Source organism: Miscanthus floridulus, chromosome 1 (genome assembly GCF_019320115.1).
Source record: "Miscanthus floridulus cultivar M001 chromosome 1, ASM1932011v1, whole genome shotgun sequence".
NCBI classification, from domain to species: Eukaryota; Viridiplantae; Streptophyta; class Magnoliopsida; order Poales; family Poaceae; genus Miscanthus; species Miscanthus floridulus.
The window spans coordinates 103,066,692-103,138,780 of NC_089580.1; the positions used below are offsets into that span (position 1 = coordinate 103,066,692).

A 72,089-nucleotide genomic window follows, 5' to 3' on the forward strand; every position below is an offset into this window, starting at 1 on the left:
GGTTTTGTTCAGATGCAAGTTTAGCTTCAGCTACTTCCTTGTAAATGCGTGTGTCGGCTAGACCACCCGATTTACTTGATTCAGAACCCCAAATTCATGTCCTGATTCAGATCCATGAGTTGTTTCTTATTTATCTTGTTCTTGCTTGTTCTCGATTGCTTGCAGGTTTAGGGTTGTTCTTGGCATGGCAAGAACAACAACAAATCGGAGTCGGTGTACCTGTTGCTAAGGCGCAACAACCCTACTGGATGTTGTAGTCGGACAGCCAACGTCGAATCCTTCCCCAAATCGAAGTTACCCCATCCTCTCATCGAAAGATCGGGATCAGCCCCTGCCATATCATGTGGTAATCAGAGCAAGGTTAATCGGTGAGAGTATCTACCCATCCCTTGTATCTACCTACAGTCCACAAAACTTCCCCCCTAAAAAAAGGATAGAACTGAAATCCCTAAGACAAGTTTGTGCCTTGCTATTCTGCATAGTCCTTACTTATTGAGTTTTCCGTTGCATCGATTGGTTGAGTTGCTGGTTCTAGTGTTTAATCCATTAGAGTTTCAGAGTTCTATTCACATTTTTGTCACCACCAGATCCACCACTGCTATCACCACCAGTCCCACCTTTTCACCTCCATAAGAACCACTAGATCCTCCACCACCATCATCTCCATACCATCTCCGCTGCATTCCAAACATCCCCCTATTCAAACATGGAGCTCCCTAAAGTTTTCCACGCGTTGTGATTTGATTAGCATATCTGAGTTCCTCGATTCAAAGAAAAAGAGTGTTTGTGCTTGTTCTCTTGTGCAAGTTCAATTTCTATACCCCTAGTCAAAAAAATTGTATGTTGTAAATTGTTTGCTCTCAATTTCTGGTTGCAAAACTTGAGAGTTGTACTATAGGTAAAAAAAGAAAAAAGGGGTAAAAGAATATGAAAAAGAAATGAAGCAAGAAAGATAGAAGAAAGGGTTTCAGCAGTTATTATTTTCCACTTCGCTTGTGTTGTGTTGTTGGTGTCCGATGGCTACGTTTGTGTCTAGGCTCGCGTCTCTAGAACGGTTCAACCTAGGACCAGCACAATATCATCAGTTGAACTGATTATTCAATTTGTTTTGGCTAACATGGTTCCAGCTGTCCCTTGAATTTGTTTCCAGCCACCTATAGCTCCACAAATTTATCTACAACATCACAGGTTTACATTCGCTGCCACAATTGTTGTTCTTGTCAGCTGACAACACCTCCTCCAAGTGTGGTAAGAACAAGTAAGAACTTGGTTAATCAAGTTTGAGAGGAATGGAATCAGCCATTACTTAGTTTTCTTTTGTTATTCGAGCACCTTCTTGTGTTATTGCTGCTGTTCACTAACCATGTAAGGAAATGGTGAGGACTGAGCAGGGGCAACATGCACACTCACCACGCACAAGGGGCATCATACGTGACTTCGAGCGCTGTATGAGGTTACGCTGCTGAAGGCCTCAAAGAGGGCGTTCATGTTACCAATGAGCGCCTTGGGCAATTAGAGGCAACTCAAATTGGCACCAACCAAAGGCTTGCTGCGATGGAGGTTTCCATTGGAGAAGTGAACACTTCTCTTGCTGCTATTTTGGCCAGACTTGAGAGAATGCAAGACAGAGGACGTAACCATGCACATCAACACCACCGCAATGATGGTAGTGTGGGCAGTGTTTTAGCCAAGAATGATGATGTCTATGCAAGAGACACCGAGCATGATGATGAGGTGGATGCTCAACCCCATCGTTAACTACACCGTAATCGTTGTGGAATGGGTGCTAGGCCGCCACACCAAGAGGTACGTGACAATGATGATTCTTTGGGTAAAATTAAGTTCACCATGCCATCTATTGATGGGAAATATGATCATGATGCATACTTTACATGGGAACTAGTTGCTGATCAGAAGTTTGCTTGTCATGATTTCCCTAGAAATAAACAGTGTTAGGGCTGCAACTAGTGAGTTTACTAATTTTGCTTCTATTTGGTGGAGTGAGTATTGCCACACTAATCCAAACAATACTCCTTAGACCTAGGATGCTTTGAAAAGGGTCATGAGAGCAAGATTTGTTCCTTCATATCATGCACGTGATTTGTTACATAGGTTGCAACAATTTAGGCAAGGGAATAAATTTGTAGAGGAATATTATCAGGAATTACAAACTGGTATGCTTCGTTGTGGTTTGGTAGAAACCGAGGATGCAACAATGGCTAGATTTGTAGGTGGTTTGAACCGAGAAATTCAAGACATTTTAGCTTACAAGGAATATAATTCAATCGATCGTTTATTTCATCTTGCTTGTAAGGCTGAATGGGAAGTGCAGGGACTGTCGAGCTAGCATGAGAACTAACTTTTCTATAGGTCAGTGCTAACTCTTGGACACCAAAACCTGCTACTGCACCGTCGACATGAGTAGTTGCTCCATCTCCTTCAAACAACAAACAACACCCTTCTCGATCAAATTCATCATCATGCCTGGTTGAACCAACAAATGGAATAGCAAGCTCCAACAGCCAAGAGTTCTTCTTCCATTACTTCTATGAGAAGAACAAGAGATATTCAGTGCTTGCAATGCAAGGGTTATGGACATGTGAGACGGGACTGCCCAAGCAAGCACGTTCTGATCGTGCGACATGATGGTGAATATTCCTCTGCTAGTGATTTGGATGACGAAACATATGCTTTGCTTGCCGCTGACCGTGCAGGTGGAGATGAGAATCCAGTTGAAGAACACATTGGAGCTGAACATGCAGATCGTTATGAGTGCCTCATTGTGCAACGAGTGTTGAGTGCACAAATGGAGAAGGCTAAACAAAATCAGCGCCACACCTTGTTCCAAACAAAGTGTGTGGTACAGGAGCAGTTCATGTCATGTGATCATTGATGGAGGGAGCTGCAACAACTTGGCAAGCTTAGAGATGGTGGAGAAGCTGGCTTTGGATACCTGACCACACCCCCAACCTTACAACATTCAGTGGTTCAACAACGGCGGCAATGTAAAGGTAACACGGTTGGTACGAGTCAATTTTGCAATCGGCTCTTATCATGATTCCATTGACTATGATGTTGTACCTATGCAAGCATGTTCTATGTTTTTAGGTAGACCATTTCAGTTTGATATAGACTCTATGCATCATGGTAGAACCAATCAATATTCTTTTGTGCATAATGGAAAGAAGCTTGTGTTACATCCTATGTCTCCTCAGGATATTATGAAAGATGAAATTGCTAGAGCTAGAAAGTTGAACACTAAGGAGCATGTTAAGAGTGAAAATCAAATTGTGGCTAAGGAACTTTAGCAACATAAAAAGAGAAACACTAAATCTAGTTCATGATAAGAAAAATGAGATTAAGTTGAAGGGTTCCTGTTTTCTTGCTACCAAATCTGATCTGGAAGAGATTGATACTTGCACTACTATATGCTATGCTTTGGTTTGCAAAGAAACTTTGTTTTCACTTGAGGATACTCCTATTTCTTTGCCTCCTGCTATCACTAACCTTTTGTAGGAGTACGCCGATGTTTTCCCAAAGGAGGTACCACTAGGACTGCCACCAATTCAGGGAATTGAGCACTAGATTGACCTCATTCCTAGGGCCTCCTTGCCAAATCATGCTCCTTATAGGACCAACCCAGAGGAAACTAAAGAGATACAGCGCCAAGTGTAAGAATTGCTTGACAAAGGTTATGTGCGTGAGTATCTTAGCCCTTGCACTGTTCTTGTACTTTTAGTTCCTAAGAAAGATAGATCCTGGCGCATGTGTGTGGATTGTAGAGCGATTAATAATATCACAATTAGATATCGTCATCCTGATTCCTAGACTAGATGATATGCTTGATGAATTGAGCAGGCTCAATTGTGTTCTCTAAAATTGATTTGCATAGTGGTTACCACCAGATTCGCATGAAGTTAGGAGATGAATGGAAAACAACATTTAAAACCAAGTTCGGTCTATATGAGTGGTTAGTCATGCCTTTTAGCCTCACTAATGCACTCAGCACTTTCATGAGATTAATGAATGAAGTTTTACGTGCTTTCATTGGTAGATTTGTGGTGGTATACTTTGATGACATTTTGATATATAGCAAAACTTTGGAGGAACATCTTGATCATGTACGTGCTATTTTTGATGCTTTACATAATGCTCAATTATTTGGTAATCTTGAGAAGTGCACATTTTGCATAGATCGAGTCTCTTTCCTTCGCTATGTTGTGACCCCAGTAGGGTATTGAAGTTGATCAAGCCAAGGTCGAGGCAATTCATAGTTGGCCAGTTCCCACTGTGATCACATAAATAAGAAGTTTTCTAGGACTTGCTGGTTTCTATCACCGCTTTGTGAGGGACTTTAGCACCATTGCAGCCCCGCTACATGAGCTCACCAAGAAGGGTGTGGCATTCACTTAGACTACAACACACAGGAATGCATTTGACACGCTAAAAGATAAGTTAACACATGCACCATTACTCCACCTTCCTGATTTCAATAAAACCTTTGAGCTTGAATGTGATGCTAGTGGAATTGGGTTGGGCGGTGTGCTATTACAAGAGGGAAAATCTGTGGCGTATTTTAGTGAAAAGTTGAGTGGCCCTAGTTTGAACTATTCTACTTATGATAAGGAATTGCTTGCTCTAGTTTGGACTTTGGAAACATGGTAGCATTATTTATGGCCCAAAGAGTTTGTCATACATTATGATCATAAATCTTTGAAACACATCCGTAGCCAAGCAAAACTAAACCGTAGACATGCCAAGTGGGTTGAATTCATCGAGTCCTTTCCTTATGTCATCAAACACAAATAGGGGAAGGAAAACATAATTGCTGATGCTTTGTCTAGATGTTACACCATGCTTTCACAACTTGACTTTAAAATCTTTGGTTTGGAAACTATTAAGGAACAATATGCGCATGACAATGATTTCAAAGATGTATTGCTGAATTGCCATGAGGGGAAACATGGAATAGATTCATCCTCACCGACGGGTTTGTCTTTAGAGCTAACAAGCTATGCATTCCAGCTAGCTCTGTGCGTTTGTTATTGTTGCAGGAAGCGCATGGAGGAGGGCTGATGGGATATTTTGGTGTGAAGAAAATGGAGGACATCCTTGCTGATCACTTCTTTTGGCCCAAGTTGAGGAGAGATGTGGAAAGGTTCATTGCTCGCTGCACAACATGCCAAAAAGCTAAGTCATGCCTTAATCCTCATGGTTTGTATATGCCTCTACCTGTTCCTAGTGCGCCTTGGGAGGATATTTCTATGGACTTTGTTTTAGGGCTGCCTAGAATAAAGAAGGGGAGAGAGTGTCTTTGTTGTGGTGGATAGATTTTCTAAGATGGCTCATTTCATACCATGCCATAAGAGTGATGATGCTACACATGTGGCTGACTTGTTCTTTCGTGAGATCGTCCGCTTGCATGGTGTACCAAACAACATTGTTTCTGATCATGATGCAAAGTTTCTTAGCCATTTTTGGAGGACTTTGTGGGCTAAGTTGGGGACTAAGCTTTTATTTTCCACCACTTGTCATCCCCAAACTGGATGGGCAAACTGAGGTTGTAAATAGAACTTTATCAACCATGCTTAGGGCTATTTTGAAGAACAACATAAAATTGTGGGAAGAGTGCGTACCTCATGTTGAGTTTGCTTATAATCGTTCACAACATTCTACTACTAAGAAATGCCCTTTTGAGATTGTTTATGGGTTTTTGCCTCGTGCTCCTATTGATCTTTTACCCCTTCCAACCTCGGAGAGGGTCAATGTTGATGCAAATAAACTGTGCTGAACTCATTTTAAAACTATATGAGACCACTAAGGAGAATATAGAGTGCATGAATGCAAAATATAAACTTGCTGGTAGTAAAGGAAAGAAACATGTCACTTTTGAACCTGCTGATCTAGTTTGGTTACATTTGAGAAAAGATAGGTTCCCTAATTTGAGGAAGTCTAAGTTGCTGCCTAGAGCAGATGGTCCTTTCAAAGTGTTAGAACTGTATTAATGATAATGCATACAAACTTGAGTTACCTGCAGATTTCGGGGTTAGCCCCATGTTTAACATTGCAGATTTGAAGCCTGTACTTAGGGAGAAGAGAATGAATGTGAGTCGAGGACGACTCAAACGTAAGAAGGGGAGGATGATGAGGACATCACTTCCTTGGATACAACCATGCCTATTGCACAGCAAGGGCCAATGACTCGAGCTAAAGCACAAGAACTTAATTATCAGGTAAAGTCGTTCCTCGCTGTCTAAACAATTTCTTCTCTGGATGGGGTACTACTAAATCCTTGTGATGATTTCCTTATGCTTAGGAACATGGAAGAAACTAGCTAGGTGCAAGGTCATCAAGATAACCATCAAGCGGATGCTGGTGTAAACAACAAGAAGACCATACTAAACATTCGAAGTGCACGTTTGGACATCGTAGCAGCACCAGATTGATTTGATCATAACTCTCGACTCCGGATGTTGTTGAAGGCCCATGAGTACTCATTGGAAAGATCTTGATGTCTATTTTCATATGGATCCAACCTCATGGCCAGACTCCACCGGAGACGAGCAGAATCAACAAAAAGACGTTCGGACCTCCAGTCATGGGCTGAGAACCACTTATCAAGTAAAGCCCACTAGGGGCCATTCTAATTTAGGGTTTCCACCCTCCCATGCCTCCTGGTTGTTTCCCACTATAAAAGACATGTAGCAGCCACCATTTGAGGGTGGGTTTTGTTCAGATGCAAGTTTAGCTTCAGCTACTTCCTTGTAAATGCGTGTGTTGGCTAGACCACCCGATTTACTTGATTCAAAACCCCAAATTTCGTGTCCTGATTTAGATCCAAGAGTTGTTTCTTGTTTATCTTGTTCTTGCTTGTTCTCGATTCCTTGCAGGTTCAGGGTTGTTCTTGGCACGGCAAGAACAACAACAAATCAGAGTCAGTGTACCTGTTGCTAAGGCGTAGCAACCCTGCTGGATGTTGTAGTCGGACAGCCAATGTCGAATCCTTCCCCAAATCAAAGTTACCCCATCCTCTCATTCGAAAGATCGGGATCAGCCCCTACCATATCAATCATGAGTAGCTAGACAACATAAACACTAGAAACCCCGTGAGATCAATATTATAAGCAAGGTTCTAGTACCATTTGTAAAAACACAAGTCAAGCTACCATCCTATGTATGCTAGTTATCATATCATCATTCAAGTTCTACAACTAGCATACACCACACAAGCATGCATATAGAATTCAATAACTTATGCAATGCAAGCAAGCACATGAATATGCACATGTCAAATGCAACAATCAAGTTCATTAGCTTGCTCCCCCTACTTGTGTGCTTCTCTTGTCCAAGAGTTTTGATCCTTCTCCATTCCTCAATGTTGCTCCCTCTTTGTCCATGTCCATGTCCAAATCCACTTCTCTTCATATCTTTGTACTACTTCTCCCACTTTGTCATCAATTTCCATAAAAGGTGTGCATCTCTTGATACAAAAGGTGGTACTAAGGGTAGATGGTTGACACTTGAGTCTTGCATTTTTTATGGATACTATCAAATATGTTGGAATGACACCACTTGTGGCCCTTGAGATATATCATGTAGGATCTTTAACCTTGATACCAATCGGTGGGACACCTCCCCCTATGTCATAGCATGGGTCATCCACTTGATAATCTTGAGCTCTTGTATATGAGGGAACTTTGTTCACTTGATGATCATTTAAAGTTGAGGATCACTTGTGGAACCCCCATTTGATGTGCTAGATACCACTTGTATGATGACATACCACTTGTAGCAACTATCATGGAACCACTTGTAGGATTTGTCAATTATAGTCATTTCTTGAATACTTGTCATCTTCATGAGCTTCTAATATGATTTGAACTAAATTGATTTGCCTAAGCTTCCAAGTTTGGTTGGACCCTCACTAAGCTTCTTCACACACATTAAGCGGTTATCTTATCGAGGCTGTATTTGTCACTTGTTGACAATCCAAAATAAATCAAGTACTTGGGTTCACTAGCTCATGAACAAACTCATATACTTACCACTAGATCAATTAATCATTCAAGCAATAGTGGTAGGCTATGAATTTAAACTTTTCATTTGTTATGCATGATCCTAATAAGCATGTACTATATGCACTAACCACATACTAGTAAGGTATGAAATGATCATGCATATTACAATGATACCTTTGCTATGTTGGAGAAGAGGATAGTCACATAGATTCCAATTTATTTCTCCAATAGCAATGTGAAGTCCAATTATAAGCTTGGTAAAGATCAATCATCAATAATGAAATCCATTTTTCACCCAAATGAATTGAATACCACTTATATGATCAAGTGCACTATCTAGTTGTGGTTGGCTTGCTTCATCTTTTGATCACTGCTTGTATGAGAGAACTATTTAACTTCTATATTGCTATCAGATTTTACATCTTCCAACACTACTACATGCTGAAAACTGCTGTACTATAGCTGATAAGATCTACTCCAAAACCAAAGCATTTCTTATCCAATTCTCATGAAATTCATACAGAACCTAATACCACAAGTCTAGAGTATGCATATCAAATTTTAAGCCAATCTAATAAGATTTGTTCACTCAAACTCAGACTTGAACTCAGCTAGCTCAGATTTTCAATATAGGACGGATTTCAACACATTGAGCTATTCTTCTTCAAATTGAACCAAACTTGAAATAGATTTGTTTGAATACTTTCGTAAGACATATATCCATTTAATCCACTTACTAAAAGTTATCTTATGAACCTATCCATTCAAATCAACTCAAATTTGATTACTAATCATTAAAATCCATTCAAACACCTCATATCAAGCAACATATGCATATATATCAAATTCAATCAACTTATATGCACCCAAATGAATTAGATCAACAAAGATATACCTTTATAGCTCATGACCATCCAATAGCAAACTTCAACTCATATATTTGCAAGCCATCAAATATATCCAATAAATCACCACAATTTGAATTATAGCACTTATATGTTCTAGCACATTTGGACTTCACTAACTTGATTTGGCATTGGGATAGAATAGCACTAAGCTTCAATACTTGACTCAATATATAATGGACAATATAAAACCAATTGAATCAAGCCTCCAATGCCATGGTACCTACAAACAATCATCCAATTTTTGATGGTACCTAAACTAGTTTGGGTCCTCTCAAGTTAGGTGCAACATACTTAGGCATAGCCTTAGAATGAGTAGCGGGATATTTTGCAATTGCAACCAATGAGGTACCATTGCCATTCCTTTCTAAGCACAATATTAGTCAACAATTGAAATAGGCTTAGAATTGTTACCTAGGGGACATGAATTAGCCATGTGTCCCCTTTCCTAGCATGAGTAGCAATTTCTCTTGGTTAGAGCCTTCTCTTCCTTGCGCTTGTATTGCTTCTCATTGCCTTGCCTCTTGAGAATTGCTTGAGCCTTCTTCTCAAGCTTGATAGAACACTTTGAGGTAAAGTGTCCCATATTTCCACACTCGAAGAACTTGATGTGAGCATAGACTTTCTTCTCTTCTTGGTTCTTGCTCATCATCTTGGCATCTTGAATTTGAATTGGATGTCTTGCTCTTCCACCCCTTCTTGTCTTCTTCTTCATCATCCCTGAACCATCACCATCTTCATGGTTGGCCTTGTTTTGCAATTGGCGCTTCTTTTCTTGCTCAACTTGTGGCTTTGTTGATGTTTTTCTTGTTACTTCACCAATTGCTTAGTTGGGCACATAGAGGTGAGATGGCCCCATGTGCAGCACTTGAAGCATTTGACATGCTTTAGCCACTCTTCTTCCTTCTTCAACTTAAGCTTTTCTTCATTTGGGCAAGCATTAGCAAGATGTCTCGCTTCATGGTATTTGAATCACATGAAGTGAGAAAGATTCTCTTGTTCTAGCTTCTTCATCTTCCTCTCTTTTTCTTTCACCCTTTGTCATCTTCTTGTTAAAGCCTAGGGCCACACTTGTCATCATAGTTTCTCTGAGTCTTCAACATGTGCTCAAAGGTGACTTTGGAGTTGTAGCACCTCTCTAGCTTGTTGTTTAATTTCTTCACTTGTTCATTGAGCTCATTGTTCTCCTTCAAAAGGTTAATCTCACAAGACATAGAGGTAGAACAAGCATCTAAATGTAAAGACCATGGCATAGCTAATAAATCATCATAAGAGGTGGATACATTCTTCTTGCCTACATCACAAGGGTTAGCAACAATATGTGGTTGATCATTTGATCCATGTGAAGAGCTCTCACTAGTTTTAATTTTCTCATTAGAAAGCTCTTTAGTGAGAAAAGCATGGTCTTGTACCAAGTTACCATGAGCAACACTAAGTTCCTCATGAGCCAATTTTAGCTCCTCATGTGAACAAGTAGTAACATAAAGTAGATGCTTTTGTTGTTCACATGTGTTCTTTAGAAAAGAGTTTTTGTTTTTTAATTTCTCGGTTTTTAGCCATCTCTTTTTCTAAAGCTTTGATCATGCAACCATATTTATCTAGAAGCTCCTCATATGAATCAAGATCAATCACATTTGCATTTGATACCTTGGTGTCACCTGGTGACATGAAGCAATGTGATGTAGTGGATGAGCTTGTAGTAGCAATGTCATCCGAACATGATCCATCATCATCACCATCAAGTGTGCATGGAGTAGCATCATCATTTGCATCACTTGAGGCAACATCATCAATCTTGTTAAGTGAACTTGTGGTAGATCGATCATCATCATCATCACTTGACCATGAGGTGGAGCAATCTTCCACAATCACCAAATCATGGTCATGCTCGACACACTCATGCATCACCTCCTTGGTGGCCTCATCATCATCATTGGAGACCTCCTATATATCAAATTGAGGTACAACCAAATATCATGGGTGGTGATCTCCCCAAATATCTTATCACTCATAGTTCATAAAATATGTTAGTAGCTTGGCAATCGAGATGTAGGCATTTCTTTTGTGCTTGAGTTGCATTCTTTTCATCCAACTGCATGAGAAAAGCCCACATCTATGATCCACCATATTTGAGGGGAAATAAACTTAAAATTGCATGTCATCCAATTTTTCCATCATGCAAATTGTGTGCCATCAAAAGTGTATGGACACTCAACATCAAGCCCGTAGTTCGCCATCCTCTCGGGTTGGTGAAGACCATAAATGAGAGACCAAGCTCTGATACCACTTGTAGGGTCGAGATGGCGGACTAGAGGGGGTGAATAGTCCTTTCTAAAATTAATCATGCTGGCTAACCGAAACAAAGGCAGAATTGAAACTATCGGTCTAGCCAAGGCTACACCCCTCTATCTAAGTTCTCAAGCACCTTAAAAAGATCCTAATTCGGCAACAAAGGTGTTGGACTAGCTAGAGCTCACCTAACCAATTCTAGTAGCAAGGTCACACAAACCTATACAACTAGTACTTCAAGCAACCGGGGAAGCTCCAATACAATCTAGTAACCAAAAGCACAAAGCTCCTAAGCTCACTAGCAATGCTCAATAACAAGGCTACACAAGCCAAATTATAGAGCACAAATTACTTAGCTATACAAACTAAGCAAGGCAACTAATTTACTACAAAAGTAAACTAGTTACACAATGGGACTACTTCTATGCTACACAAGCAAGAAGGTAACTAGCAAGCTACACAAGTTAACTAATTACAATGAGCAACTACACAAGCACAATATACATGAAAGTAAATACAAGTTTGTGCATGGGGAGTGCAAATTAATGGGAAGAACAATGTTGACATGGTGATATTTCTCCCGAGGTTCACTTGGTTGCCACCAAGCTAGTCCTCATTGTGTTGATCGCTCACTTGGTGGTTCGGTGGCTAATAGGTGTTTCACAAACCTAGCCCACACGTTGGGCACGGCAAGAACCTACCCCAAAAGTGAGGGTAGCTCAATGACATGCTCTACTAGAGTTGCTCTTCGTGGCTCCTGTGAGACAAGCACAATGCCCCTCACAATCTCTTCTCCAGAGCACCACATAATTTTCTCGTGGGCTTCACGATGGAGATCACAACCTCCAAGCCATCTAGGTGATGGCAATCACCAAGAGTAACAAGAAATCTCCAATCACAAAGATTACCTAGTGCCACCAAATACAAATACAAAATGCACACACTAGGTCCTCAATCTCTCAAATTACCACTAAGCTTAGAGAGGGAGAAGAAGGGAGGAGGTGGATCTTCAAGCTCTCAACCTTGCCCACATAGGGCACTCAATCTCTCATAGGATTTTTAGCACAAATCATGGGGGGAGAGATAGGAGACAGAAGAACCCGAGCTCTTAGATGCAAGAATGGGGAATGAGCTATTGTAGAAGAAAGGAAGGGGGCAAACCCTTTTACCGCCAACCGGACTGCCTCTCTCCTATAGGCGCACTCACTAGGCCCACAACAGCCACTTCCCTTGGTTCTCCTTACGATCATAGGAACAGGCTGCACCAACACATTGAGCCAGGCAGCCAATGGCAAAGGGCTGACAGGCAACGGTAGGAACAGACGGCAAAGTGTCAGCAACAAATTTGTGACATGGGGCTGAGCGCAACTTCCATGAAGCTTCCTCCTTCTCTCTGGTTCAAATGGATGCCAACAACAACAGCCGACGCATGCAAGCTGGTCCCCATGCACTATTGCTCAACAAGAATTTCTTGCTGAGCCAACAAAATTACTGGTTGAGCTCCATTGCTCTCTCTGATGGGCTGCCCCCACATGCATGCAAAGGAAAGGAGCAGCGGCATTTTTTCTATCTGACACAGGCAGTCCCACTCACTATTCTTAACCAAGTATTTCTCGCTGACGAGAGAGAATTGCTAGGTTAAAAGAGCACCCAAACCGAGCACCCCTACCAAGTAATTTTGCTCCGTAAGCAAGAAATTCTGGTCCAGGTTGCACAAGCCCTTTTCAACTGCTAACTTCACCAAAATATTCCAAAATAAATTAGGCACTTAAGTTTTCTTTTCACAAAGAATTTTCATGGGCTTTCTCATGCATCTCACCACGTAACTAAGCATAAAGGCATATGCAAAAGAAACTCACACTTAGTGGTACTAGATAACCGTTGCAACTAAAAGATTTCCCCTCTTTATAGTATGGCTACCTATCCTAAACTGGTCTATTTCTTCTCTACTGAACCTTAGACCAGGTGAAATGAAATGCCATATAGGTTATACCTTTGCCTTGCACATTCATTCTATCTCCTCCAATATTGATGCCACACAAGCACCAACAATCATCACAAATGATATGATCCACTTTATATCATCATGTGACCTTATTGGTTCATCGATCTTGACCTCACTTGCTCTTCACTGTTGCCTTGGTCCACTTAGCGCCAAGTTTTGCTCAAGCTTCCCTACCACGCGGTTTATCGTTTCAAAGCCTCCAACTTACCCTTCACTCTTGCAACTAGTCCATCAAGTCAAGTCTTGCCTTGATCTTCTCCATCTAGCCACATGACTCTATGTCATGTATCATATGCAATAAGCTCCTTCATCACATATTTACCTATGGACTAATTCTCTGTGTATCTCATATAAACATATATTAGTCCACCTAGGTTGTCACTCAATTACCAAAACCAAACAAGGACCTTGTATCGAGTTCACTGGTTATTCGAGCTAATAACTCGATGGATACTCTGTGAGATTTCACTGGATGCTCTGGTAGGAACAAGGTGCTCTCAGTTTCACTAGGTGTTGGTTTATATAATTCAACGGACACTCCGGCGCACACCGCTGGACACTCCACTAAATCATACCGAAGGGAGATAAGGTTCTGGCGACTGGGTTAAAGGGATGACAGATACTTCGATAACTTTGATGGACTCTCCATCAGTTTGGCAACAGAACCTATGTTCTTGTGTTCTTGGGTGAAGGCTTGGGGATTCATACCTAGATGTTGGGTTGTGGCCTCCATGCATGTGCAAGGTATTCCTATGGTGGTTTGGGTAGCTTGCTAGGCTTTGGATAGCTAGTCTTGGCTTGAGCTATCTAGTGCAACTAGTGATTCCTTAATTCACTTAAAATCCTAAAAGAGATTGAGGGATTGAGATTGAGCATGACAACTTAGCTTGGGGTTTTGGTGAGTTCCTTGTCACCAAGATTAAAGATCCAATTCTTGACAACCTTTTTCCAAGCTAATGAGAGGGATTCCACCATTTCTTGCAATACACCCCAAAAATCCAAATGAGAGAATATCTAAGGATAAATTTGAGAGGACTGAGTTGTAACATCCTTGATTCTTACCCTTGAGATGATAAACTCCAAGGAATCCTCATGATTCATCCATGCAAAGGAAGAAACTTAGGTTAGGGTTTGAGGGTTGATCTCAAGATAATGAGAAGAGAGAGTTCTTAAGCTAACTATGAGATGAGAGGTTGTTGAAGCTCAAGGTCTTGATCTAATGCTAATCTTGCTGCCCTTTGTAGACTAAATTTTCTTCTCCATCTTCTTCTTCTTCTTCACTTTCTCACTCTAGTTCATCCTTTCCTTTCTCTTGTTATTCATTCTTGAGAGAGAGGGGGGAGTGAGGGGAATGGAAGGGGAGTGAGTGGAGTTGAGACTTAGCTATTCAGAAATATCTCCATTTCATGCTAACATGTGGGCCATGCCCCATAATGGACAACAACTCATTTTCCACTAATTCTATTGTCTTTGCTTCTTAGCGGATGGTCCGATGACTCTGGCGGACTGTCCGGTAGATCTCTGTCTTTGTGCAATTGAGTTAAGGATCAGGTTTCTTAGCTTTTAGGCAAATCTCGGGGTTCACACATGTCTTGCCTAGCTTCAGAGGAGACAAGGAGTCCTGGTTGAAGTTCTCATGAGATTTCTCCTAACGACGATCGCTCATTTGACTTTTGGTTTACCGATGTTTGACTTGGCTTGACTTGAGTATTTCAAGTATCGTTATTTATATTTTACCACAGGGAAACAATGGAATAAAGATTTATGGAATAATAACAAAGGAGAGTCTACTAACATACTAGCATAGCAGAGGTAAATGTGATGATAGGAATTAAGCATAATGACATTCAGGGGATAGATCATTAATGATTAAATAAACGTGGTCACTTGGGCGTATAACGGGTGAGGTAGATTCCTATGATATTCTTACTACAAGCATACGTACTTAGTTATAGCAAAAGATTAACTTCATATCTATGCATAAGGGACATTACTAAGGAAAAGCACAATAAAGTATGCTATTTAAATCGCAACCAGGTCCGTACTTGGCCTACATACGGGAGGTGGACAACAGAGGATTCAACGAGGCTGTCACCCTCGCGATCTACAACCGATCCAAAACATAGGGTGCATCCACATGCAGTATTATGTATAAGCACCACGCTTACACATAGTCTGCTACTTAGCATGATCGATCACTAAATAAGCAGCTCTATGATCCTATGCATAAACACAATGATAACATCAACTACTTCTAAGTGTATAATGTAAGAATAATCATGTAGACAAGAATATGGCATGTAAGTATTGAAGTCTCATAAGGTATGAAAGCGTAGATACAATGGCTTACCAAGCCTCCAAGACTAGATCCAGAATCTAGACATGAGTCCACTCGACCCTAACTCTCAATATACTAATCTACTACATTGGAGAGTCTAGACCTAATCTTCCTTAGTGTGTTTTGATATTGATCTCTGATGGATTTCTCTAGAGATTGGAGATGGTCTTCTAGAGGAGGTAGGGGGTCCTTTTGTAGGGGAACCAGGAATCATATAAGCCCATGAATCCGTGCGACGCTTCATTTGGACGCTCGATTTGAACCGACCTTGATCTACGGTGAAGATTGACCCTTAGAGGCGGTGGAGCACCGACCTTCAAAGTAGAGACCGAGAGGTGGGCCAGGCCAGCCGGCCCCACACAAGTCCCATTCGACTTGACTCGTGGTGGTTTGTCTTGGACAGTGGATTAGGGGTCCTTTAAGTCGGTTTCATCGCGGATGATCACTGATTTGCTCTATGAATAGGTCCACTTAAGCCTGTTTCCTGAATAAATCCTTCTGAAAACACTGGATTCACCAAAACTTATGGAATTTATTAGTTTAAAACCCTAGACCTATGTTGGTGATCATATTCATTCATTTATACAAGTTATATTGATGGTTTGTGATGAGTGTTAACTACCATCAACAAACTCTCCCAAGCTTACCCTTTGTCAGTCCCTGAGCAAAGTTAAACTTGAACAACAGAACAGGAGTTTCTACAATGCTTTCACTCCTCAAAAGTACACATGCATTCAATCAAAAATTCTCCTCTAGATTATAATAAATTGACTTAACTTTTAAACTTACCCATATTATCTTCAACCATGGGGCTTGTTAGCCTTCACTTGGGTCTTGAGTACTTGAAAGACAGAACAATCAAGTCAACCACTATGTCTCTTGTTCTTGTGTTCAACATTATTCCAAAGGTTTTATAAGTTTTCAAATAAAACTCAGAGATTCCTTTGTATGACACTCTCAGATCCCTCTATATGTGGTATTTTTTATCCTCACTCTCTAGGCTCTCTTTTATGTGGTATTTGTAGATCCTCTCTGAGGTGTATCTTATTGTTGCCTTTTATTCTAAAGCATTTGTGGAGTTTATAGGTAGGGAGTAAAACTAGAGAGCATACTTGCAATGCATATATTATAAAGTCAAACAATAGATCCAAAGAGAAAAATGTCATACAATAAAATCAAGATGTGCATGTGTATGGAATATTTGGTGGATATATATGGTGGCTAACCTAATTCTACTATGCTCCTAAACACATATCTCTCTCTTTATTGGGACTTAGAATATTTTTGTGAGAACATGGGCTATCTTTATTCTCATCTTTCTTTCTTTTTCTTTTTTTCTTTCTTTTTTCTCTTTTTTGATGATAGTCTCATGCCTCTTTTTGCAACAAAACTTTGAGAGAGATATCAACAAGAACTTTGAGCATTTATTTTGTGTAGACGTAAACAAGCATATTTTTGTGTTTACCCCCGGTGTAGGAGTAGAACATTTTTTGGTGGATCTAAATAAAAAGCATGTTTTTGTGCCTACTCCTAGTGTAGGAGTAGTCATATTTGGGTGGAGTGTACGTGATCTTGATTTCTAAAAGTATGATAAGTTTCTCATAAGGGTCAACAAAGCTCGACAAAATTCATCACATATACGAGCAGCATATAAGTGGAAGGTTTTCCTAGTCTAAATATATATGGCATTGGTAGGAATTTTAGTTTTGTCATGCTGAGAACTCATCATGATTGATTTTTTCATTTTTCAAAAGAAAATATTCCAAAACTTAGTTTCACTTTTGGAACAGGATAAATAGCAGCTCAGACCATCTCGTGTCATATCCGTCAACCACCTAGACTTAGATCAAGCATACGCTACCCACGAGTATCAAGTTCAAAGTAAGTTCTTATATCAAATCAAGTCTATCCAATACTCGGGAGAATTTCAGACCGAAAAACTAGACACTTGAAAGAAATTACAATAGAGCAACTATTCATCATGTCCATCAAAAGTTTATTGAGGAAAAAGTCTTAAACTCCCTTTTTATTATAAGTGACTAACATGTCTTCTTATTTATAAGTACAATTATATTTATTTTATTTTATTGGTACTAAACATATTAAAGAAAACTATCACATAATTTTTATTTTATCTTATGCCAGAAATGCTTAAAAATAAGATGAAGCAAAAAATAATTACCTGGATAATTGGAGATGCACTGCCCCCAAGCTAACTTATTCATGGGGATGTATCTCCCCCAAGTTGGATTTTAATTTATTTTGTTTTATAAGTTTTATAAAAAAATTTAATGTCATTATTATTGCCACCACAATGAACATTCATATGGGTTTTAACATGCCACAAGATTGCTCATATGGGGCTTAAACATTTACTTGATGCAAAACTTGAGACTAAACTAAGTTAAATTTATTATGCAGAGTTAAAACTTTTTATTTTTTTATATTTGTTATGCATACAAGCTTTCTAAATGCAATGAATAAATAAACATGCTAAAGTTCAAAAGTTATGTATCTACATTATATGATTATGCAAGAACTATTATTTTTTAAGAATGAAAATGCTAAATAAAATTTTATGCAATAAATAAACATGGGTAACTATCGAGTTACCTTTCGGCGAGGGTTCGGTGTTTTAAATCCTTCGATCAGGACTCCTTGTGAAGTTAATTGATCAAGTAAGTCAGTTCGCTCTTGAAGATGAGGATTCTTATGGTGGCGCCTCCAGTAGTGGTGCTTCTAATGGTGGTGCCACCTTCTTTTGCTAAACCTGTCTTGATTTCGAATTTGATTTTGGTTTGACAGGTTCATCCTTCTTGTTCAGCATTTTGAAATCAAGCATTATTAGTACGTAGAAGCTGGCAACATCTTATGTGCATCATTATTGCAGGTCCAGAACTTTCACTTGTAGAATTTGGGGGATCGACTCCCCCACACTTTGCTCGAAGTGTGTTCTACTCATAAAGATCAAGTGCATGGGCTCTGTTGGTGGGAAAACACCAACAGAACCTAAAACTTTATTTATTCTTCTCTAACCTTATGCACATTGAATATGATAGTTTGATGTTATGTGTATTGTTCATTCTTATAACATGGGTGATAAGATCAGAAGGATGAGTATGAATGTGGTATTTGAATACATTTGATAAAAAGAGTGGAGTTGTTTAACCTATGTAAGGATTGTCCATCTTTACATAATGTATCACACTTTACACGATTATGACCATCATCTTCCAAAGATAAGATATGCAACATTTTAATTCGTTTGCTTAAGACTATGAGATCAAGAAAGTGGTGCTATAAGGAACAAGACATGTTGAGTAGTCAGGTTGACTTAATCAAAGTTGTAACTTAAACATGTTTGTTTCTTTATTTATATGAATACGAAGATCAAAGGAAAGCTTTTTAAATAGGGAAAATTGTCTAGGCGGACATCCAAGACACTTTGGTTCAGTGAAATTAGGCCATAGGACATCACGAACCGGTTGCAGCTGGTTGAGGAGAGAGAAAATTTTGTTTTGGGCATCCAGTGCCCCCGAGTGCGGGTGAACGAGCAGTGAGCACTAGTGGACGGTGGTGACCTCAGGGCGAGCGCAAGCGGACAGGCGAAGGCACGGACGCGAGCGGGCTAGCGGACATGGGCATGAGCAACTGGTTCGGTAGAGCGGATATGAGTGGGCTCGAGTGGGCTAGCCGACGTGGGCACGAGCGGCGCGCAGCATCCAACAGGCCATCGCGGCAACGCGGGCGAGCAACCGCAGCAACCGGTGAGTAGTCGAGTGCCTGCATGGGCATGCGATGCGGACGAGCAGAGTGCATGCGAGTGCGGCGACCACGAGGGAGTTGGAGGAGGCCCGTTGTTCGTGTAGGAGTAGCAGCTCTGGCTCTTGGATGTCGTCGTCGCCGTCGAGATCCCCACACACGGTGCCAACAGGGAGGCACGGCCGCATAGGTGGTCGGAGCCATGCTAGCGTCGTGGTCGGCCCTGACATCAACGGCGGCGTGCTCGCGCTCGTCATGGAGTTCAGCCTCATGGATGCAGCTACTCCGTGGAAGTGTGCTCGCTCTCGTCGTTTTCATGGAGCTCGGCCTCAGCCGGAGAGCGACATGCATGGGCGAGCGCGGCCAGCGCAGGCGGGCGTGGTGGCCGGCGTGACAGGAGCGTACGCAGGCATGATGGCACGGTGGACGAGCAGATGAGCGAAGCGGTCGAGCGAATGCAGGCATGGTGACGCGGCGGAGCACTCACGCGTGAGCTTCGAGCGAACACGTTGTAAGCAGACGCACGCGAGCTCTGAGCGGCGGAGCGGATGCACAAGGTTAGTAGCAGTGGGGCTTCAACAGCAACAGCCACCGCCTGCCTTAGCTTCACCTCCAGAGCAGGCCACCGGAGGCCGCGAGGCTGGGGCGTGGCGCCGAAGCGGGCCGCCGGAGGCATGGGCGTCGGAGGCGTAGCTGCCTGCGACAGCGTGATGCGTGACGATGGGTGCGGGAGGCGGAGAGGGTGGCGGGAACAGGAAACAGAAAAAAGAGGAGAAAGGGAGAGAGGAAGAAAAAAGCGATAGGGGCAAGAATGTCATTTCACCGCTGTTCTCTCTCCTCAACCGGCTGCAACCAGTCCACGATGTCTTGTGGTTTAATTTCACCGAACCAGAGTGTTTTCCGGCAAAATGCTCCAAAGTGGGTGTCTGCCAGCAAAGGACCATCACTTTAGATGTCCAACAGACAATTATCCCTTTTAAATAATGACCACTTACCTTAAGATGTTACCTTCATCATTGGAGTGTGATGACACCATGTGATGAAGGGTAGATGACTTGTCGTGGTCTTTTCTTCCTGCTTGAACCTTTCCTTGCTTGAGCTATTAGTGAGCATCTTGTCTCCTATGTCGCATTCCTTCTTTCTCGTTCTTTTGTCATGCCATCTTTTTGTTCTTTCTTTTGTGGATCTTGGAATTGTGTTTGGACCTTTTGCTCTACACATTGTTCCATTCCTACAAAAGATTAGTGGACAACACATACCGAAGGGATGCATATGATTTTTAAAGAAAGAGTAGTGTTGTCATAGAGCTAAAGGTCAACTTCTATGCTACAAAAAAGTTGGTTTTAACATTTTAATTAGCATAGAATCTTTATCCCATGTTCTAAATAACGTGCCTTTATTGTTCACTACTACTTCAAATTTTCAACAAGGTTAATGCAAAGATTGTGTAAAATTATTTGAAGAATACCTCAAACTTTGATTTGTTTCTATGAATGATCTCCTAACATTCCCAACAAATTTTGAATATTTTCATGCAAGGGTTAGTCCATATATACAACCGAATTCTATACAAGTATGTTTTGATTCAATAATTATGTTCGAATAATATTCCGAAGCATACTTATAACAGAACAAGGAAGCACAAACACAGTATGTTATTTCCGTCACAACCGAGTCCTACTTGGCCTACAGACAGGAGGTGGACTACAGAGGACTCAATAAGGCTGTCACCCTCGCGATCTACCACCGATCCAAAATGTAGGGTGCATCCACAGGCACTACTATGTATAAGCACCATGCTTACACATAGTCTCCTACTTAGCATGATCGATCACTAAGCGCTCTACGATCCTATGCATAAACACAATGATAACTTAGACTACTTCTAAGTGTATAATGTAAGCATAATCATGTAGATAAGAATATAGCATGGAAGTATTGAAGTCTCATAAGGTATGAAAGTGTAGATACAATGGCTTACCAAGCCTCCAAGACTAGATCCAGAATCTAGACATGAGTCCACTCGACCATAACTCTCAATATACTAATCTACTACATTGGAGAGTCTAGACCTAATCCTACTGGTGTGTTTTGATATTGATCTCTGATGGATTTCTCTGGAGATTGGAGATGGCCTTCTGGAGGAGGTAGGGGGGTCCTTTTATAGGGGGCACCAAGCATCCTGTGGGCCCATGAATACATGGCAACGCTTCATCTAGACTCTCGATTTGAACCAATCTTGATCCACGACGAAGATTGACCCTTAGAGGCGGTGGAGTACTGACCTTCGAAGCAGAGACCGAGAGGTGGGCCAGGGAGACCGGCCAGCCCACCCAAGCCCCGTTTGACTTGACTCACAACAGTTTGTCTTGGACGGTGGATGGAGGGTCCTTTAAGTCGGTTTCGTCGCGGATGATCACGATTTACTCTGACGAATATGTTCACTTAGCCTATTTCCTGAATAAATCCTCCTGAAAACACAGATTCACCAAAACTTGTGGAATTTATCAGTTTAAACCCGTAGACCTATGTTGGTGATCATATTCATTCATTTCTACAAGTTATATTGACGGTTCATATTGATTGTTAATAGCTAGTTGATAGAATTGGAACCTAAGTTGCATAACTCTTTTGCTGTAGAAATAACTAAACTAGCAAAACCTTAGTTGCATATCTAGATAGCTTATTTATTGCATAGGTTTTAACTAGGTAGAAATTAAAGGTCATAGATTTAAAGGTAGTTTTTAAGTTGCCTAATTCATTTTCCCTCTTAGGCATCACGATCCCTTCATGGGTAATTATGAAACATGGGGAGTTATCCATATCTACATGCTAGCTAGGTATTCTTATGTGGCTGTATGAACTAGTCTATGTGTTATTCATAAACAACATTATGAGGAAACAATGTTTTGAGCAACAATGGTGTTTTGTTAGCATAGATGAATTGCCAAACGACCATATGGCAAGCCATCAGAAGACTGATTTAGCCGGTAAGGGCAACTCCAGCAATAGTCCTCAAAATAGGGTCTCCACTTTTCCTTTGATGGCTCCCCCACTTTTGAAGGCCTTGTTTTCTGGGCTGCACTCCAGCAATGATCCTCAAAATAGAGCCCTCAAACTCATTCCAATGGAGAATGATATCTAGGACCCACTTGTCATATACTATCTTGGCCAAAACACGGGGAATCAGAGTGAGACGATCGTGCAGGAGTCACAACCGTTAGAGGGGCATGATGACAGAGAAGACACAGCTACAAAGGGGCAGGTGTGTGATAGGAGTCATGGCCACCCACCACCAAGTGGGGCCTCAACCCCAGCCTAGGAGTCATGGGAGAAATCGCGTGCACGCGCAAAAAAACCTAGCCTTAGCCCCTAGAAATGAGGGTCTAAGGAGGATTTGAGTGCCCACCTAAATTGAGGGCCTCGGTAGGAGTCCTACTAGACCTATATTTTTTTCCCTAGAAATCCATATTTAGCTATGAAAGCTCAAGTAGAGACCTAGCTAGAGTTACTCTAGAAAAACGCGCTAGCCTCACCCCCTCCTTAAGGAGGGAGTTGGACAATTGTCTATTAAAAAAATCATCAGTCTGAAACTCTGCACGAGCTAGGTTATCCGTTAATGATAAGAATGGCTAGGGATCTGCATCACGTCAGCAAAAGCAGTCTGCAATGCTGGGAAAACGGAGAATCAGTAATATGGTCAGATTTAATTTAACTGAATTCAGACACGAAAGCTAGAGTGAATTGGTCTGAAACAAATTAGCAAGAAACTAGTGAAAGAGAGATCAATGAGGTATTCTATTTCAAGAAAGCCGCACAATCACAATCATGTCTTGGGCATATGGAATCCAATTTACAGGCTGCATACAAAGTAAATTGGGTAAATAACTAAATATAGAAGACAAGCATATATTATACAAACATACAGAAGCGCCTTTCCATCATTTGAGGTGCTCTTTTGGCTTTCCCACTGGCAACAATGGCCCCAATATAGCCGCAAAACACGCTTCCATGATTTCCTACATGACCAGTTCTGCATGCAAGGCAAAAGGGCATATTCATTACTCATGTGGAACAGCTATCTGGAATAAATGTGGAAAGCAATGACAAAACATTGATGTATCATGAACATCCATGGTGAAGCATGCAGGGTTGAGCAGAGCATACCTAGTACAGTATTGGCAAGCATTGTGCTTGGCTCATCAGAATTGTGTGATTCTGATCCACAATGCTGCCTGTCATGATCACTGCCACCTGAACCATGCTGGCCATTGTCCTCACCACTATTATCAAAGCTGTCCCCTCCATCTTTCTGATCCTTTGAACTCCCAGCACTGCCATTTCGGGTGAAGCCTTGGACCAGCTCTGACCTCGGTTCTACACCAACTCGCCTCAAATGTAGCTGACAATGTTTCGATAATTACTCTTCAAGTTCCCCTAACAAAGAAACAGAAACGACATACACATCCGCAGCAATACCTGAAGGTACAGATTAACCTCGTCTGGACGTGACAGGAAGGGGAAATCACCACCAGTCTTCAGTACAGCACGCCTTGCACCAGGGTACCTTTCATTCAACTGTTCCTTCAACTGCTGGGGAACAGCAGAGTAGTCGTTTGTCTGTGCAAAGATATTCACTGCACACTGTTAGTGTTAGCATATGAGGTATTAGACTGTCAAAGGTCATCAATTATTGCAAGGACCACATGTGGAAGTCATTATCAACCAATGGTCCTAAAGTCATCAGTTACTGAAGTGAACCAAATTCAAAGATGTTCATCCTCCAAGGCCCCAACCTACTCATAGATGTTACGACTCGATTTCAAAATCTCATGGTAACCATACATATATGGCCATATGTGTTAGAGTATGGCAGGGGCCTATTGGGCCTGGGCTGGATGTATAGCCCATTAGTGTTAGGGTTAATTAGAGATAAGGGTCGCTTGCTTAGAAGTCAAGTAAACCTCTCTATATAAGGAGATGATATATATCAATCTAATCAAGCAAGAATTAAGAAGGAAATCCCTTCCCTCTTGCTCGGCTGTGGGCAAGGCCCCCGGCCGGCCTCCAGCCACCCTCGCGTGAACAGTGCCCATGGGAGCAGCCGCCTCTCCCTCAGCTCTCTCCCTCTCAATCCTAGCAACCACATAACAATCTGGTATCAGAGATCTCTGGTTCGATCATGTCCACCCGCCGGCCATGTCGATCCCGCTACCCTCCACCACCGTGCCCCCGCTCGCCGCGGCGGACCCGCCAGACACCACTGCACCGCTGTCCGCGGTCTCCACATCGGCCAGGGTGCCGCAATCCTCGCTGCAGATGGCCGCGAGTGCGTCGTCCTCCGCCGTGGGCGTCATGACGAACGAGCAGTTGACGGTGGCTGTCCTTGACCTCGGCAAGATGGTGGCCGGGATTCATGGGTTCCTGCTGGGGCCGCAGCCGAACCCGACGCCGACGTCCCAGCAGCAGCTGCTGCCACCGCCGCCGCTCCCAGCGTCTTCGACCGCCCCGATTCCCATCCACCAGCCGTGGATGCCGCCCTCTCCTTCGCTGATCCCATCTTATGCTATGGCATCGACGATGGGGCCGGTGTACACGATGGCGAGCACCACGGCGGACACGACGAAGGTCGCTCCAGCGCCCACCACCGGCGCTGTTGTCCTTTCCGGTGGACCGAGCCTCCAGCACCCATTCACCGATGGCATCTTCTATAGGGGTGCCAGCGTCCAGCAGATCCAAGACGCGGGCGAGAAGTCGCGGCAGATCGAGTAGCCGACGGACATCGCGATGGAGCCGACGGGGAAGATGCTTACACACCAGGTGTCGGCGGTTTCCCCCACGAGTGACAGGCATGCTGTTTTTCTCGCGGGCGGCGAACTCAAACTCTGCGGTAGCGGCGGTTGGGGAGGCGCTCCCCTCGTTGTTCTCCGTCGAAAGCCATCCGTTCTTCTTTGTGCGGTGCAGACCAGCATCCGTCCGGCGGGGAGAAGGCATGGTGTCACCGGCGGGAGCGCACTGCCTAGCACTGCCGCTTTCCGCCACCGACCACCACGAGGGAGCCTTCGCTGGCCGTTGTTGCGACTACTTCTAGGTGGCCATATACATGCACCCCTTTCGTCAAGATGGTGTCCATGGGATCCAGGTGGTTGTCTACGTGCAGCTTATGCGTCGGGCTGGTGTCCGCCATCAATTGAAGAGGCTGCAAAAATAAAGAGTTCACATCTATTTTCGGTTGATAATAATAAACTAAGCCGAGATGTAAAAGGCTTGTTTTTAAGTGATAGGTTTGTGTCGAGACATCGTTATAAGTTGGTTAGATTGCAGCTCGAGGACGAGCTGCATGTCCAGGTGGGGTGTAGTGTTGGCAGGGGCCTATTGGGCCTGGGCTGGATGTATAGCCCATTGGTGTTAGGGTTAATTAGAGATAAGGATCGCTTGCTTAGGAGTCAAGTAAACCTCTCTATATAAGGAGAGGATATGTATCAATCCAATTAGGCAAGAATTAAGAAGGAAAACCCTTCCCTCTTGCCCGGCCGTGGGCAAACGCCCCGCGGCCGGCTCTCTCTCACCCTCGCAACCCTAGCCGTGAACAGTACCCGTGGACTGTAGCGCCGCGGGTACTGTAGCGCGTTAGCCGCCATCACTCCCCTCCCCTCGACTCTCTCCTCTCAATCCTAGCAGCCACATAACAATATGGATCTTGCCATTGCAGCCAATCCACAGATGGAGAGCTACAAAAAAACATATGTTTTTTTCTCTCTCGAACATAGGAAAAGCCTATGTGAACAGTAATAAATGAGTTTTCTAATACGTGCATGAATTTTAGGTAACTTACATCCATTATAGTGATGCGTGAATCAGGCAACATTAATGACCCAACGGATGCAACATCAACATTTAACATCAACCTTGACGAAAGGTCATCTCTTGACAATGTCTCCACCTGGCATGCAGAACATGTGCGCAAATGGGTAATGAAGAAAAACAATGGCTTGTTATGATTAAAATAATCATCCAAGTAGAAATATTTAACATTTCACATGAAGTCATCTAATAAGTAGAAATATACATGGTTATATAACATGAAGCTTGATTAGTCGTATTTATAACATGTCATAAAATCATTTTAAACCTTGTGGATTCTATCGATTAAAAAGCATCTAATGTGTTTAAAATTATTACAAACCTGACCCACAACAAAATCTACTGAGTCTGCGATGAATGGTTCATGGGGACCATCTCGGATTCCTGTCAAGAGGTACCGCTTCAGCAAAAAAGAAGGGGTCCAATTAACACTGCAATGTCAAAGAAAATTGTTTGACAGTGTTACTTACTAGTAGTTATACTAAGCATAAAGTATAATTTTATAAAGTCAAGATTTAAATTTATGATGTCATCTGTTGTTTTATTTTTTTGAAAACTTGTTCCGATTGAGCAGAGGACCTCAAGTTTCTTGCGTAATGTTATTCTTCACACGATTACACCATGTGTTTCACTGGACATCAAAGAGGTTCATGTTACCCCATTATAACAATAACAATCCACTCACAACTGCTGAAATGAACTCCATCTAAGCTACGACAATGGCATAACTCATTGGAGGTTAGATGTTTGGTTTATCTCAGTGCTGTTGTAAAAGAAGATGGAGTAGTGTTATCGAAAGGTAAAAATCTAGTTGTCCAGAAGTGGAAAAAAAATATCTTAGGGCCAGCCATTGGATGGCACAGTTTGCTATATTATAATTTTATTTGCCAAACAGGGTAATGTATTTCCTCACAGGTGAATTTTCACATATAGTTTTAATAAATAAAATAAGAAAAGCACAAAGCAAACACAAACTGCCCCATAGCCCAAAAATAATCTATAACAAAGATAGGTTTTCTCTAAACATATAAACAAAGTTTTACAAGCTTCTTCTGCATCTCATAAAACATAAAAAACTTGGCCCAGAATCTTGTTTGCACCAAATAACATACTCTCTTTAAAAGTAATACATGTTTCTACATAACCATGAATCCCTGGTTTCAATAGAATAAATTTGAAATTCATTACCGATAACACTTACGGTAATTCAATCAACATAATTTATCTGGTAACTAATGAAGAATCAAAGAAATTGGTGCATCCAGATTCAGTTAAAGCCATGTAAGACTATAATGTTTATTTCAAAAATGGATGGGTGTATATTCTACGTCAGTGTTAAGTTACAATGAAAACTTGAAACCTTGTGTTCAAAAGTAACATATGAAAAAAATGGCTTTGAACAACATAGAATTAAATGAAAATAGGTGTCACATGCAAACAGGGTATATGACCAGTTTATAGTGTTATCCAGATGTGGCCTTTTTTTTTGTCAAGTACTCAAGTCAGACACCCCACACCCTGTTAGATTCTAAGTGCTGTTTGGCATGCCACCAAAAAATCTGTCAAATCAGACACCCACACACGCACCCCTGCCCATGTAACACTATTTTTAACACGAACTGAAGAGATTATACATACACTGGAGACCAAGGCATCGCAGCAGCAAACTTGTGCGTCTCAAGAAAAGTATTTGACAGGACCAAGGACTTTACTCTCCTTGGACGGTGTTGAGCAAATATTTGTGCCAGGAATCCACCAAGAGATGTACCATAAATGTGAACCTGCATTCTCAGACAGTTCAGTATAACCTATTATTTCAAATGAATACCTTAAGAAGTAAAACCATGTCTTCTGCTGTACATTTACAAGGAATAAATTCAGCTAGCCCTACCCCTATTGCACTTATTTTTCTCACTGGGGAAGAGAATAAATCAAACTTGTGACAATTTTCTTGCCAAAGGAGCAGCAAAATGCATGCCTTTTTTGTAGAATATGTAAATAGGAGAGTTCATTACATTTTTATACTTGTGCTAATAGCTCAGTATACCATGGTTGTATGTTTTGTCAGTGTCATGATGCAAAGTTGAATGAAAATGAAATAATAAAATTCAAAATTTAGCAGGCAAAAGCATTAATAAAATGCATGTAATTTCAAGAATATGGCCATATTAATCAAGAGTAGCAAAAAAGAGAAAATGTGAATCACTTGTAAGTAGTAGCATAATCAAGATACAAACGCATAAGGAAAACAGGGTAATGTTTCTTACATGATGGATATTCATGGAGTCCAAAAACTTTTCAAATGAATGAATCCATTCATGGTGATTCCAAACTTGAGGAACGTCAATAGATATTACTCGATAACCCTGAAAGAGATACGGTGTGTAACTGCACAGCACTACCACAATTTGGATGCCATCCAAAGCATGATATGATATGCTTTGCAGATAGCCAGCAGATGAAGGCAACACATGAACTCTCAAACTTCAGATAATAGAAATCAGAATAGATGTGAGTTGGAGAGAAACATTCAACTCCCAAAGCATGTACCTTCATACAAAGGGACATGATCTGTTTATAGTATACATCAGCCGTTCCTGCAATTCCTGGGATACATACAAGAGGCGGCACAACCTTGGGTCCAAAGTCATAGTACCTCCACAGTTTTGACCCAATCTACAAAGTCTCCGTGGACAAGAAATAGTTCAGAAACTAGCCACACATATGGCACAAATTGAAAATATTAATATAGAAAAAAGAACAACTTAAGAACTTTTATATCGAAAGGGATATGACACATTAAAATCCTACTGAACTGATAAGGAGCAATATGGAGTTAGGACAAGCTGCTGACTAAATATAAGAAGCATTGTAAAAACCATATTTTAACATGACCAGACTCATGGGACTTGTAAGTAGATTGAAAGTTCATGTATAACATATATATCTATTACTGGACACAGTCAATGCATAAGTGTGCAATGCCAAATAAACCCATTTGCAATATCATGTCCTTTGTATGTGCACAATGATGTAAAACGAAACATATGCCAAAGGGCGCCTAGCTCAAACGGTTAGGTGACCCAGCGGCACTCCTCAGGTCTTGGGTTCGACTCCCCGTGGGAGCGAATTTTAGGCTGAGGTTAAAAAAAATCCCCTCGTCCGTCCCCATAACCAAAGCACTGGGGGGGCACCGGCCCAATTCTCACTTGGGCGACGGAAAGCCACCGTGTAAGGGTGGGGGCGGGGGTTCGGGGGTTTTCTCGGCCGGGTGAGAAGGTCCTTCTTCTTATTTGTAATGCTGCGGGGGCAGTCTTAACCCCCCGGTCGAGTTTTAAAACGAAACATACTCCAATGGCAAGAAAAAATACAAGAGGTTGTAACACACCATAGGGTATGTAGCATGTAACCAATGATGCACTTGGTTAATGAAAGCAAGCAGAAAAAAAGTTGTTGTGTTCAAGGTAAGACATCTTATTTAGTCAGCAGCTCCATCTTAAAATGAAACTGACTCGTTATTGCTAAGGGAGTTGTTACATTTCAAGTGCCCGAATTTTCAGACAACAATCTTAAAGAACAACTCACAAGAGATAATTCACATTTCTTTTCTATAGCCAAACAATGACAAAATTACATGTCTGGACAACAACAAATAAACAGGCAGCTGAAATATAGGAGAAGTGTATTGCTAAATAACTTGGCTGAGCAGACTAAGTACAGAGATATGGAATGGAGAGTAAACTAAGGGCCTGTTTGGATCAGCTAGGGCTAGTGATTAGCTGGGGCTAAAAATTAGCTAATAATAACTAGCCTTGGCTGATCCAAACAGGCCATAGTTAGGGCTAGCTAGCTAATTAGCTAACAAATCCAACATAGCCCACCTATTAGCCCCCCCATCTAGACGAGCTAGGGGGTAGGGCTAAAAATTAGCTGGCTAACATAGCAGCCCAATGAATCAAACAGGCCCCTCCAGAGAAAATTGAGCAGAACATTACAAATATACACATTGCAGTGTCTGGGGAGATATCGTCAGATTCAGGTAAAGACACTGTGTGGATTCAATAGCACCACACCAAATTACACCAACCAACGAGCTCCTGCGGATAGCCGACCACAGAAAGCTCCTCACCAGGAATTCGCTTCAAATCCAGCCCAAATTCAGACGACCCCATATGAAGCAACGACGAAACCGTTCCCACGATCAAACTCCGGACCAAACGGCACCGCCTGAGGCCGAGTACCCATACCCATAAAACCCGGACGGGAGGGGAAGAGACTGCGGTGAGGTGGGAGGGAGGGAGTCGAGGTGCGCTCGAACTCACGGAGATCTTGTGGAGCGGGACGACGGACTTGAAGTAGACGTAGTCCCCCGGCGAGGCCGCGCCGGCCCCGGCGCCCTTCATCTCCCGCTCTCCTTCTTTGTCGCTCGCTGCGGCCCGGGCGTCGCGGCAGTGGCGAGATGGAGATCAGGGAGGAGGAAAAGACGGAGGGCACCAGTATGACGGCGGGCCCGGTGTAGGGTGGGGACCACCAGCACGCTGGGCCCAAGTGGCACAAATGATTGCTGAACGGCCGGGGCACCTCCCCACGAGTCGTGTTGGATCTCGTCGACGTGTGGGCCCAATGGGTACGGGCTTCAGTCGGAGGAACCTCTGGCTTGGCGGCACCCGCAGGTCGGCAAGTGGGCCATGAAGGTGACGACACCGTAATATTTAATAGTTTTTTTTCCTTCCAAGCATCGCACATGTATGTTTGCTATAATAAAAACAAATAATGATATATATAATACTGCCGGTGAGACGTATCAGAGCGCTTGTGGATTTATCACCGAACGTTAAGAATACAAAAAGTCATATTTTTAGAAGACATGCCCTTTTTAATTTTAGAGGCGGGCAGAAAATTTATGTGTCTCAAAAAAACACCTAACGATTTATTTAGACAGTCATTTTATTTACATAGATACCAAAAAAATGTCTATGTCTCAAAAATGATTTACGGAGTAGTCATTTTATTTATGGAAATAGGAAAAGACACCGTCACTAAAAATTAGGATTTACAGATGCAGACATCTTAAGGTGATCGTCTCTAAAAATTGCTATTAATAGAGGCGGAAGTTTTAAGCGTCCATTTCCGTAAGTCGATTTATAGAGGTGGTCGTCTTAAGATGTCTGTCTCTAAAATTAATAGCTTACAAAAATGATTTATAACTTTTCTACATAAACTTGGATGAAGACAAACTTTATATGAAAATTGATGGGATCTACAACTTTGTAGTTGCAAAGTTTTTGATTTAAAATTGTTTAGAGTCCCAAAATATTTTAAGTTCACTGATTTTGAAATTTAAAAAAAATCAAACAACGACAGATGTTGACATGGTCTATATCAAAGATGTAGTTCTCAGTACAACCTACAACTTTGTAATTGAAAGGTTTTTTATTTGAAGTTATTTAGAATCCAAATATGTGCCATAAGTTCATAGATTTTGAATTCCTAAACGAGAATGTTCACATGGTTAATATGAAAGTTTAGTGGTTGATCTAATCTAAATTTTTTCTGTTGTTAAATTTTTTATTTGAAGTTATTTAGTGTCTTTAATATTTGTTTTAAATTCACAAATTTTGAGATTCAATTTTTTTGAATTTTTCAAACAATCTCAGATGGAGACACATTCTATACTAAAGTTGTAGTGCTTGATAAGATTTAAAACTTTGTAGTTGAATTTTTTTTCATTTGAGTTCACTTAGTAGTCAAAATATTCAATACGAGATTATGGAATATTTAGTGGTGCACGGTAAAGTGGTGTAAGTGTTGAGTTGTTGGTTGAGTTTGAGTCTTATGAAGGACATATTTTTTTTGGTTTTTGCATTTTCTAAGAACCATTAATGGAGGCGAACTGTTAATTTATTTAAGAAGTTGGACATCGTAATCTATTTACAAAGATGGTATTCCAACCATAAACCATCTCTGTAAATAATGATTTGAAAGGATCAAAATGTCTAAAGGGGGTGAATAGACATTTCCTTAAATTTACAAATTTTTGTAGTGGATTAAATTATGGGTATTGTAATTTTTGGTCCCAAGAGAATTTTATGGACTTGTCCAAAAATTCCAGTGAGGACAAAATTTTCGAAGTCCCAAAGAATAGTGAACTAATTAATTATGAATTGAAATGCACTAATACTAAATTGAGTTCACCACACATGTGGAGTAGTTGTACTAAGTGAATTCACGCCTTTGCTTGCTTCACCACCTACACATAATATATATAACTTGCCACCACAACAAATAATGCAATCATAGTCACAAGCACGCACGCGGAGACACAAGATTTATTTGTAGGTTTGGCCACACCAAAAAATTGTGCCTACCTCCCCATTGTTGAGGCGACCACAAATGTCCTTAGAGTTTCTTTCAACTTCCCTCTTTCCCAAGCGACTACAAAGATGAAGTCGGGATTTCCACTAGAATCAAATAGGTAATACAAACTTTTCGGTGCCACCAAGCAACACACTACTAGAAATATGCACTTCTATGACAAAAATCTTAATGAGAATCTAAAACTATCATAGAATAACGCTTTTTATGACGAATATTTACGTTTCGTCATAGATCAGTGATGACGATCCTCCAACCCTCCTTATTTATGACGAAATCAGGCATTGTCACGCGAAAACGTCATAGAACAGCACGGGGTTCGTCACCAAAAACCCTCACGCGACTGTTCCTGCTCATCGGTGATGATCCTTTTTAGAAATGTGACGACCAGGGCTTCATCATTGAACTAATTACACATCTATGACGAAGTTTTCGATCTGTAATGAACAACGCTTCATCATAAATCTCCACACGGTCCATTCTCCATACGACGTATGCCTATGGGACCTGCAATTACTTATTCGTAATGCTTGCAATTCATCATAAAGTCTCCCACTTGGTTCTTTCTCCATATGTCGTGTACTTGTGGGACCATTTTTCATCCGACGTGTACCTGTGGGACCTGTAGTTACTCATCCGTGACGCTTGCAATTCATCATAAAAGTCTTTGCTCGGTCCTTTCTCCATCCAACATGTACCTGTGGGACCCTTCTCCATCAGACCAGTGGGACCCGATCCCTTACGTGTCATGTATACCTATGAGACCTTTCTCCATCTCCGTTCGACCTATGGGACCCAATGCTTGCATGACACTTGTGGACCCTTTCATCCGACCTATGGGACTCGATGGCTCACATGTCACTTGTACCTATAGGACCTTTCTCCATCTCGATCCGACCTGTGGGACCCGATGGCTCATGTGTCACGTGTACCTATGGGACCTTTCTCCTGTGGGGTTTAATAAATTCATAAAAACCTCTATGCCTAGGAGTCAAACCCAGGACTATGAGGAAGGAATGGATGATCTTTACCATTACGCTAGACGCCTGGTTGCATTAACATGTCTTTGGAGTCGTTATAGTAGTATATATTCTCTGTGTGGATGCCCTATAGGTTGACCTATATAGGAGTATTGGATATATCCCCTTCAAGTGGAAACAAATTTTTGCCCATTAAGTAGTGGTGGTGGCGGTAGAGGATCCTCGGTGTGCTATGGTGGCTCAGGCATCCTTTTGGAGGCTAGGTGGCGAGGCTTGGTGGTGGAGCACGATGGCATTGGCGTCCATGTTCTTTGTGTTCCACGACAGTGGCGACAGATCTGATCCACAAGTTGCCTTTCTTGCCTTTTCCTATTTGCTTCATTGTTTTGGTCCTTGCTTGAACATGAGGTATATAAGGAACATTCTGGTGTTGGAGATCTGGTTAGGCCAATGATATGGTGATGAAAAGAACTAAGAGGTGGCACTGGTTGGTTTTCTGCTAATGTCTTGGTTTTTTTGCATATGTTCAGTGTTCTTATTGTAAATGCCTATGTGCAACTAGGCCTGTTAATTGCCAAGTGCTTGTTTGATTATACCTATCTATCTAGGCAAATAAACAGGCCCATTGCTTCTACCTTCAAAACTATTGTAATTGTCGTTCTCTTAATCTTTGTCTATCTCCTATGGAAGAAGCTCTGAGGTCGTGTATTTGATGGTTAGACTTGATTTAGCTAGAATTGTAATGGTTATAGCTCCATTAACTGCTACTCTAGTACCATGGAAATTGTTAATGGTTGTTAAAGTTGCACTTTGGTATGAGTTGTGAACTTCACTGATGGATTTTTGTTTTATTTTCCTCTTCAGTGATCTCATTACTAAGCAAGCTCTCATCCTACTACACACAGATGAAATGGAGGAGGCCCCCAACAAGATCCTCCGTCGCCTCCCCGCCCGCTCCTTGTTCTACTACAAATGTTCTGTCACTCTTGTAATCGCCTCATCTTGGACTATAACAATCATAAGGTGTTGCCCTGGACTCTGGCCGGCTTCTTCTATGACACCCACCAAGGCCATCAACACTACACTAGCATCACCAGTGAACACCCCTACTTGTCCTTCTTGCCCTTCACCTTGGTCAATATAGTTGTCTCAGATATCTACAATGGCCTCATCCTATGCTGGTGCTAAGGGGCTAATGGTTTATTCCGCTATGTCGTTTGTAATCCAGTAACCAAGAAGTTCAAGGAACTACCGCCTAGCATCCATTCTATTCATGAGGCTCGATTAGGGTTTGATCTGATAGCCTCCTCACGTCTACTACACTTGCACCTTTCATAGCCGTGTTGTAACCCACATCGTAGTCCAATTTTGGCCTCGGCAGTAAGCTATCGGTAGTGATACCCATAGTCCTCACCATCGCCATCTGAGACTAACTGTGGTGCACACTACACGACCGTATTGGCTTATCATCCGTCCATGATAAGGTCCTTACTTTTGTCGCATTGGAGCACGACCCGCATGTGGGTATGCACTAACACCACCGCATGGCTTATGATTCGTCCATGATCAGATCCTTATTCCATCACATTAGAGCGTGACCTACCTATGTCGAGGTGAACATCACCGTCGCTTCAGCATATGAACTGTCTGGTCATAGGGCATGGTCACCGTCGCGTTGTAGTACGATTCGCCCGTGATGATCCTTTAGTCGGTGTTGGGTTACTAAATGATTCTATGGTGATGCACTATTGACCCCTGTCGCATCAGACGAATAGCGGTGGTGATGGCCGTCTACTTCACCAATGGCGAGTGGTATAGCGGTGATGACAAAACAACCTAATGGCCCTTACATCCAATGATGACAAAATTGCATTTAGTTTTCACAATGTATTTACTTAGCTAACTTACTGAACACACACCATACAAATATAATCATTACACATCATTCATCATGTCCACAACAAAGAGTACTTGTTATAATAACAATGCTCGACACTAACATAACAATTGTATCAATTGATGAATTAACATAAGCGATACATAGATAGCATGATAAAGGTTCTACTCCCTATAGACTTACAGTAACTAAAACGAGGTAGATGTGCTCTGCTCCTTCAAATTGGCACTCCTTGATCAGCTTGGCAGCCTAATGCAGCATGGAACCCCTCTTCTTCCTCCCATAGCCATTGCAGGAAAACCGTTCAAAAGCATAAAGACTCCAAAACCTTCACAATGCAAAGCAGCAGAATTAATAATATTCAACATACCATTGGTTTAGTTACCAAACCAAAATTAGACTATATATAGACTCAAAATAACTCCCTACCTGAACAAAGATTTGCCCTAACAATAAAATACAAGCATATGCACCTTTACTGCTTTGCTAATGACTCCATGAACAAGGGAACATAAGGCAGATAGTGAGGTCCATTCAAATAAATACTCTAGGTACTTTAAGGATAGCGGACGACCCGGGCATGGAGGACATGAACTTTTCTATGGCTCATGTCATATGCCATCAGTGTTCTATCCTCCCCAACAAGGAAAATCAAATTCTATTCTAGGTGAACTACAATTACTCTATAGTCCACGTTGATAGCCTTGGAACCGAGTCTAATATTATTCAGTCCAAATAGCTAGAGTGTGTTCACCGTATGCTTCAATGTCCATTTACTAGTACCATAGTTTTTAAGGATCTAGATTGAAAGGTCAGACGTATTGAAAATATCAGCAATACGTAGACACAATTGACCCTGATCTCCCTGGATGGACATTGCAGGACCTAGTGGCCTAAGAATTTTTCTCCATGTCTTTAACTCCATATTGACAGCAACTATGTGGGACACCTCCAGCATGTGCATAAAATCATTAAGAAACATATTTCCTAAAAATTTACATACTAGAATATCCTCTCCCCATTCAGATTCTTTATACATCCATGCTCTAGTTTTGGATGAGTAGATGCTGACAACTAACACCCCTAGGCAACCTTATCCATAGTTCTACCATATAGAAGTGCAAGGAGATTGTGGGATCGAACCCCAAGCGAATTGAACCATAACAAAGGTTGCTATGCGGTAGTACCATTGGTTTGCTAGTCATCGGATTATAGACAACATAGCAAAGCCCAACGCACTAGCAGAGGAAGAGGCCTCTTTAGCAATCTAGGATGACTAAATCTTGAATGGGGAAGGGCAAGAAGGAAAAGGTGGGGTATTCATCGATGAAGCTGGTGAATCAGCATTTGCCTTTCTAGTTGCCATACATGAATCCGATGACAAACTAGGGTAGCTCCTTACAGTGCTCGAATTTAGAGATGAGGCAGTACCAGGAGCGACACACACACTTGTAGCTACACAAAGTGTGAGCGGTGAGGTAGCGGAGGATAAGGACCAAGACATCATCTATGAGGATGTCTACTTTGTTCCTCTTATTGGTGTCCTCCTCCATCTTGACTAGGATGTGGTGGAGCGGGGGGGGGGCAATGGAATCGACAGTGTTATCGCCTAAATTGGAGTAGGAGCACCTGTGGGGATGTGCTCATGAGCTCATTAATGATCAAATGTAAGCTTGATTCATACTCAGATGAGAAAAGAGGGGAATAAAAAGCCAAGAAACATGGATAAGAGAAGTGCGAGAAAGCATTACTCTTGCCTTTGGATCTTGCGGCAGTGATCTTGAGTGACCATGGTGGTGATGAGTACCAGCCTGGTCACTAGTGGATCTATGTGAGTGTGCCGGTGAGGCGTACTAGTGTGGAGCACTAGCTTGTCGGCGGTGAGTGGTGGCTTGCACGCCAATGAGTAGGTGAAGAATAGCAGCACTTGAGGAAGAGACGAACAGGGTGGTAGCTAGGTGGGTGGGTAGTAGTTTTTGTAAGCTAACTACAAATGTGCCAAAAATTCTAAAAACACGTGGGAGTCTCGCACTAGCTTGCAAAATTTGATGATATCAGCGGTGAAGGCTACCGGCGATGGTGATTGGGTCTTAAAGAAGATGGTATGTAGCACCTAACGACAACACGTGTCATACAGAAATTGAACATTGGAAAGGAACAAAATATTATGAATATTATTTTTGTAGGTTACAGCAAGAAGATGTTAGCACCTAATGGCGAATAGCTGCGGTGATACATTTTTTTCAACGATGCTTATATCTGATAGTGATATAATTATACAATGTAATTAAGCTAGGGCCTAGGGAGCATGCATATATCCAGCTTAAATAGGCCAACCTTGAAGATGCACCTAGACTCAACGACGCTTATATCCGGCTTAAATAGGCCAACCTTGAAGATGCACCTAGACTCAATGCAGTTTATGATGTGTGATCTACGAAGCACGCATCAGGGAAGACGAGGTATACAATGGTTCCCGACATAACAAGTGCTGGGGATGGTGTTTGAAGTTGGGATAACATTCAACACTCACACACGCTTCCCTAAGTTTTGGGCTTCCTGTGCATCTTACTACCTTCGTCCCAAAAAAGGACTTATTATGAAAATATATTCTATCATTAATCCATTGATATTTATTTTGGATTATAAATGTTAGTATTTTCTATGTAATTTTGATCAAAGTTGAAATCCCTTGACTCCTCGGGAAGTGAGAATTGTATTCTTTTTGGGACGGAGGGAGTAACAAATTTCTGTGTGAACACATGCCCCATTTTCACGCGTAACTCGATGAACCCACTATAGAGGTCCCCTAGGGCTATAAATTTAGAGGCAAGGCAGAGTAGAAGGAATACGCTTGTGTTCATTTGTCGTGCTGTGACTTTCTTCTTCGTTTTCTCCTTCTAGTCTTCTTCTAAACAATGGCTCATGGCAAGCGTCTAAGGGACAAAACTCCAGAAGTTGCGGATCCGCCTCCGCGCCTTCATATCCCTCTTCATCGCCAAGGGTGAGAGGGAATGATTTCTTATCTCTATGTCTACCTTGCATTAATCCTTTGAATATGCAGGGCTACCTCTCATGCTGCGGTACATCGGCCAACTCTAGCGGAGGTTGGACAACAATGGATTATACATCTTGCTGGGTCCATGGTATCTTCATCTTCATCCTCTGAGTCAGGTCAGGATATCTAGAATCTTATCTGTAAAAGGAGGGAGGCCAAAAACCTACATTCTAAAGCCATGCTTGAGGTAGGTCGGCTCGAGCAATGTCTTGATGCTGTTAAAATAGCCCTCTCTGCATCTAAAGAAGAGACCAATGTTGCTCAGATGAGGGCTGATGAAGCTCATGCTAGGGCAGCAGGTAATTTCTTTGAAGAGTCTTTACTTTTATATTCGTGACTTTATCCGATAACCCTTCATTTTCATTAGATCTTGAGGAATAGTTGGCTCCATCTCATCGTTAGATAGAGGAGGCTCATCGCCAGGAGATCGACCTAGAGAATCATCATGAGACCCTCCAACATGCAGCACTTGGCGTAGTTGCAGCAGTCAATGCTAGGGGTGTTTCTCTTGAAGATCGCCTGCACGATATCTCAGTTCGTGCTAGAGAAGTTGCAACTCATGGCGTCCGCTATGGTGCCAATGCCGCTCTTGCTGCAGTGCAAATACATTCAAGGCACAAGCTCTATCACCTAGAACCTGGTTTTCTAGACACTAATCGGCTAGAAGATCAAGAGGACCTGATTGGAGACTTCATTGATGCTGCTGAGGCTATCACAGTGACCATCCATGCACAAGATGTTGTAAACAATGTTTTCTTAGGACCATAGATTATATCTAGGGTCTTATAAGTTATAAGTAAACAATCTACTATTTGTATGTCACTTTTAATCCTATGTCTTTTATTGTTATTTTTTGTTCTAAAGGCCATACTCTAGGTGTTAGCTATTTTGAGCCAATGAGACTCGGCTATCAAGCATTGACCCAAATTAAATACTTCGGTGATACTTCTTTATGTATTTTCCATTAAGTTCTATGCGATAATAGATTCATACCATACGGCGGTTTGCACATACAAAGCAACAGATCCCCCATGGTATAAAGATTATGGAATCTAAATAACGATGCAGGCACATCGCAAAACTTCATCCTTAGTGAGGTGCTCTACCTTCCATCTTGCAACCCTCATGGTCAAGGGATGTGATCTGCTTCTTGACTGTGAGAGCTGCAAGATGGAATATAAGCACCCAATCTTGAAAAACGAGCACCTCACAAACTTGAAGCACCCCAATTGAGTATGGAGCCCTTGAACAGGAGAGAACCAGATGATTGCAGATCTTCTGTTAACACAAGATCTGCAAGAAGATCTACAATCATCAAGGTCAAGCCCTGTTCAACGGTAGCACCTTGCAAAGGATGGAGAAGGAGCACCTCACAAAACTTGCACTAGCATCTCAGTGAGGTGCTTTATATTCCATAATCTTGCTACCTCTAAGGATTGAGGGATGCAAATCTACATCTCGAATCCTCAAAGGCAGCAAGGTTATGGAATCTAAAGCACCCTAATCTTGAAGACCTTCTCCAAACACCCTGTGAGGTGCTTTATCTCCATGTTGCACCTCTCATGGCTAGGAGGATGGAGGCCTGTCAGAGGTGCAAGGATGAAGACAAAGCACTTCTTGGCGATGAGGAAAGATACAGTAGCTCACGAGTGTGTGGATTGTGCCCAAGAGGTGCATCTAGACCCTGGTTAAATAGAACAACCTTGAAGATGGAGAAGTGCAAGTCATGGTGATGCAACTATGTTGTGGGTAGTTGGGAAATAACTTGCGCTGACTTCACCGCCGAAAGACCAAATAGTCATGGAGGGCCAGCAGGCCATAACATGTATCCTAGTCAGCTCAGCTTTTCATATGATTGAGAAAATACCACTGCTTGCATCTATTGTTAAACCGTCAGTGGTAGAAATTTCAACTACTGGTTTCCTTCCTCAGGATGCCTCGCTATCGGTCCAACCGGCGATGGAAGCATAACACAGTCACTTCTATCGCTACGGCAGTGAAAGTGGTAGTAGTGCACACTTCCATGTGATTGAATATATAGAAGAGGAGCAGGATGATGAGTGTATGGGTGTAGACATCTATTCATCTAAAACTAGCAGCATGGATCTATAAGGAATCTAAATGGGGTGGGAATACTTGCGTGACATTTGAGAGATCAGAATTGTGTATCTTAATGGTGGTTTGCACATTATGGAATACTCACAGTGTTACCCTCAAATACTTTATGTGGATATGGAGGGAGAGACATGGAGGAAAATTCCTAGGCCAGCGTGGTTCTTTACCCTCCATCCATCAAGCTCAGGATCACTTGTGTGTATGTACTATTCATGGTCGTAATATGTCCAATCTTAAAATCTGGATCCTTGAAGACTATGGTACTAATAAATAGACATTGAAGCATACTGTCAGCACTCTACACATGTTTGCGAAGACTAACATTGAATTTGGTTACTTGGATGTAGTTGAGTACTACTCAATGGTTCACCCAGAATGGAATTTGCTTCTCTTTGTTGGGGTTGGGGAGGACAATGACATCGTCACATATAACATGGACAACAGAAAAGTTCATGTCATCCCTACACGTTATAGTGTGTTTTTGAAACAGTGGCATCCTACCACAAATCAACTGCAGACCTTACTATCTTCCCTATGTTCCCTTGTTCTCGGAGTTAGAGTTATTAGTAGAGGAGCAAATAAAGTTCCATGATGTATCTCTCTATCATGACATGTTTAAATGGATCAATGTTGTTTGATTGTCTATGGACATGTTAATTTCCTCTTGGATGGATGTTGTCATTATTTTGTAGCAACTTTAACTTATTTGTAATGTAAGCTAAGGTCTGTGCAGTGTGTCAGACGCGTTCAAACCTATAGAGGTCAGACTTTCTTGCATGTGTAGTAACATTTCAACACCAATGGCTCCTTTGTAGTAGTGATATATTAACCACCATGATCTCTTCCATAACTCCACTTGTTTCCCTTCCTTCCCCGAGCCCTCTCATTCCCACTACAAATCTAAATCGCCAGGAACGTGCAGGTTGCCTTCTCCAAACCTACTTGACTCTTAGCTACCACCATGTTGAAGGGCGAACCTTCTACGAAGCGTGCATGGGAGGGGGATGACGCCATGCCCATGGTGAAGGAGGATGACACCATGCCCATGGTGAATCAAGATGAAGCTCTGGTGGATCCCTTTGGAGATAGAGACGATTGGGCCATTGGCATCATGAGTAAGGCTTTCTTGAAGATCAGGAAAGTGCTATAGAACACTGGTCTGGGCACCCTCAACCCACCTCAGGAGGAAAAGTGAGCAATTGCGTCTTCATTTTTCACCAACTCGCCGATGTCCTGGAAGAACTACCAGCCTATCGAAATAAGAATCACATGGACAACACAGAGTACATCCTCACCTGCTACTAGAGCCTGGATACATGGCTTCGACACTAGCATCGTGACATAGGGAATCAGCACCGCCCACAACACTGAGAAGCACTAGCACAACCTGGTTCATGCCGATGCTAAGCAGGTGGCTAACCACATCACCGCTGATGATGACGATGATGATGTTGATACCAATGATAAGGATGAGGATGAGGATAGTGATACCGATGATGAGTAGAGGGAGTAAATAAAGTTCCATTTGATGTATCTTCAATTCCTTATGTTGGGAGTACGGAGGGAGTACATGTTGTTAGTCTTTCCTTATGTTGTTACTCTTCCTTATGTATCTTCCCTTGCATTTTATGTCGGACACGTTCAAATGTATAGAGGTTTTGATTTGTGAAGTCTTACTTGCATGTCTGTGTTTACTATATTGTTGAACTTTGTATTAATTAGGTGGCTTAAACTCTATTGAGCATAGTGTAGATCAGGTCCTTTGGTCATTTGGTAGCCGGTTTCTAGCCATTGTTGGTTGGTTTTGTAGGCAGGTTTGTTTCTGGTTCTCTTTCTAATCTGTAGTATGGTAAACATGCATAACTGAAATCATCCGATCAAGTCTTGTGTCGATGTAATGCCTAACGGAGGAGCCACATAGCTATTCAAATTTTATAGCACATGCAAGAAAGTCCAAGCATTATAAATCTGACCAGGCTGAACATATCTCACGTTATACAAGGAAACCTATTTTGTACGAATACATTCATTGAATTCCTAAAGAAACAAATAAAATTGAAACTAGTTACATGTCCAGCTCGTTCAAATTTATGTTGCTCGGACTATCAGGCAAGCATATGGTTTACAAGAAATAGGTAAATGTCATTTCATCGAATATACTAGAGGGATGTGGTCAGGGGAAAAGTTGTGATCATTTGTTGTAGAGTACACATCCGTGGTATGGTAACTAGTTGCCATCTATAAGCATGATTTCAGTTAGTGTCAACCAATGGAAGGGGAAAGCCACTCATGACTACTACTACTACTGATACAAATATTGTGACTGAGTGCACTCTGTAGGCAATAGTTTTACTCACAGCTTTGTACTGTATAGTGTCTCTATATATATTTGGTCAAAATTCAAAATCTTTGTGTGAAGGAGGACGCTCCTCCAAAATAGACCTTGCACAGTTGCCGAGAGTGAAGTGAATGCGCAAGAAAGTTGGACACAAGAAGTGCATCTTAGAAGAAGAGCTTTTGACCACCATGACACTCTTGAGACTTGAAAGCCTAGTGTGGTTGTAAAGAGGACTCAAAGCGGTCGAGGGGCAGTCAGGTAGACCGAAGGCAATTTCTCTTGATTAGAGGAGTAGAGGCAGTCCACTAGATAGAGATGGCTATATAATGGGAGTGAGGCCAGACTTTATACACAGGGACACTAGGGCTAGAACAGGCTTCTGACATGACCTGCACAACGTTCATCATTACTAGTATTCGAGTAGTGAATATTTTAGATGGTTGGACCTTCTATCATCTGATGAAGTATACAGTGCACTCCAATCCAAGCAGTCACAGGCTCGTAGCAGCCGAGAGGCAGTAGCTAGCTAGAGATGGCTACATGGTTTCATATGTTATGATCGACTGCACTCCCTAGGCTATGGTTGACGCTGCTGCTTTAGGAATCCAACTACTAAGTAAAGATGTACTCCTACCTTACTATTACTTCATGCATGAAGCCACAATCAATGCAGCTGTTGTTTATAGCATAGCTGATCAGGCAAGTTCTACTCACATAAAAAATAAATGTTTTTTAATGTATGACGTGGGACTGAAGTACTTTTGTCAGCTATGAACAAATGCACTCAATTTGCTATGACTTTCAAATGCATAGATGACACTATATATAGTCCTATGAGATGAAATGTACAGTGGGCGGACTTTCTAACGTGTGTAGTAAAAAATGTAAATAGAAAGGAACATGTAGATCAAAAAGAGAACTAGAAAACTCCGCGTTTCCTAGGTAATCTGATCATCTCATCTGCTCGATCGCTCGCCCACCAAGTAATCTGAACTGTGTTGTCATTGCAAGTTTCCATGCTAGTTCACAAAGGCTATTAAAGAACTCCTACTATAACCCTTGCTCGACCGCCTCCTTGGCCTCCTCCTCAATCAACGTAAGTTGATATGCCGCTCTGCCTCTCTAGCCCTCCATCTCACCGCCATCCACATGCCATAGCTCCATCCATGCACACGCCGTAGCTCCATCCATGTCGCCGTGTGAGCCCTCGGTTGATCTCCTCGTGCTCCGCATTGCGCGATGTCGACTCCAGCAATCATGGCGGTGAGGCAACACCCCATGTCACTGTTGTTGGCGCTCCCTAACAAGCTAGCCATTGAGATCACCGGCCACCTTGCTGTGACCTTAGAGCAGCCCATGGATGACCTTCGTAGCCTACGGTAGACCTGCTCATCCATGCGCCGCATCTATGGCAACCCTGCCATCGGACAGCACGTGGCACTGCACCAGTGTAGACACGAGCTAGGGTGGGACGATCTCGGCAACTACTACACCCTCCTTTCTAGCCTAACCCAACTTAGCAACTCAGAGGCTTGCTTTGTAACATGCTAGTGTTAAACATTGCATTTGGCACTTGCATTTCATGTGCACAAGCATCACCCAAGCATTCATGAGCATGAGCATATGGAATTTCATCTTATTCTTTATATATTATCACATGTGATGTTGATTGTACACATGTATATGCTTGTGATCATGTGTGACCAATGTAACAAAAACACCTTAGACATGTCTAGGATGGTAAATGGAACAATGTTTATATTCATGACATGGGCCAATTTTGCTTCTAAGTCCTAGTTTACTCTAAACTTCTATTTTCATGTTACTACTTTGACCAAAGTTGAACTATAGCATAGTGTTTGCATGGTAGTGCACCCTTAATAAAAGTTGTATTTCTTGACATGGGTAACAAACTTTATTTAAGGGCCATGAGCTAATTCAGTGCCTAGCATGGTCAAATAGAGCCCACAAGTAGCAATGTAATGCTGTTTTCAAATTTAGAAATTTTTTCTAAGTCTAAACCTGATTTTAGTTTCCATGTGATCTACTTTGGAGCCCTTTAGTTTGAAAACTATGGCAAATTAGACAAAACTCCTTTAAGCAATCTTGTAGTACTCATGTAGCTCTGCACTTTGTATTACTGAAGTTTTCACAAATTCACCACATATTAGGAGATAAAGGAGAGAGATGATGGTGGTTTCAGTCGACTGAATCGGCTTCACCAATTCAAATCAGCCCGGGCTTGGTGGACGACCATGCGCAGGCCGTGGCCACCACCTGGTGGTCATATGCCGATGCTAGGCCTACTAGTTAGGTCAAAGGGGAGTGAAGAGGTAGGTGACACCGCTGCTCCCTCCCATTCTCACTCTCTTGCCCTCGCTCTGCCTCTCTCGCACTCGCCGAAGCGAAGCGGAGCACCGCCCCATCGCCATTGCACCTTCACCATGCTCACACGCCCTCCACATAGCACCACCACCCAATCCACCTCACCCATAGTTTCACCACCACCTCCTCTACCTCCCTGACCCACCATTGTCACCATTCAGGCCAAGGTAAAGCGACATTTCATGTCGCCGTCGCTGCCATGGCCATGGAGCACTACCGAGCTCCAAGTTCGCCCGTGCCCAGCTATCACCGTTGCTCCTCCAACCTTCGCCTTCCTTGGTTACTCATCACCATAGGGTCTAGATGCCGAGGCCCTCATCTATTTAACTGCTACCGCCGCCACCATGTGGGAACACGCGACACCGCCATGTGTGTCTGCCATGGCTGCAAGCACGCGCTCGCCATGGCCGACCCTAGCTAGACCCTATCGACACCTCTAACGTGTGTTTCCACAATGCCATGAACCCTAGCACTATCCCCAAAAATAGAGACCCATCACTGACCGCCCTCTCATTGGAATGGTGACCTCACCATCGCCGTGCTCGCTCCGCCATGCCGCCATCCACCTGGCCAGAGCACACCGCCGCTTCACGGTGCCCTAGACCTAACCCTAAAGCTCTGCTAGGACTCCCTAATGCTGTAGTGTCGCTCACCTAGCTATGTTGTTGCCAAAGATGATGATCCCATCATCGAGCACTTCCACCGTGCCACCATTATCACTGGCGAGGTAGCTCCAGCAAACCGCTGAGCCAACCAAGGGCACCAGTCAACGTGGGATGTTGAGTAGGTCACGATGGTGAAAATGCTACCGCCGGTGAGCTCGCCGTCGCCAAGCTCTGGCCGATCAGCGCCATCCTATGCTCCTATCTCACTGATGCATGGGCCCATTGACCCGCGGGGCCCAACTGTTAGTCAGGGTTCTGAATTTTTTTTCTTTCTTTATTTTTCTAGATTTTGTTGCAAACTTCAAAAATTCATAACTAGAGCTAGGAATACCCAAATTGAGTGAACCAAATTTTGTTGGGTTCATCATGAAGTATACTATTTGATAAAAATATGAAACCTATTGTTTGGTATATATTCTGGCAGAATTAAATTGAGCTAGTTAAGTGCTTTTAAAATGGATTCTATCTTGTAAAATGCATATCTTGAGCTAGGGAAGTGTAAAAATTGTGATTAAAATTTTGCTGGTCTTGTGTTGACATGCTCTGTAACACCCTAGGTGTTAGCCTTGCATAAATTGACTTGCATAGCATGAGCATGAGCATCAAGCTTTCATATATAAGCATTTACACTTGAAACATTTGATTGAAACATATGCAACGTTGCTTATTATTTCATGTTTCCTGGTATATATGCATATGATCTTGAGTGTATACATGTAATTGGTTGATATGAGTCACAAAAACATATTAGCAACACTTAGGTTAGCAAATGGAACATTGTTCATGAAGGTTACCTTTCATGATCAAGCACTTAAGTGATGTTACATGTGTTGACCTGGATAGCCCTATGTGTGACCAATACATGAAATGATTGTGTGGACTTGCAAATAGCTTAAACATGTTTAGAGTATCATTATGAACAACTTTGATATTCATGGTTAGGGGCAAATAGGTCACTAGGTTAGAGTTCAAGTACAAGTCATCCTTTAAATGTAGCATGTTTGACCAAGTTTGAACTATGTGCTAGAGACCTTGCATGTAGGTGGTCACTAAAGCAAAGTTGTAGTATTTGATATGGGGAACAACTTTTATTTTTGGGTCATGTGATGATAAGGTGCATAGCTTAGTCTTTTGGAGCTCACAAAAATCACTAATGCACTAATTTCTACACTTAGAAATTTTTTTCCAAGTCTAGATTTTAGACAGTCTAACGAGCTGACCTTGGGGATGATTTAACTCAGTCTCGGTTGAGAGTTGGAGCATGATCCTTTAAGAACAAATGGAGCTGGTACATAGAGCTACAAGTTTGTTATTGACTATTTTCGATTTGGCTACACAGTTTGAGAGATCGGGCTTCACGAAAACACTATGTCAGGCATTACCATCGCACGACTGAACTAACTGAAATGTCAGTTTCAGTGGCCGACCGATGCCAGGGGATGGCCGCCGCGTGGAGGAAGAAATGCCGCATGTCATCGGCGCCCTATCCCGTGTGACCAAGCTAGGCCAGAGCTGGCCTTTATCACCCTCAGCACCCGCCCGAGCTATCCCGTGCACCCATTTCATTTTTCTACCCCACCATCGCCATAGCGCTCACCCGCAGTAGCAGCCGCTGCACCGAGCGCTCGCCGCCATCGCCATTGCTAGCACCAGCTCACCCTTGCCACTTTTCCACCACCGTAACTACTCTACCATCACCCCTGTGACTCACCGCGTCTGCTCATGCTCGCTGACCATGCTCGGTAAGCCTCCTGTGCCGCGCTTAACCTCGCTAGAGCATCACCGCCGATGCCATCACCGTGGCTGGGGCGCCACCGTCCACCTTTCCATGCGCTAGCTTGTGCATTGAGTTTGTCTTGGGTAGTAGATGCTCATCCAAGCTTGAATTTGCATCGCCGTGGCCACCGCTGATGTGGCACTGTTGTCCAGCTCCGCCGTGCCGCCATGAATGCCGCCACCAGCGCTTAGCCTCAATGATAGGCTCGGTCAAGTAGGTCAATAGGTTCGGGAGGTCATGGGGGTCATGATGTGTAGATGCCATCGCCGGTGAAGCTCACCGTCGATGAGCCGTGGCCACGCAGTATCAGGTAGCGCCGCTGCCCTGTTCTAAGTCACTTGATGCGTGGGGTCCACTGTCAGGCGGGTCCCGCCTGTCAGCGACTAGAGAGTGTAGGATAGGTCATTTGTTTACAGATTTGGTGCAATCTTTGAAAATTTGATAAGTTGGGCTATGTAGATTCAAAAATTGTGAAATAAATTTTATGGTGTTCCTTAGAAAGTGTAGTATTTAGGAAAAATATAATCTTGACACTTGTAGTAGAATTTTTGGAGGATTTAAATTGAAACTTGAAATATGTTTTTGAATGTATGTCAACTTGTTTATTTTATATCTAGAGTTCCTGCGCTCCAAAAATTATGAATTTTTTGTGGCAAGCTATTCTTGACATGTATGAGCTCTGGTAAAAATTTGAGGATCAGTGCATGTATAGATTTGTAGTTATAGATTTTTCTTTTATAATTAGGTAATCCTTGTATGAATTTTTATAAATTATTTATGAATCCAATATTCATGAAAATTGTTGGAGGTTATCCTAGTACCATATGGATGATAAGAAAAATATAAAATCTGTTGCTTGATACTTTTCACTAGGTTTTCTATTTTTGCTATTGTAAGCCTTTCTGCCTTGTTATTTTTGTATAGAATGTTCTACTTGGTAAAATGGCATGAAACTTTTGTAGTAGTCTTTTGGTAGCATTAGTAAGGCACTGTAAATATTTGAGAATTTATGAAACACAGTTAGTATATGTTTATTATTTAACCTAGGTATCTAAATAAAATGATAAAGGCATTTAAATAAATAGTTTGGGCTTTACCATTATGTTTTCTTGAGTGTATTTGGTATGCTTGAACTGTTGGTAGACTTTGTGTTGTCAAAATTTGAATGCTTACATGAAGTAAAAGTCTTGTTGCTTTATAATTCAAGTTGGGAGGGTTTTCGGACAGATTTGGTAGTTTGGTGTGTTGCATAGTGAAAATGTTGGTTGCTGTAAAAATGGTTAATAACAAGGTTGTAGATATCTTCTTCATGTATCTTGTGTTAAAATTTCAGGACCATAGGCTAAAAGGTTTTGGAGTTATGGTTGCTCAAAGTTAGTATTTCTGAATTGCTTGCTCTCTGAAAATTTCTGGACAGCACTGGATGGATTGTCTGTTTTGGTTAAGATAAATTGGGAATTAGCTTTTGATGATTAAATAAGAGTTATAGACAATTTTATAAGATTTCCAGAAAGTCTAAGATCACCACATGTGGATAAGTAGAACTTTAGTTATGAGTAAAACAAGTAGCTGCTGTTTTGTAGTGTGGTACATGAACTGATGAAGTGTTTGATTGAGTAAGTAAGAGGAGATATGCACATACTCAGTAAAACACGATACACTTGTTATAACTTCAGCACCATGATTTTAAGAATACATACAAGAATGCATTCATCACGTATCATCATATTGTACTTGTCGGCATGCATATATTCACAATACCTTATGCCATATTCATGCATCTAGGATTGGAGGAAGAAATAACTGTTGCTGGAGTTCGACAAAGTGGAGGAAGGGGACCAGCAGGAGAATCCTCAAGCCGCAGCTCCTGAAGGCGAGGAGCAGAACCTAGAAGAGCATCTAGAGTGCCCTGATCACCGCCCCACGTCCTTTCTGAAAGGCAAGGCTCGGAGTATTCTAAGTCTCCCAGTATTTTACAAATGATTACTTAAGTTCTTATGATTGATGCATTAGGTTATAAGAGTTGAATGGAACCACTTGATGCATATAAATTCCTTGTCTAGATATATACACCGTTAACCCTGTGTAGGTCTAGGATCGAATATATGCTTAGCCATGCTTAGACCGGTAGAAGTCGGGTGATTTCCTGTCACCTGCGAGATATAGGTGGATACCAGAGCACGGTTAGCTATATTTGCTATCGTGGAATAGAACCATGGGGTAAAAGAAAATCAAGGCTGGGCGGAGTCTATGCGTAGGTTGACTCATGTGATTCCGTCTGTGTCGGTTAAGGACCATACCATTGTTGGTGCTTCTAACAAGATTGAACGCATGCCTATCACTTAGCTGGCCGGATAACTCATTCCGACCATGAGGCCAAGTAGCTCGACTTAGGCCAGGTCCCATTCTATTGTGCGCTCCTTGTGGGGAGCCAGACTGAGCCCAAGGGCAGGCTGGGCCTAAATGTCCTATCATTTGGTGTCCCCGATTGTGCGGCGCAGTACGAACCCACGAAATGTGGACCTGAGTTGTACCAAAGGTGACCTAAGGCGACTAATGATCTGGTCTGCCGAGGTTTGTGTTCGGAATAAATTCCCAAGCTGGGTGAAATCAATTCGAAATCGCCATCTCTCCCGGATAGTGAGAAACTTGGCTAGTCCCAACATCATAGTAACTGTGTTATGGAACTTGATGGTTCGAATGAATATGGAATTACAATACCGGCTATGGTTACTATTGTATGCTTTTAAAATGATATACCACATGTTTGGCATAGGTTAGTTGCTAATTTAGAGATGGATAGTTATAATTAACTTGATAATGGAATCATAATTGTATAACTGAGTTAATCGCTTTTATGCAAAATGTTGTCTGGCTATCTCCACTTATACAGCCTTTCATGATCCTTAGAGTCATTTTATTTCTGGTTTATGACGGGTAAGTCTAGCTAAGTACCTTCTTGTACTCAGGGTTTATTTCCCATTGTTATAGATGGCACTATATATCATGGTTATTGCAAGAGTTGCTTCTATCCCGCTGTGGATGAGGAGTAAGCCTTGGGCAGGCTTCATTATTAATCCCTCTACATGCTTTTGTGGATTGTGATCATATTTCGGCACTGTATTAAACTATGTTGGAAACTTTACTTTCAAACTTAAGTTGCTTCCTGCTTTATCTATCAAACTCGGTTTGTAATAACTTTGTTTCATACTCTGATGATGGAAATGTATCTATGAACTTTATGTAATATGTGACATGTATGTTGAATCATGTACTGATCTTGGTTGTTGTAAATCAGTTTATCGAGACCCATCGTAGGTACTCGACGGACTATCCGGGTTTATATGGGTTCAAGTATGATAGTGCGACCTGCTTGCGGGCTGCCATTGTACTTGTACTCTTATAAATTGGATCGGTTCTGTGACAGCTGGCATCAGAGCAAGATTCAACGTTAATTGTCACATGTGTATTTAAAACAAAAGTTTTTGTTTTGCAAAACCCTTCTCTAGCAACTAATAGCAATATAAATAGGTATTTGAAATCTAAAGTGTGTCAATGATCACTTTCCTTATGCCCAAATTAAGGACTATTAGGTGGCTATTTAAGTACTAACATGGGGGTTTTTACTTCGTTGTCCATACGGCGTGCTATTGTATGGATGCCATTCACTTGAATAGTAATGTATGGATCAAATGCCTCTATGCCAAGGTAAGTTGATGAGTGGCATGACCGCAAGATGTGAGCATGCGGTCGGGGAGAGTTAGCTTTGGTACGACTATGTATGCATGCTTGCATGTGTATATGGTGCGTATTTAATTGTGGGTTTAAACTGTTATCGGGTAGCTTGATACGGAAGTATATGTGTGGGTACACATATATGGAAGTATTTAGATTTATATTCTGCATATTTAATTATGGGTCTGGGCTGAAATGAAACTTTTATGCAGGTACACTAACAACGAAACATGTAGCTCGACTAGTTACGCTATATACGACAGAACATATGTATGCCACCGTGTCTACCGTTAGAAACAATTTTTCCTAAGTTTGTGAGGATGTACGGAATGAGCATGCATCATGATATTATCATTCAAATAATTACATTGTTCCTCCCCTTATAAATTTCTTACTCGATTATGTAACTCTTATCCATTATGTCCTTGTCTCACAAAGTTGTACATGTTGATGGTATAGATGGCAGCACCAGTTGGATGTGAGAATTTCCTGATGGTTTTTGGAACGCCTACACTATTGTGGAGAGTTTTGCACTTTGCGGGGTACCATGAACTGCCCCTTTATCATTGGATTGAAGAGTACTTGGAAGGACAGCCATGGTACGAGGTGCGGCTAACTATACCAGCCCGCACACAACCTGCCCTTCTGGCAGGAGTGGAAGGCAGAATCAGAAGGGAAAACTCCTTGGGAGGCTGCCCACGTTGTGGCCTTTAAGGTTTTGAGGCAAATCTGTCAATAGCATGGAGATGCACTTACTGGCAGTGCAACGAGTATGTTTCCTTGGGTGGATCTGTCCACCACAAATTGGGAACAACGTAACCAAAATGCATTGATCAGAGATTAGGATGAGTGAGCAAATAGCTCTTGTCCCTCCATGAGTGCAATGTTTGCGGTGATGAAGATGTTTTGTGCACGCTAGGACACCAGGGATTTCTAGCAGGAATCATACACCACTTGCATGGACAAACTCATGAGAGCTAAAGCAAAAGAAAGCCGCAAGTAAAGCATGATGGGAATCTAACCAAGCCTATGCAACTTTGGGCACTCTCCATGCCCAAATGGAACAAGTGGATCAAACAACGAGTAGCAACCCAAGAAGCTAGAGCTAATGATCAAGCAGTGCTTGTAGGACTATGGGAGCAGTTGGAGACCGCCCATGCTGAGGTGTCCATAGCTAGATGTTAGTGTGATGCAGCAAAAAACCATGTTGCTACAATAAGGATAGAGCAAGATAGGCACATCGTGACATGAGTATCGCCTAGGACCATGCCGAAAGGGGCTTACGTCAGTAGCTTGCACAGGCACAATTTCAAGTAATGAACCTTCAGCATGAAGTACATTATTTGAACAACCAGATGAACCCAATCCTAGATAGGGAAGAAGATGGACCAAATATGGAAGAAGATGATGATGAGGACGAGGAAGAGGAAGAGGTGGAGCCTGAGGAAGGAGATGATCCTATCTCTGACCTCGATAGTAATCATGATAAGGATTAGATTGCTTAGTACTTAGTAGAAGTGCTTAATGTATCATCATTGATTATGTAATGGACCTATAGTTTAAATTTGGCATTAGGTGAATTAATATATCTTGTAATATTGTTATTTGCATGACCTATCGCACGTTTGGTTAAATGCTAATGCAAATTCCTAGTTGATTTATCTGAGATCACAATTTGAACATTAACATGCTATGAGTCCGATAAGTGATCGAATTGGTGGTGTCATGTTGCGAGAATGAATTATTATGCCTCTGTTCTTATTGTATAAATTTGAGATTGTCTCCAATAATTCCAGTTTGGCATGATTATAAATTCATCTGCAATCTTGTGGCATCAACCAATAATCACTTATTGTTGCAGCTTCGCAGATGATGTGCACCCGTGTAGGAGCTAGTAGCAGCCATGATGGCAATGGTGATGACTTACCACCACCACCTCTGCCGTCCGCTCAGGAGTCTTTGCCCAATTATTGGGGAGCCAAAGGACAATGGAGGAAGCTCTGTGCCTCATCACAGTAGAACACCACTCATGGCCACCCTCAGCAACAAGGGCCCAAGCCAAATCAGCACAGTACATTCAAGGAATTTCTGGATACATAGCCTCCTATCTTTAAGGTGGCAGAGGAACCACTATAGGCTGACGAGTGGCTCAACACCATTGAGCAAAAGTTTTGTCTGCTAAGGGTCACTGAGCATCTAAAGGCTGAGTATGTTCTCACTAGTTGTAAGGACCAGTAGGGATCTGGTGGACACATTTCTTGTCCTCTCTACCTGCTAATGCATGAGTAACATGGGAGCAGTTCAAGTTGGCTTTTAGGGGACATCATATTCCCCCAGGCCTAATGCGCATGAAAGCGGCTAAATTTATGAGGCTCACTCAAGGGACAAAGACCCTCATAGAATATATGCACGCATTCAACAACCTATCTAGGTATGCTCCAGGTTTTGTGGATACCGAGGAGAAAAAGATAGAGAGCTTCAAGCGGGGTCTGGGCACCAAACTGATGAAGACCATGGCCAATTCTAAGTGCACTACTTACAATGAGTTTATTAGTGATGCTTTGACCCAGGAAAACCATAATAACATGCATGCGGTCGCTAAGGGTCGCAAGAGGGCATTCGAGGTAGGTGCCTCTAGGATCTTCACAATCTAGAGCTCCTATCACAGTTAGGCCACAATTCCGTCCACCTGCACCCAAGTTTGGGCCTCCACCACCTAAAGCTTAGAACAACAGGCCTCAGAAAGCAGTTCTATAAGGCATTCACTATTGCCTTACCAAAAGGAAATGGTAGTCAGGGGAGCTCCACATGACTTAGGAGGCTGTTTCAACTGCAATCAAGTGGGGCATTGGGCCAAGGAATGCCCCACCCCAAGAAGAATGGCAATCTGAATCAGAACAATTAGAGGCAAGGCGAATACAAGGGCACATTCGGGATATGTGCATTATACAGCTATTGAGGAAGTGCCCGTAGGAGAAGTTGTCACTGGCTGGTATGTTTCTTGTCAACAAGCATCCCGCTGTTGTTTTATTTGATTCGAGAGCTTCTCATTCATTTATGAGTCAAGCATTTGCATCTAGACATGATCAGGACATAATTGAAGTAAGCAAGGGGGGTTATAATATAAGTTCAGTAGGGGCTACTATTTCTACAAATAAGATAGTAAAAAATGTGCTCATCTCTATACAAGGGAGAGAGTATACAACGGATTTGATAATATTGCCCGGGTTATCAATAAGTGTAATCTTAGGCATGAATTGGATGAAGGATCATGGTGTTCTCATTGACACTAGCACTTATACTGTTATGTTGAGAGAACCTAAGGGAGGGAATGCTTTTCTAGTACCACTCTCCCGAAATTTTGAACTCCAACATTTAGCTTGTGCTATCCAAACCACTACCCTTTGTGATATCCCTATGGTTTGTGAGTTTTTGGATGTATTTCCAAAGGAATTACTAGGCTTACTACCTGATAGGGATGTGTAATTTAAGATTGAGTTAGTGCTAGGTATGGCACCTATCTCAAGAAGGCCATATAGAATGCCACCAAATGAGTTAGCAGAACTTAAGATTCAGTTATAGGATCTATTGGACAAGGGTCTTATCCAACCTAGCTCATCTCCATGGGGATGTCCTAGCGTTGTTTGTGAAAAAGAAGGACAAATCCTTAAGAATGTGTGTAGATTACAGACCACTCAATGCTGTAACCATCAAGAACAAATACCCGTTGCCTTGCATCGACATCTTGTTTGATCAGTTGGCAAAGGCATAGGTATTCTCCAAGATTGACTTGAGACCAGGTTATCATCAGATAAAGATCAAGCTAGAGGACATACCTAAAATGGCTTTCTCTACTAGGTATGACTTATATGAGTATTTGGTTGTCTTTCAGACTAACAAATGCTCCTGCCTACTTCATGTACCTGATGAATTCGGTATTCATGCCCGAGCTTGATAAGTTCATGGTCATGTTTATCGATGATATATTGATTTATTCAGAAAATGAGTCAGATCATGAAGAGCATCTAAGGATTGTTCTATCTAGATTGAGGGAACATAAGCTATATGCGAAATTTAGCAAGTGTGAATTTTGGTTGAGCAAAGTACCTTTCTTAGGTCATATCTTATCAAGAGATGGAATCTCTATAGACCCATCAAAAGTACAAGAGGTCATGGATTAGAAAGCCCTGACTTTGGTTTCATGAAGTTCAGAGTTTCCTAGGGTTAGCAGGATATTATCAGTCAGTTTCATCCTAGATTTCTCAAAGATAGCTAAGCCCATGACTAGACTACTTCAGAAGGATGAGAAGTACAAATGGACACCAGAATGTGAAGCAGCTTTTCACACCCTCAGAACTCTATTGACTACAACGCCTATCTTAGCACAACCCGACATTGAGAAGCCTTTTGATGTATTTTGTGATGCATCAGGTATAGGTTTGGGGTGTGTGCTTATGCAAGAAGGAAGAGTCATTGCATATACTTCTCGGTAATTGAGAAAACATGAAGTCAACTACCCCACACATGATTTAGAACTTGCAGCAGTCGTTCATGCATTAAAGATATGGAGACATTATTTATTAGGTAATGTATGTCATATATATACTGACCACAAAAGTCTCAAGTATATCTTTACCCCACTAGAGCTGAACATGAGACAACGAAGATGGTTAGAGCTAATTAAGGACTACAATTTAGAAGTGCACTACCATCTGGGAAAAGCTAATGTAGTAGCCGATGCACTCAGTCAGAAATCTCATTGTAACACTGTGGAAGCATTAGTTAGAAGATGGCTTCAATTTGTTATATCCTATTGTACTGCACAATATGACGATCAGTTATTCACTTGAGAGCAAAATCATAGAGCTATAGCAGACAAATGTAGGTATAAGTCACATCAAGAGAAAGATGGACAAAAGAGGTGTGCTATGGTTTGAGGACCGACTTGTGGTACCGAAAGACCGTGAGCTTAGAAATCAAATTTTAGATGAAGCTCATTCATCCAAATTAGTCTATCCATCTGGGTAGTAGTAAGATGTACCAAGATTTGAAAATCCCATTTTTGGTGGACTAAGATAAAGAAATAGATCAGTAGCCTATGTCGCTAGGTGCGACAACTGTAGCAGAGTAAAAGCTGTTCATATGAAGTCTACCAGATTACTTCAGCCATTGCCTATTCTAGGTTGGAAATGGGAAGAAATCAGTATGGACTTTATCACAGGCCTTCCAATGACACCGCAAGGTCACGATTCGATATGGGTTATTGTAGATCGTCTCACCATGTCAACACATTTTATACCCGTGAACACAAGGTATATAGTTGGGAAAAAGCTGAGCTGTATGTTTCTTAGATCATGAGACTACATGGAGTACCCAGGACTATAATCTTAGATCGAGGACCACAGTTCATAGCTCGTTTCTGGGAGCACTTACACCAGGCTTTGGGAACTAAGCTAATCAAAAGTTTGGCATACCATTCGCAAACTTTAGGACAGACAGAGCGAGTGAACCAAATCTTGGAAGATTTGCTAAGAGCTTGTGTTATATCTTCCAAAGGTTCATGGGAAAAATGGTTACCTTTAGCTGAGTTCTCCTATAACAACAGTTATCAAGCAAGTATCAAGATGGCTCCATTTGAAGCTTTGTACGGTAGAAAATGTAGAACTCTGTTGAATTGGATTGAGACCGATGAGAGAAGATACTTTGGTATTAACTTTGTCAATGAAGCTAAAGAGCAAGTGCGTGTTATCCAATAGCATATGAAGGCAGCTCAATCGAGACAAAAGAGTTATGCTGATAAAAGAAGAAGACCACTGACTTTTGAAGTGGGTGACTATGTATACTTGAAGCTATCATCCATGAAAGGGGTGAAGAGATTTGGAATGAAAAAGAAGCTTTCACCTAGATATGTAGGGCCATACAAGATTCTAGAACGAAAGGGGAATGTTGATTATAAGTTACAACTTCCACCTAAGATGAGTGCAATATTTGATGTCTTCCATGTTTCTTAGTTAAAGAAATGTCTTCGTGTACCTGAAGAAGCTATTGCACCCACCAATGTACAGCTTCAATTGGATTTGATCTATGAAGAAAAGCCAATCCAAGTGTTAGAAGAAATGGAAAGAGTGACACAAAGTAAGTTCATTAAGTTCTATAAGGTGGTGTGGAACAATCACAGTGAACAAGATGCTACATGGGAACGAGAGGATTATTTACAAGAGGTTTATCCCACCTTTTTCCAAGAATGGTAGGCCTTGCAAATCTCGGGACAAGATTTTTATAAGGGGGAGGGGCTATAACACCCTAGGTGTTAGCCTTGCATAAATTGACTTGCATAGCATGAGCATGAGCATCAAGCTTTCATATATAAGCATTTACACTTGAAACATTTGATTAAAACATATGCAACATTGCTTATTATTTCATGTTTCCTAGTATATATGCATATGATCATGAGTGTATACATGTAATTGGTTGATATGAGTCACAAAAACATATTAGCAACACTTAGGTTAGCAAATGGAACATTGCTCATGAAGGTTACCTTTCATGATCAAGCACTTAAGTGATGTTACATGTGTTGACCTGGATAGCCCTATGTGTGACCAATACATGAAATGATTGTGTGGCCTTGCAAATTGCTTAAACATGTTTAGAGTATCATTATGAACAACTTTGATATTCATGGTTAGGGGCAAATAGGTCACTAGGTCAGAGTTCAAGTACAAGTCATCCTTTGAATGTAGCATGTTTGACCAAGTTTGAACTATGTGCTAGAGACCTTGCATGTAGGTGGTCACTAAAGCAAAGCTGTAGTATTTGATATGGGGAACAACTTTTATTTTTGGGTCATGTGATGATAAGGTGCATAGCTTAGTCTTTTGGAGCTTACAAAAATCACTAATGCACTGATTTCTACACTTAGATTTTTTTTTCTAAGTCTAGATTTTAGACAGTCTGACGAGCTGACCTTGGGGATGATTTAACTTAGTCTCGATTGAGAGTTGGAGCATGACCCTTTAAGAACAAATGGAGCTGGTACATAGAGCTACAAGTTTGTTATTGACTATTTTCGATTTGGCTACACGGTTTGAGAGATCGGGCTTCATGAAAACACTTTGTCAGGCATTACCATCGCGTGACTGAACTAACTAAAATGCCAGTTTCAGTGCTAGACCGATGCCAAGGGACGGCCACCGTGTGGAGGAAGAAACACCGCGTGTCGCCGGTGCCCTGTCCCATGCGGCCAAGCCAGGCCAGAGCCGGCCTTTATCACCCTCAGCGCCAGCCCGAGCTATCCCACGCATCCATTTTGTTTTTCTGCCCTGCCGTCGCCATAGCGCTCGCTCGCAGCAGCAGCCACCACACCGAGCACTCATCGCCATCGCCATTGCCGGCGCTAGCTCGCCCTCTGCCACTTCTCCACCACCGTAACTACTCCACCATAACCCCCATGACTCATCGTGTCCACCCTGTGCTCGCTGACCAAGCTCGGTAAGCCTCCATGCCACGCTTAACCTCGTCGAAGCATCACCGCCGAGGCCATCACTGTGGCTGGGGGGCCACCGTCCACCTTTCCATGCGCTAGCTTGTGCGTTGAGTTCGTCTTGGGTAGTAGATGCTCGTCCAAGCTTGAATTTGTGTCGTCGTGGCCACCGCCTGGTGTAGCGCCATTGTCTAGCTCCACCGTGCCGCCATGAATGCCACCACCGTGCTTAGCCTCGACGATAGGATCGGTCAAGTAGGTCAATAGGTCCAAGAGGTCGTGGGGGTCATGATGTGTAGATGCCATCGCCGGTGAAGCTCACCATCGACAGAGCCATGGCCACGTAGTATCAGGCAGCGCCGCTACCCTGTTCTGAGTCACTGACGCATGGGGTCCACTGTCAGGCGGGTCCCTGCCTGTCAGCGACTAGAGAGTGTAGGATAGGTCATTTGTTTACAGATTTGGTGCAATCTTTGAAAATTTGATAAGTTGGGCTATGTAGATTCAAAAATTGTGAAATAAATTTTATAGTGTTCCTTAGAAAGTGTAGTATTTAGGAAAAATATAATCTTGACACTTGTAGTAGAATTTTTGTAGGATTTAAATTGAAACTTGAAATGTGTTTTTAAATATATGTAAATTTGTTTATTTTATATCTAGAGTTCCTGTGCTCAAAAAATTATGAAATTTTTGTGGTAAGCTATTCTTGAGATGTATGAGCTCTGGTAAAAATTTGAGGGTCAGTGCATGTATAGATTTGTAGTTATAGATTTTTCTTTTATAATTAGGTAATCCTTGTATGAATTTTTATAAATTATTTATGAATCCAATATTTGTGAAAATTGTTGGAGGTTATCCTAGTACCATATGGATGATAAGAAAAATATAAAATCTATTGCTTGACACTTTTCACTAGGTTTTCTATTTTTGCTATTGTAAGCCTTTCTGCCTTGTCATTTTTTTATAGAATGTTCTACTTGGTAAAATGGCATGAAACTTTTATAGTAGTCTTTTGGTAGCATTAGTAAGGCACTGTAAAATTTTGAGAATTTATGATACATATTTAATATATGTTTATTATTTAACCTAAGTATCCAAATAAAATGATAAAGGCATTTAAATAAATAGTTTGGGCTTTACCATTATGTTTTCTTGAGTGTATTTGGTATGCTTGAACTTTTGGTAGACTTTGTGTTGTCAAAATTTAAATGCTTACATGAAGTAAAGTCTTGTTGCTTTATAATTCAAGTTGGGAGGGTTTTCGAATAGATTTGGTAGTTTGGTGTGTTGCATAGTGAAAATGATGGTTGCTGTAAAAATGGTTAATAACAAGGTTGTAGATAACTTCTTCATGTATCTTGTGTTAAAATTTCAGGACCATAGGACAATAGGTTTAGGAGTTATGGTTGTTCAAAGTTAGTATTTCTGAATTGCTTGCTCTCTAGAAATTTCTAGATAGCACTGGATGGATTGTCTATTTTGGTTAAGATAAATTGGGAATTAGCTTTTGATGATTAAATAAGAGTTGTAGACAATTTTATAAGATTTCCAGAAAGTCCAAGATCACCACATTTGGATAAGTAGAACTTTAGTTATGAGTAAAACAATTAGCTACTAGTTTTGTAGTGTGGTACATGAACTGATGAAGTGTTTGATTAAGTAAGAGGAGATATGCACATACTCAGTAAAACATGATACACTTGTTATTACTTCAGCACCATGATGTTAAGAATACATACAAGAATGCATTCATCATGTATCATCATATTGTACTTATCGGCATGCATACATTCACCGTACCTTATGCCATATTCATGCATCTAGGATCGAAGGAAGAAATGACGTTGCTGGAGTTCGACGAAGTGGAGGAAGGAGACCAGCAGGAGAATCCTCAAGCTGCAGCTCCTGAAGGTGAGGAGCAAAACCCAAAAGAGCTTCTAGAGTGCCCTGATCACTGCCCCACGTCCTTTCTAAAAGGCAAGCCCCAAAGCATTCTAAGTCTTCCAGTATTTTACAAATGATTACTTAAGTCCTTATGATTGATGCATTAGGTTATAAGAGTTGAATGGAACCACTTGATGCATATAAATTCCTTGTCCAGATATATACACCGTTAACCCTATGTAGGTACAGGATTGAATATATGCTTAGCCATGCTTAGACCGGTAGAAGTCGGGTGATTTCCTGTCACCTGCGAGATATAGGTGGATACCGGAGCACGGTTGGCTATATTTGCTATCATGGAACAGAACCATGGGGTAAAAGAAAATCAAGGCCGGGAGAAGTCTATGTGTAGGTTGACACATGTGATTCTGTCTATGCTGGTTAAGGACTGTACCATTGTTGGCACTTCTAACAAGATTAAACGCATGCCTATCACTTAGCTAGCTGGATAACTCATTCCGACCTCAAAGCCAAGTAGCTCGACTTAGGCTGGGTCCCATTCTCCACTGACAGTGCTAACAAGCTTACTTTGGGATGAAATAACTCGAGTTTGGTTGAGAATTAGGGCATGAGTTCTAAATAGAAATTGGAGTTGGTACATAGGTCTACAATTACCATTTGGGTTGTTTCGCACGATGGAGCTGTGGATTTTCTATTTGATCATTGTGAAATCATGCTGTCAGGCTTGCGTTGCGGTTACAGAACAAACTAAATTAGGCCTTCGGTGGCCGACCATCGCCTAGAGCATGCGTGCTGCGTGGAGCCAGTGGAGGCCACGCGTCGCTGGCGTCCTACCCAGTGCGGCCGTGTCGGGCCAGAGCACATTTTATCACATCCCGCACTTGCTGCTCCATCCCTGCGCTCACATTTTCCTTTCTCTGCCTCCTCCTTCGCCATTCATAGCAGCACAGCCACACCGCTGAGCACAGCCTTGCCTCCGCCGTCGCCTCGCGTGCGCTCCACCGCATAGCCATCGCCTCCATCTGGCCTATAGTTGCGCCACGTCCACCTCCACCACCTTGATGTATCAGCAACGTCAATTGAGCTTTAGTGAGGGCATATTGACTTTTTCCCCACTCGCCGAAACCTTGGTCGCCATAGCCGCCTCCACGGTGAACTCGCCACTGTTTGGCCCGCACGCATTTTCCTTCTGGCAAGTGGCATTCGGGCTTGGTTAGGATGGGGGTTAGCTTGTGTTATGATGTTACTGCCATTAGTGGTCCCACCGGCACGAAACACGATGACCCACGCCACCATGTTCTGACCTTCGTGCCACTGCGCCGTGGCCTTGCTTCGTCAGAGCTCCACAAGCCGCCTAGGTCATCTAGATAGGTTCGCACGATCACCGCGCCTGGCTTCGCCATGGTCGGTGATGACCAGCGCACCGCTGAGTAGTGCTGCCATGCCGCCATGGCCAGCGACGAGCATGCTCCGCCCCACCTCCACTGCCACCACCTAGGTCATTCGACGCGCGCTGCTCCATAGATCATGTGGGTTCACTTGTCCCTGCCAGTGAGCTCACCGTCAATGAGCCATGGACGGACCACGTCGATGCAGCGCCGTGCCCTATTCTTGTTTCATTGACATGTGGGGTCACCGACAGCGGGCCTCACCTGTCAGCGACAGTAGTGCAGTAGGCTAGTTCATTTGTTCCTATTTTTTATGCAACTTTGAAAATTTATAAGTTGAGCTATAGAGATCCAAAATTTGTGAACCAAATTTTGTAATGTTCCTTAGGAAGTGTAGTATTTATGAAAAATATGATATTAACATTTGTAGTAGAGTTTTTTGAGGAATTAAAATGAAACTTGAAATGTGTTTTTAAATGTATGTAAACTTGTTTAATTTATATCTAGAGTTTCTATGCTCCAAAAATTATGAAAGTTATGTGGTGAGCTATTCTTGACAAGTATAAGCTCTGGTAAAAGTTTGAGGGTCAGTGCATGAATAGATTTTTAGTTATAGATTTTCCTTTTATAATTAGGTGATCCTTGTATGAATTTTATAAATTATTTATGAATCCAATATTCATGAAATTTGTTGGAGGTTGTCCTAGTACCATATGGATGCTAAAAAATATATAAAATCTGTTGCTTGACACTTTTCACTAGGGTTTTCTAATTATGCTATTTTAAGCCTTTATGCCTTGTCATTTTTGCATAGGATGTTTTCCTTGGTAAAATGACATAAAACTTTTACAAGTAGTCTATTGGTAGCACTAGTAAGCCATTGCAAATTTTTGAGAATTTATGATGCACCTTTGGTATATGTTTATTATTTACCCTAATTATTTAATTAAATTAAGAAAGTCAATTAAACAATTAGATTGTGATTAAGCATAATGTTTTCTATGGCTCTTATGATGCATAATAACTATTGATGTCAATAGTAAGGCTTAGAAGCCATTGATTTTATACAAATAACAAATCATCGCTTTATCCTTCAAATACAAGACTGCATGTATAGTTTTGATTGCGTGGTTGATTTCATATGGATAATGGTCTCTACTGTAAAACTTGTTAATAACAAAGTTGTAGATAACTTACTAATATACCTTGTGTTAAATTTTCACAGCCATAGGACGTAGGGTTTTTGAGTTCTAGCTGTTAGAAGTTTGCTGTCTGAAAGGTTTACCTTCCGGATAGATTTGATTGAATGATTTGTTTGCCCAATTTAACTCTTGAATCACAGTGAGCGTATTAAAGGAAGGTTGTAGATAATTTTATAAGCTTTCCAGAAAGTCCAAGATCACCACATTTGGATAAGTAGAACTTTAGTTATGAGTAAAACCATTAGCTGCTATTTTATGATATAGTAAATGCATTATTGAAGTAGTTGATTAAATAATCAAGAAGGGATATGTACATACTCAGTAAATGTGATGCACTTGTTATTACTTTAACACCATGTTGTTAAGAATGCTTGCAAGAATCCATTCATCATGTATCATCATACTATACTTGTCAACATGAATGCATTCACAGTATCTCATGTCATACTTATGAATCTAGGATCGACGGAGGAGATAACGTTGCTGGAGTTCAATGAAGGAGAGGAAGGGGACCAGCAGGAGATTCCTCAAGCCATAGCTCCCGAAGGCGAGGAGTAGACCCTAGAAGAGCTTTCGGAGTGCCTTGACCACTGCCCCACTTCCTTTCTAAAAGGTGAGCCCCAGGAGCATTCTAAGTCTCCCAGTATTTTACAAAATATTACTTAAGTCCTTATGATTGATGCATTAGGTTATAAGAGTTGAATTGAAACCACTGATGCATATAAATTCCTTATCCAGAAAAGTACCAGGTAACCCTGTATAGGTCTAGGATCTAGTATATGCTTAGCCATGCATAGACCCATAGAAGTCAGGTGATTTCCTATCACCTACGAGTTATAGGTGGATACCGAAGCACGGTTGGCTATATTTGCTATCATAGAAAAGAACCATGGGGTAAGGTAAATTGAGGCTAGATGGAGTCTATGGTAGGTTGACTCATGTGATTCCAGTCTGTGTCGCTTAAGGACCGTACCGTTGTTGGACCTTTTGACAAGATTGAACGTATGCCTATCACTTAGCTGGCCGGATGACTCGTTCTGACCGCTGAAGCCTGAGTAGCTCAACTCAGGCCAGGCCCCGCTCTATAAGAGTGCACACTCTGGATGGTAGTAAGGATGTGCGTGGAGCCAGACTTGGCCCAAGGGTAGGCTAGGCCTGAATGTCCTGGCATTTGGTTGTCCTTGATTATGCGACGCTAGGCGAACCCGCGAAATGTGTACTTGAGTTGTACCAAAGGTGACCTAAGGCTACCATGGTTGGTAGACTCGGGTTTGTGTTAGGAGTAAATTCCTAGCTGGTTGAAATTGATTCAAATCACCATCTCTTCTAGATAGTGAGAAACTTGGCTAGCTCCAACCTCGTAGTAATTGTATTATGGAATATGATGGTTTGGATAAACATGGAATTACAATACCTACTATGGTTACTATTGTATGCTCTAAAAATGATATGCCACATGTTTGGCACATGATAGTTGCTAATTTAGAGATGGATAGTCATAATTAACTTGATAACAGAATTATAATGGTATAACTGAGTTAATCGCCTTTTATGCAAAATGTTGTCAAGCTATCTCCACTTATATAGCCTTGCATGATCCTTGGAGTCTTTTTATTTTTGGTACATGATGGGTAAGTCTAGCTGAGTACCTTCTTGTACTTAGGGTTTATTTTCCCATTGTTGCAGATGGCACTGTTTATCATGGTTATTGCAAGAGTTGCTTCTATCCCGCTGTGGATGAGGAGTAAGCCTTGGGCAGGCTTCTTTATTAATCCCTCTACATGCTTTTGTGGACTTTTATCATATGTTGGCACTGTATCAAACTATGTTGGCAAATGCTACTTTCAAACTTAATTTGCTTCCGCTTTTATTTATCAAACTTGGTTTGTAATAACTTTGTTTCATACTCTGATGATGGAAAGGTATCTGTGAACTTTATGTAATATGTGACATGTATGTTGAATCATGTATGATCTTAGTTGTTGTAAATTGTTTATCGAGACCCGTCATGGTACTCGACTGGACTACCAGGTTTATATGGGTTCAAGTATGACAGTGCGACCAGCTTGCGGGCCGCCATTGTATTTGTACTCTTATAAATTAGTCGGTTCTGCGACATCTAGTATCAGAGCAAGATTCAACTGTTAATTGTCACATGTGTATTTAAAACAAAAGTTTTTGTTTTCCAAAACCCTTTCTAGCAACTAATAGCTATATAAATAGGTATTTGAAATCTAAAGTGTGCCAGTGATCATTTCCTTATGCCTAAGTTAAGGACTATTAGGTGTCTATTTAAGTACTAACATGGGGGGTTTTAATTTCGTTGTCCATATGGCATGCTATTGTATAGATGCCATTCACTTGAATGGTAATGAATGGATCAAATGCCTCTATGTCAAGGTAAGTTGATGAGTGGCAAGACCGCAAGATGTGAGCATGCGATCGGGGGGAGTTAGCTTTGGTACAACTATGTATGCATGCTTGCATGTGTATGTGGTGCGTATTTAATTGTGGGTATAAACTATTATCGGGTAGCTTTGATACGGAAGTATATGTTTGGGTATACATATATGGAAGTATTTAGATTTACATTCTGCATATTTAAATATGGGATGGGCTGAAAATGAAACTTTTATGTAGGTACACTAACAACAAAACGTGTAGCTCGACTAGTTGCGCTATATATGAAGAGAACGTATGTATGCCACCGTATATGCCGTAAGAATGATTTTTCCTAAGTTTGCAAGGACGTACGGAACAAGCATGCATCATGATAATCATCATTCAAATAATTACATTATTCCTCCCCTTATAAATTTCTTACTCGGTTATGTAACTCTTATCCATTATGGCCTTATCTCACACAAGGTTGTACATGTTGATGGTACAGATGGTAGCACCAGCTGGATGTGAGAATTTCCTGATGGTTTTCGGAACGCCTACTCTACTATGGAGAGTTTTGCACTTTGTAGGGTACCATGAACCACCCCTTTATCATTGGAATGAAGAGTACTTGGATGGATAGCAATGGTATGAGGTGTGGCTAACTATACCAGCTCGCACACAAGCACCCTTCTAGTAGGAGTGGAAGGCGGAATCGGAAGGGAAAACTCCTTGGGAGGCTACCCAAGTAGTGGCCTTTGAGGTTTTGAGTCAAATCTGCTAGCAGCATGGGGATGCACTTACCGGCAGTGCAACGGGTATGTTTCCTTAGGTGGATCCAGTCCACAGCAATATAGGAACAACGCAACCAAAATGCATTGATCAGAGATCGGGATGAGCAGGCAAATAGCTCTAGTCCTGCCATGAGTGCAATGTTTGCGGTGATGAAGATGTTTTGTACACGCCAGGACACTAGGGATTTCTGGCAGGAATCATACACCACTTGCATGGACAAGCTCTTGAGAGCTGAAGCTGCATAACATAAGCTCAAGAAGTGTGTGCGCAAGCAAAAGAAAGCCACAAGTAAAGCTTAATGGGAATCTGACCAAGCCTATGTAGCTTTGGGCACTCTCCATGCCCAAATGGAGCAAGTGGATCAACAGAGAGTAGCAGCCCATGAAGCAAGAGCTAATGATCAAGCATTGCTTATAGGACTATGGGAGTAGTTGGAGGCTGCCCATGCTGAGGTGTCCACAGCTAGATGCCAACGAGATGCAGCAGAGAACTAGTGTTGCTACAGTAAGGATAGAATGAGATAGGCACCGCAACATGAGTAACGCGTAGGACCATGCCGAAAGGGGCTTACGTCAGCAGCTTGCACAGGCTCAACTTCAAGTGATGAGCCTTCAGCATGAGGTGCACTATCTGAAAAACTAGCTAGACCCAATCCTTGATGGGGAAGAAGATGGTACAAATATGGAGGAAGATGATGATGAGGACGAGGAAGAGGAAGAAGTGGATCCTAAGGAAGGAGACTGATCCTATTTCTGACCTCGATAGTGATCATGATGAGGATTAGATCGCTTAGTACTTAGTAGAAGTGGTTAATGTATCATCACTAGTTATGTAATGGACCTATAGTTTGAATTTGGAGTTGGTAATTGGACTATCATGTAATATTGTTATTTGCATGACTATCGCACATTTGGTTAAACGCTAATGCAAATTCTAGTTGATTTATCAGTGATCATGATTTGAATATTAACGTGCTATGAGTCTAATAAGTGATCAAATTGGTGGTGTCATATTGTGAGAATGAATTATTATGCCTCTATTTTTATTGTATGAATTTGAGATTTGTCTCCAGTAATTTTAGTTTGGCATGATTATAAATTCATCTGCAATCTTTTGACATCAACCAATAATCGCATATTGTTGTAACTTCATAGATGACTCGCACCCATGCAGGAGCTAGTAGCAGCCATGATGGCAATGACGATGACTTACCACCACCTCCACCGCCCTCTGCTCAGGAGTTCTTTGCCCAATTCTTGGGAAGCCAAAGGATAATGGAGGAAGCTCTGTGCCTCATTGCGCAGAACACAGCTCGTGGCCACCCACAGCAACAAGGGCCCGAGCCTATTCAGCATAGTACCTTCAAGGAATTTCTGGATATGAAGCCTCCTATCTTCAAGGTGGTAGAGGAACCACTATAGGTGGACGAGTGGCTCAACACCATTGAGCAGAAGTTTCATCTGCTAAGAGTCACTAAGCACCTAAAGGCTGAGTATGCGTCCCATCAGTTGCAGGGACCAGTAGGGATCTGGTGGACACATTTCTTGTCCTCTCTACCTACTAATGCGCGAGTAACATGGGAGCAGTTCAAGTTGCCTTTTTGGGATCATCACATTCCCCCAGGCCTAATGCAGCATGAAGGCGGATGAATTTATGAGGCTCACCTAAGGGACAAAGACCCTCATAGAATATATGCATGCATTCAATAACCTATTCAGGTATGCTCCAGGTTTTGTGGATACCGAGGAGAAGAAGATAGAGAGCTTCAAGCGGGGCCTAGGCACAAAACTGATGAAGACCATGGCAAATTCCAAGTGCACCACCTATAACGAGTTTATTAGTGATGCTCTAACACAGGAAAATCATAACAACATGCATGCGACAGCTAAGGGTCGCAAGAGGGCATTTGAGGCAGGTACCTCTAGATCTTCATAGTCTAGAGCTCCTATCATAGCTAGGCCACAGTTCCACCCACTTGCACCTAAGTTTAGGCCTCCACCACCAAAAGCATAGAACAGCAGGCCTTAGAAAGCATTCCGTAAGGCATTCACTATTGCCTTACCTAAAGGAAATGGTGATCAGGGAAGGTCCACATGACCTAGGAGTAATCAACCCTATTTTAACTGCAATCAAGTGGGGCATTGGGCCAAGGAATGCCCCCACCCAAAGAAGAATGCCAATCAGAATTAGAACAATCAGAGGTAGGCGAACTCAAGGGCACATCTAGGGTACGTGCACTATACCACTGTTGAGGAAGTGCCTGCTAGAGAAGTTGTCATGGCTGGTATGTTTCTTGTCAACAAGCATCCCGCTATTGTTTTATTTGATTCGGGAGCTTCTCATTCATTGATGAGTCATGCATTTGCATCTAGACATGATTAGAAAATCATTGAAGTAAGCAAGGGTGGTTATAATATAAGTTTGGCTGGGGCTACTATTTCTACAAATAAGATAGTTAGAAATATGCTCATCTCTATTCTAGAGAGGGAGTATACAACAGATTTGATAGTGTTGCCCGGGTTATCCATAAGTGTAATCTTAGGCATGAATTGGATGAAGGATCATGGTGTTCTCATTGACACTAGCACTCATACTATTATGTTGAGAGAACCCAAAGGAGGGAATGCTTTTCTAGTACCACTCTCCCGAAATTTTGAACTCCAACACTTAGCTTGTGCTATCCAAACCACTACCCTTTGTGATATCCTTATGGTTTGTGAGTTTCCGGATGTATTTCCAAAGGAGTTACCAGGTTTACCACCTAATAGGGATGTGGAATTTAAGATTGAGTTAGTGCCAGGTACGACACCTACCTCAAGAAGACCTTATAGGATGCCACCAAATGAGTTAGCAGAACTTAAGATTCAGTTACAGGATCTGTTGGACAAGGGTCTTATTCAACCTAGTTCATCTCTGTGGGGATGTCCAACATTGTTTGTAAAGAAGAAGGGCAAGTCCTTGAGAATGTGTGTGGATTACAGACCACTCAATGCTGTGACCATCAAGAACAAGTACCCATTGCCTCGCATCGACATCTTGTTCGATCAGTTGGCAAAGGCAAAGTTATTCTCCAAGATTGACTTGAGATCATGCTATCATCAGATAAAGATTAGGCCAGAGGATATACCTAAGACTACTTTCCCCACTAGGTACGACTTATATGAGTATTTGGTTGTCTTTCAGACTAACGAATGCTCCTGCCTACTTCATGTACCTAATGAATTCGGTATTCATGCCCGAGCTTGACAAGTTCATGGTCGTGTTTATCAATGATATATTGATTTATTCGAAAAATGAGGCAGATCATGAAGAGCATCTAAGGGTTGTTCTATCCAGATTGAGGGAGCATAAGTTGTATGCAAAGTTTAGCAAATGTGAATTTTGGTTGAGCAAAGTACCTTTCTTAGGTCATATCTTATCAAGAGATGGAATCTCTGTAGACCCATCAAAAGTACAAGAGGTCATGGATTGGAAGGCCCCGACTTCGGTTCATGAAGTTTGGAGTTTGCTAGGGTTAGGAGGATATTATCATCATTTCATCCCAGATTTCTCAAAGATAGCTAAGCCCATGACTAGGCTACTTCAAAAAGATGAAAAGTTCAATTGGACACCAGAGTGTGAAGCAGCTTTTCACACCCTCAGGACTCTGTTAACTACAGCCCCTGTTTTAGCACAACCCAACATTGAGAAGCCTTTTGATATATTTTATGACTCATCAGGTATAGGTTTGGGGTGTGTGCTCATGCAAGAAGGGAGAGTTATTGCATATGCTTCTCGGCAGTTAAGAAAACATGAAGTCAACTACCCTACACATGATTTAGAACTCGCAGTAGTAGTACATGCATTAAAGATTTGGAGACATTATTTGTTGGGCAGTATATGTCATATATATACTGACCACAAAAGTCTCAAGTATATCTTTACCCAACTAGAGCTGAACATGAGGCAACAAAGATGGTTATAATTGATTAAGGACTACAATTTGGAAGTACATTACCATCCGGGGAAGGCCAATGTTGTAGCCGATGCACTCAGTCGGAAATCTCATTGCCACACTGAGGAAGCATTGTTGGAAGATGGCTTCAATTTGTTACATCTTGTTGTACTGCACAATATCACTATCAGTTGTTCACTTGAGAGCAAAATCATAGAGTTGTAGCAAAGGGATGTAGGTATAAGTCACATCAAGAGAAAAATGCAATAGCAAGAAACCAAACATTTCAGATTAGATGAAAAGGGTGTACTATGGTTTGAGGGCCGACTTGTGGTACCAAAAGACTGTGAGCTTAGGAATCAAATTCTAGAGGAAGCTCATTTGTCCAAATTGTCTATCCATCTAGGTAGTAGTAAGATGTATCAAGATTTGAAAACCCGTTTTGGGTGGACTAAGATGAAGAAGGAGATCGCAGCCTATGTTGCTAGGTGCGATAACTACAGTAGAGTCAAAGCTATTCATATGAAATCTGCCAGATTACTTCAGCCATTGCCTATTCCAGGTTGGAAATGGGAAGAAATCAGTATGGACTTTATCACAAGCCTTCCAATGACACAACAAGGGCACGATTCAATATGGGTCATTATAGATCGTCTCACCAAGTTAGCACATTTTATACTGGTGAACACAACGGATCGCGTAGTGAAATACGCTGAACTATATGTTTCTCAGATCATGAGACTACATGGAGTACCCAGGACCATAATCTCAGACCGAGGACCATAATTCGTAGCTCATTTCTAGGAACACTTGCACTAGGCTTTGGGAACTAAATTGATCAGAAGTATGGCATGCCATCTGCAAACTTCAGGACAGACAGAGCGAGTGAACCAAATCTTAGAAGATTTGCTGAGAGCTTATGTTATATCTTCAAAGGGTTCATGGGAGAAATGGTTACCTTTAGCTGAGTTCTCTTACAACAACATTTATCAAGCAAGCATCAAGATGGCTCCGTTTGAAGCCTTGTACGATAGAAAATGTAGAACCTCATTGAATTGGATTGAGCCTGGTGAGAGGAGATACTTTGGTATTGACTTTGTCAATGAAGCTGGAGAGCAAGTGCATATTATCCAACAACATATAAAGGCAGCTCAATCGAGACAAAAGAGTTATGCTGATAAAAGAAGAAGACCACTGACTTTTGAAGTGGGTGACTATGTATACTTGAAAGTATCACCCATGAAAGGGGTGAAGAGATTTGGAGTGAAAAAGAAGCTTGCGCCTAGATATGTAGGGCCATACAAGATTATGGAACGAAAAGGAAAAGTTGCTTATAAGTTACAACTTCCACCAGAGATGAGTGCAATATTTGATGTTTTCCATGTTTCCCAGTTGAAGAAATGTCTTCGTGTGCCTGAGGAAGCTATTGCACCCACCAACATGAAGCTTGAATTGGATTTGACTTATGAAGAAAAGCCAATCTGAGTGTTA

At 41.8% G+C, this 72,089-nt stretch overlaps 1 protein-coding gene across 1 annotated transcript; it reads right to left on the reverse strand.

The window, feature by feature from the left end:
- Positions 1–23,091: 23,091 nt before the first annotated feature.
- On the reverse strand, positions 23,092–30,662 carry LOC136538187 (uncharacterized). Its single transcript, XM_066530172.1, has 9 exons — positions 30,504–30,662; positions 28,732–28,857; positions 28,449–28,547; positions 27,820–27,962; positions 26,504–26,612; positions 26,153–26,260; positions 23,797–23,937; positions 23,485–23,719; positions 23,092–23,350 (listed from the first exon to the last, which is right to left on the reverse strand). The coding sequence occupies exons 1-9, from the start codon at positions 30,582–30,584 to the stop codon at positions 23,337–23,339; spliced, it is 1,056 nt and encodes a 351-aa protein (XP_066386269.1). The 5' UTR covers positions 30,585–30,662; the 3' UTR covers positions 23,092–23,336.
- Between the last annotated feature and the right edge of the window lie 41,427 nt (positions 30,663–72,089).

Bases quoted from the DNA above. Each gene is read 5' to 3' on its own strand.
- LOC136538187 (XM_066530172.1), bottom strand. From the start codon at position 30,584: ATGAAGGGCGCCGGGGCCGGCGCGGCCTCGCCGGGGGACTACGTCTAC. The intron at 26,613-27,819 runs GTATGTATAATC...TTGACATTGCAG, and splicing joins GCGATGCCTTGGTCTCCAGT to TGTTAATTGGACCCCTTCTT. The intron at 23,720-23,796 runs GTATTGCTGCGG...AAACATTGTCAG, and splicing joins AGGTTAATCTGTACCTTCAG to CTACATTTGAGGCGAGTTGG.